At 37.3% G+C, this 72089-nt stretch overlaps 2 protein-coding genes across 10 annotated transcripts in view; one reads left to right on the top strand and one right to left on the bottom strand.

Moving 5' to 3' along the window:
• The window catches only part of LOC139114499 (multiple epidermal growth factor-like domains protein 9), a 32057-nt gene extending 9471 nt beyond the window's left edge, over nucleotides 1-22586 (bottom strand). Inside the window, exons 1-3 of the mRNA XM_070676280.1 lie at nucleotides 22365-22586; nucleotides 2418-2613; nucleotides 1308-1444 (exon numbers count right to left, since the gene is read on the bottom strand). Coding sequence (XP_070532381.1) covers nucleotides 1308-1444; nucleotides 2418-2613; nucleotides 22365-22467 — 436 coding nt within the window. The 5' untranslated portion in view covers nucleotides 22468-22586. The remainder of the gene's footprint in view (nucleotides 1-1307; nucleotides 1445-2417; nucleotides 2614-22364) is intronic.
• Nucleotides 22587-28161: 5575 nt separating this feature from the next.
• LOC139114498 (golgin subfamily A member 2-like) lies at nucleotides 28162-69439 on the top strand. 9 transcript variants are annotated; one of them, XM_070676270.1, is made up of 25 exons: nucleotides 28162-28304; nucleotides 33316-33534; nucleotides 37417-37484; nucleotides 38566-38629; nucleotides 40476-40541; nucleotides 41712-41792; nucleotides 43315-43353; nucleotides 46064-46220; nucleotides 46450-46556; nucleotides 47111-47169; nucleotides 47428-47488; nucleotides 47977-48141; nucleotides 55041-55148; nucleotides 56008-56095; nucleotides 56571-56677; nucleotides 57448-57666; nucleotides 58496-58609; nucleotides 59159-59317; nucleotides 59864-59945; nucleotides 62565-62608; nucleotides 62935-63070; nucleotides 63431-63613; nucleotides 64117-64223; nucleotides 64674-64866; nucleotides 65717-69439. In XM_070676270.1, exons 1-25 carry the CDS (start codon nucleotides 28257-28259, stop codon nucleotides 66010-66012), a joined length of 2970 nt encoding a protein of 989 aa, XP_070532371.1. In that variant the 5' UTR covers nucleotides 28162-28256; the 3' UTR covers nucleotides 66013-69439. The 9 variants fall into 9 exon arrangements, with proteins under 9 accessions (XP_070532371.1, XP_070532372.1, XP_070532374.1 ...); XM_070676271.1 differs by having other exon boundaries at nucleotides 55062-55148; nucleotides 65717-69438; XM_070676273.1 differs by lacking the exon at nucleotides 40476-40541 and having other exon boundaries at nucleotides 65717-69438.
• Nucleotides 69440-72089: the final 2650 nt, after the last annotated feature.

Genomic DNA, 72089 nt, shown 5'->3' with positions numbered 1-72089 from the left:
ACTATTTGGCTTCATAGGGTGGTTAGCAAATTTCAGAAATTACACTTTAAAAGACTTTATGCACTCATACGACTTATAAATTATCTAAGCGAGCTACAAGATGCTTCATATTGTCATATATCGAAATAGCTTGTGTACGCTTTTTTATTTGGATTACAGCTCTGTCACAGCGGGAAATGCTGATTTATTTTGGTCAGGCATGTTACCAATTTACTCAATAATTTGCCTTATCATGATGTATTGAGAATTCACAGACTGGGAATCTACATGTACAGTGTAGCTGGAAACTAACACAGCTACCTGTCACCAGAGCCATCACCAAACTCTTCACATCCACGATAAAAGAAAATCACCTGATTCTCTCCGGTGATGAGCAGTTCAATTAAACTTACCAGAATTTGACTTCAAGTGATTTATGAACTAATGCATTATTAAACACAATCATTCCAAAATCAATTTCCTGACAATAAAAGGTCTGAGATGACTGACATACCAAACTATAAATGCATCAAGCAATTTAATTCTAGATATTTCTGGCCAAAATAGATGAATCGATAATTACTATTTGTGCACACAATAATTGAGTAGATAATAACAGCTACTTCAATGACATTTGATCACATCTCTATTAGGCCATACAGAACCAATGTCAATTCAAGCAGACCCTGATTGAAATGAAAAGACACCAAAAAACTAGAAAAAAGATTGTCCAGCAACAGAACCTACAAAAATTGTAAATCTCTTTGTCATTTCACAAACATAATGACATCAGCAATTGAACCAGCAAACAAAATACATGTATTATAGCAACTGGACCAGAGCTCACAATTGGACAGATCATGATATACAGATGGTGATAAACAACCCTAATACCGGTAAATGATAATTTCTGTATCATGCAATACTCTGGGTAAACACGGAATATTTTTGTAATGCCTACAAACTGGAAGTGACAATATCACAATCTCAGGCACTCTCAATGTAAAATTTTGTTTGTCATCTGTGGGCAGGTAGGTTCTCAATCTCATTGTGTGTTGCAAAATGATGAAAAACCAACACAATGTTTAGGGTACCAGTATTATAGATTAAAAATAGCTATTTTCTTTACCTCACCAAAGAAATACACAGAAAAATTATGTACATGTATGTTGTGCTTACCTCTATGTTTGATTTCTTACCTGGCTGGAGGGTAGGTTGAGGAAAATTCAAGGATGACAAACAAGGAATTCTATTGAAAGGCTCCTTATCTAAAATAACATTTACAACTAACAAGGAACAAGGTGAATAAAATAGCATAACACAATTACCTGTGACAGCATCACATGTATCTGAATGGCCGTTACATTCACAGATGACACACCCTGCAGTCAGGTTGAAGTAACCGTCATTACAGCTGTCACACTTTGAACCATTCACGTTAGCTTTACAGAAACAGTTTCCATGCCTGCAAGGTGAATGTAAACACAGATGTTAAAAGCTGTGATTTGAAGGTCTTCTGTGTAAATTGTAAGGTTAGATGAGATTTTCTTAACTAAGTTTACTTTTCATCATGCTTGGGAAAATGGCACTTTGATGTGCCGACTAGACTGGCCAATTAGTTGCATGGCTTTTCTCAGGCGTACTGTACATGGTAGTTTCTGGCTGGCCATCACATTCACCCTACAGTCAAAACAACAGTGCCAAAGTAGGGTAGATTGCTCCAATTTCGTGACCATCTCACCATCACCTCTGTTTTGATATTTATGCATGTATGCCCACAGACTTGAGGCAAGTCTGAAGTCTATGTGTGACCAGGATATGGAAATTACATAGCAACTTCTGTACTGTTTATGATGTATTCACAAGAACACTGCCAAGGTACTTGGTACATGTGCCGTTACAAGCATTTCATTTTGAATTCTGCTCATACATGCACCTTCTTTGGCGCCTAACGCAAAGCAGAGGGCAATGCTCAGCGCTAATGTCCAAGTTCAGCCTTTGCGGTGTTTTTGTAATAACCTACCGGTTAATATTTTACATCTACATTCATGACATTGACATTCCGATATCAAATTGGCATTGTGACTGTTTTCATGCAATGTCGACAGTTTTTAACATAAGTGCAGAACATGCTTCTTGATAGTCTGTGCACTACACATAAAGCGTGTGAGACACTTTCTGGCACTAGTCCAACAGGTTTCTGGAAACAAATTTTATGCAGCTGTAGAGTGCACTGCACACGGGTGTGGGGATGCCATGCAAAGGTAAATGTTATAGAACAAGCATTCTGTATGGCTTTTTACCATAAACAAAATTCTATCATTCTCAATAGTAGATGTATTATAATGTACAGCATTCATGTTGATTGCTAACTTCTATGGCATGAGATTTTGTTTTTAAATTATACTCCCGTAGTTGTGTCTGTGACTTTCACTTACCCATCACATGTTTGATTTACGGCACCGTTTTTGTCACATTCACAGGGCTGACAGGATGACGTGTTGAAGTAGCCATCTTTGCACTCTGAACACAGAGGGCCACTGTAAAATGGCTTACATGTGCAATTCCATACACCAGTGGTGTTATCACAGGTAGCGTTCTGCGTCCCAACTTCACTGCATTGATCTTTACATTCTGCATACAAAAAAATGAAAAAAATTCTTGTTTTTAACCACATCCATCACAATAATGCATTGATGTAGTCATTTATTGTACAGGGTGCAGATACTTGGACAAAAGGCTTCAAGTGTTAGCAGTTACATGTATAATTACTTGAGGGGTGAAGGAAGTTACACATACATGTACTGTACATTGTACGGTACTAGTTTGCTAATGGAAAGGAAGTTACAGTGAATCCTTTGTAGGCACATATCCGGTACATATATTTAGGCCATATAAGCAGTATGCTTGCACAAGTGGTATTACATGTAACAGTGTTTTGGTAAGGTTGTGGAACATTGGTAAATGATTGCATTGATACACCTAGGGGAACTCAGGTAAAATGAGTTGGGAACACAGGTAATAATCTTAACAAAAACAGTGTAACACTTTGAATGTTTGATGTCCATTTAATTTTCAGTTTTATTTTACTATGGACTAAGAATACACCAATACTTCAAGGACACGATCCAGTTTGTTCGTGATATGCATAATTTGCATGCACGCATTGGTACAAGTGTATGGACGGTAGTTATACAACAAAATGGAGGCCATACCAGGATGGAACCTTACAAGAATACCAGTATATACTTTTCAGAGGCCTGTTACACTTCATATGGAATATATTTTATCGTTGAAAACTGAAATGTAAGACTGAATTAAAATCATCAAATGTTACAGATGCATGAGTACTTTAAACTGTGGTTATGGCCCCTGGGATAGCCTTACAGGTCTGCACACTGGTACTGTACACTTGGAGCACATTGTGTTGAAATACACAGCCAGCTATGAGCCATTGAGTAGAGAAAAGACTGTAAAGAACTCTTAAAATCTGACTGCCGCAGCATTTCACCTCTCAGTCATTCTGGTTATAGTACATGTACAAGAATATCAGTAGAATGACTTAACGAGAATGTTGAAATAAATAGGCATTGCAGCTGAATTCAATGGCAGCCTGACATTTAAAATGTCAGAGTAATTACATATCTGTTAGCGATGACCACACACTGCCCTGTGAGTGGAAAAGAAAAAATGTAGAAACGATATTGAGGATGTGCTCTGAATGAAAAACACTTGATAAGATGCAACGAGTAGACATGGTTAAGACATCATGAGACCTGCTCAGAAGATAAGACATTGTACAATGTAAGAATAAAGTCATGTGATGTTGGAGGATGGCAAAGTAGAATTCTGCCCTCGTTTTATGACTGATACAGTGACGATCTCCTCTATGACCTTTGACCCTAGGTAAAAGTCTTAGAATGAGATTGACAGGAAAATTGAAATTGCTTGACTCTCTTAGGGATTGAGGTTAAGTGCACCCTTTCACTGTGTGTTCTGTGAAAATCAAAGTGAGACATACATGTAAGTGACATCAATGTGTACTGATGCTGTGCTGTTGTGGGTTGTATGATGCCCTGAGGTTATTGGTACAGAAGTCGCTGATTTCAGTACTGCACGCACACAAGACAACACAGAAGGCACTACAGCCTTCAGGATGTAATACACAACATAGCTAGTATACACACTATACTGATATTATTTGAAACACTAATAGTACGGTTACTCTACCCTACGTAGTAACCATGCTAATAGCTTCACTTTCATTGAATGATCACCACGCATGGCTAATCTGTCAGTATCTGTAAACTACACATACTCAACATGTACAACATTTGCCTGTGAAATATTGGTCTTGTTATCAGCCTACAGTACTTACTGCATTTCATGTAAGAAATTGTATTTATTTTAAAATATACATGTATATGTAAGAATGCTGAACACCCTTCTCAAAAAATAAGCCACTATGCCATGCAAGCTGTCATGATCAGAAATGCCTATCAATACAAAATTACAAGAAGTTGTCTTGAAAGCACTTTGAGCAAAAAGAGCAAAATCTTTTCTATCAATCTATTAATTTTTAAAAATACCACAAGTTAAGACATGATTTTCTTTAAACAAAACTATTTTGTACACAAACATTAAATATTAAATTAACATTAAATATTAATTCACATACAAGTAGTAAATTAAACCAAAAAACAAGAAGACTCAATTTTGTACTTTATGTACATTTTTACTGAGATGTATCATGTAAATAAACATTTTAATTGTTAGTCTAAGCATGTACACAAACTGATACCATGTTGTCTGTGGTTGATATACAAACCATTTATATAACACTTCAGATGGATAGAAACATTTGCAAGTACGAGATAATACCAGGTATTTACAGGAGCCATCACGTGTACCCTACAAAGCTAATAGTAATACCACTCTGGTCTTCCCTACATGCCTCTACTTTTAAAATGACATGCTCCTAGAAAACACATTTCACTCAGAACTAATACCTCGCATAAATACAACGCACATAGATTTGAACAATACATGAAATGGAATTTCCAACATCCAAACATCTTTAATTGACATTTTATAATGTTCTCCATATGTGAAGAGTGTATAGGTTGACCTTTGACATTTTCCCATTGTGATATCAACGCTTACTACTTGTAATTTGAGTCGTGAAAAACAAGTGTTTAAGAAATTTTGAAACAACACTTCCTTCTCTTCCATGAAGTGTTCATGTTCAACATATATTTAAATGTAATTTCTTATAGAAATTATTTCTCACTTAGCTCTGGGGCAAATTTTTTGAGTTTTCATGCATTTTTCATGAGAGAATCTAAGACAATATATTGTGATATCCACCACAAAAAATCATATTGTCTCCAAAGTTAATAAGTTTCTGTATCGAGTGATCATTTTAAATCAAAATAAAGTTTTAACAAGATGATGCCCCAACATTTCCTAACAACCATGGTGAATGATGCATCGTTTTTTTTTGAATTTGTCTTGAGTGGAAAGGATGGGGGAGTTGCATGTTGGTTGATATTGGCCTAGGGATGTAGGGCAGGAAAATAACTACATTGTATTGATAAGTATTTTTGTACTCTGTTCTCAGTTTGATTTCAGTTGATTAGTTTTCTGACAGTGGAAAGCTACTGTGACCTTTCTACAAGCAGCCTTGTTTAAAATTTAAATCAATGCAAAGAACATGTCTGGCTAAGAGTGAAAACGTGACCACAGACCTTATCTGCATACTTGTCTATCGATATACAGTATTCCAACAGTTCTACATATACCACATCAAATTATATCCTTTTTACTCTGAGTTCATTCTCTATTTTAACTTGGTGGTGACTTTCATATACATGAATTGTTTGCTCAGCAGTTAATGCACACAAACTATTCTCAACGTCTGCACACAGGATTCACGTTACATACCGGTATACATTTACCAGGAACAGACTCATTGAAAACACATGTATGATTAATTACAGTGTTAAGGTTATTCACATAACATGAAACCTGTTTGGGAAATAATATTCCTAAAGGTCATTGACCTATATTGAGTCAGATGCCCTGGCTTCCTGCTGTGGATGCTTTACACAATGTCAGATTTCACCCCTATGAAGAGGTCACATAAGGTCATCAAGTTCCCACTGATTATTTATTTAGTTTAACCTACTTAACATGGCCAGAAGGTGACAAAAGTACTTGGTCACACCATGGACATCTCTTTTTCACCTCTGTGATCATACCTTCTCTGAATGAAGCTTTTTTATTGCCGTATTCACCTGGGTTCTCCAGTAGCGAGCATGCTGTGACCTTCGGTTTCTCAACAGTGAGCAATTTTGATCAAAACAAGATAAAACAGCTTCAGGCTCTTCCACTAATGGATGGGCCCTGAGATTTCTCCTGTTATTTACAGCTCTAGATGAATGTTGGCTTATTCATTGCTAAAACTAACACAATATCACTCCTGATTTTAAGATTGAAATATTTTTCAGTCTAGATGTACATGCGTAACACATTGATAAGTAGACTGACAGGGATACAGATACTTGCATGGCAAATTTGCCAATACCAACACCATTTCATTACACGGAATTTCAATTTAATATTCTCATTGGTCGCCAAATTGCCTGAGATTAATGTGCCTGGGCAGCCATTGTTTAATATGCTGGTATCATGCAAACTGCCACAAATTGATTTTATTTTTAATTAAGATCTACCATAAAAAGCAAACATACATTCCAATTCTATAAAATACACACATTTATATTTATTTACGTGAACAGATAGCTGTAAAGCATTCATCATAACAAACTACTGGTATTTAGTTCACTTTGATATTGAAAAAGATAGTGTTTCAATCTCCCACAGCTAAAGAATTTGAGTTGACACATTTTTCATGATATGAGCTGTGTTTGCTATTTCCCAATGACATGTACATGTATGAGAACGACAAAGTCTGCCATTGAACATGAACATTATATGTGTACATGTAAATGTACACAAATACTTGCACAGGGTTGTTCTACATTGCCAATTTGCAGATTCAAAAAAACATACAAATTTGATTTTTCGGACAACTGGACAATGCTCATTCACAATTACATCAAATCTATCTCCGACCTGGCAAACAGAATTATGATGAGATTTCAGTGTGTGATAACAGTGCTACTAATTTCAACATGTCTAGCAAATGTATCATATATCAGCTGGAGTGGACAAATTGTGAATTGCTGAGATATGTCTGACCTTTGTGGCCACACACTGACCTTGTTTTGAGTTTCTACATTGGCAGGGGTGACATGCCATATCTACCACCTCGACTACGACAATCACGCAATGCTTCCAAATACAATGTAAGTTCTACGAGGCTCATTCATAGGCACATTTATTTTATTTTTTGGTGACACCAAAAATAATGTGTAATTTTACAGAATTCATTTTTCAGTATGAGTTCAGTGTACAATTAATTTTTTTTCATGCATAATATATGTACAAAAACATTAACCACTTCATTTCAAATAGTTAGACACTGAAGATTCATTCTCATTAACTTAGGAAAAGTCTCCCCTTAAATTCTGCACTTTACTTCACCTTGGTAAAAGTTTCGAATACGGTATTTAGCAAAGGCCATTTACAGAAGCAGCCGCATGGGATATACATGCATTCTTTTATTTTTCTAGGTCTTTTAGCAGCAGATAATATGATGATAATAAAACGGACAGAGCTTCAAAGCATCCACTTTGAGGAACAATGCACAATGTATAGTGAAGACACATTTTAAAAGGGTAAGTCCATGTGGGTGTGTACAAAGGAATTACACAATGTACTGAGCCAAGTCCCTTTCAAACAATTACTGTATCTTTAATACATGTATGTCATGATGGCAGACACTATACCAACATTTAATCACTCATTTTAATCATGAGATCATTACCATACAGTGATCCCTAAAAAGCAAATTCATACTCTCTATCATTATAAAATAAAATAGAAATACATCCATTTTGATCACTTTCAGGATAACAGCAACAACTTTATAATCACTCACTGCTTTTTGGTTTAAATTCTATCAGCACAAAGCATAGGCACTATTCAATACGTGGGAATGCGCTCAGAATTGATTATCAAGGCATTCTGATAACGAGGTCTAGACAGAATGTAGATAGCTGAATTTCATGTACATGTACACTGTGAAAGACATTAGTATCTCTTAACAAGGCCATACACACACAGATTTGTATTATCGACACAGTATAAATCCACTTCAGGGCTTATATTGTCAATTGTAGTTGCTTTCATTGATATGGACATTGATGTCCTGCAGACACTGGACAAAGCTGTTGTAACTCACTGGCACATCTCAGAGATTATGAAGCATTAAGCTATTGGGGCAAGGGTTGGGCAGACAAATTATTCTTTGGGAAGCTCTCACTCACCCCCCCCCCCCCCCCCCCCCCATAGCAGATTACAAAACTTCATGACATACCCGATCTAGTAGAGAGATACATGTATTTTGATATCTGTTGATATTTTTTTTTATATAATTTGTGTTACCAACAGAGCAGTATTTGATTTCGCATCACCATTTGTACCTCTAAAACCAATTTTAGTCTGAAATTTAATTGCCATTTTCATGTGTATTTTTGGAACTGCACATAACAGTAATAACTGCATTTATTGTTATTTTGCTTACTTACAATGTACAATATGGGACATAATATTCATTAAAGCTATAGTAATCACATGAACATGCACAAACATATATATATTGCACAATCTGAATAGCATTCCATATGGGTTTCTATGACTTTGTCCATATATTACTACCATGCTAAAATTTTAACCTTGGTGAATTAACGTAACAAGAGTTGACTTGGCAGTATTTTAGAAATTATAGTATCCACATGGAGGTCTACATGTACTTGTCAAGTCCCACGAAGGGTTTCTGTTCTTGTTTCATATTCAATTTAGATATGTTTCTGTTGTTGTTTTTTCATCAAAATAAGTGTACATTTCACCAACTGACAGACTATTTATCTTCAATTGTACTTGATGACGACAGTTTGCAGTAAATTTACATCCTTCTGCTATACATCATACATGTCTTGTTTGTCAGGCTTTTGCAGGATTAACGGTAATCTCCATATCAATTGATAAGGCTGCCCAAATGTTTTACAAAACCCAGGTACTTGTGAGTTCTTGACACTACTCTGTTTGCTAGATGTCTACATTGGTCATAAATTGTAGTGTCTGTTAATATTTTCAAGTACTGTAAATTTCCGATTCCAAGCCTACCTCTTGAGGGACAAAGTGAGTAGTCCTTATGCATGTAGAGGCAGACAAGTCTTTTTGTCACTCAGTAAATTCATCAAATCTTCCTTCCCTCCCAACACAGGATTGCAGATCCACATGTAACAACTGTGATACATTTACAGTATGCAATCCTATAATTTATTCTGCACATTGTTGTAGAAAATGCACTATGGGATACTATCCTCTGAAATATTTATTTTTCCAAATGAAGGGGTGATACTGTTTTGACTTTCACATCAGAAATGAACCTTGTCATGCGAAACCAAAATAATAGCACATCGATGTTCATACATGTATGTACTAATTTATTCATACACCATGCAAATAAGGTACAGGTACAGTAGTAATTGTCTACGCAAATTTTGAGGCTAGTATGCACAGCAATTCTGTGTAGCACTTTCTGACTATTGCTATATGTTGTAAATTACCGTGAATTTCCAAACTATACTGCAGCATGTGCTAGCATTTAAAAATTTATTCATCATCACTTTTCACACATGATTTAAAAGATTTTCAGTTACACCGGCGTGTTTACAGGCACATTTAGTGGAAAATATACATATATCCGTGAAGATTTGAGATAGGATGTGCCTGAGGGACAGATTCAGACTCTCAAACCTTTACAATACATTTTTGAACTAGTACTTGTGGGGTGACTCCTTTTTAAGTGGCTGCGGTAAATAAAGTTTTAACCATCTTATTTGTGTGAAAATTGAAACATTTTATTTTTCCCCAGGAACAGCACCCATTTTGAAGTTCAAGTGTTGGTACATATAGGGTCATTTTTGAGTTTTGATTTTGAAAAGGAATGGTTTTAATGTTTCATTGAGTAAGGTTTCCGCAAAAGTTTATGTCTTTAAATCTTGATGCGCAAACTTGAAACTACTTTAACCCTTATCCAGCCAAGTCCTTATTTCACCATCAGGTCAAGTTGGTTAAAACTAGTCAAGCACAATATGTCCCATTTTGTGCATTTTACATGGAACAAAAAATTGAATCGTTGAAGGCCCCTGAAAACACAGATACTGTAAACATGATTTTTATGGACTAAACATGTTGGAACAGACCAAGCCAAATGGGTAGCAAAATATAGAAATAACGGGCGACGCGCTGACCATTAACGTTTATTTATCGGCAAGGGCGAGAGGAAAGCCAAAAATTAACGGGCAAGGCTTGCCGAGCCCGTTAATTTGGCTTTCCTCGAGCTCGCGCCCATAAATAAACATGAATGGTTAGAGCAGAATCTGTTATTTCCAGTATATTATCAACGAACCGAAGAAAACCGTCAAAGTTTGCGAAAATTTCCAGAGCGAACAACAACTGGGTCCCAGAACTGAGCAATACACGACAAAATGTCACGCACGCTGTAAAAAATTGGCAATCCGGAGATATTTTCAGAAAAAAGTATCTCAACTTGGCCCAGAAGTGCTCCATTTTATTTTGTGATTGATTATGATTTACATTTGACCTGTAAAGTTACGATACTTTGAATTGTTAATCTTATTATTCATATTCACGGGCATGTAAACAGACCATTACTGTGTATTTGTGGTCAGTCACATAGTTCAGCTCGACCAATCAAAATGCGACAGCCAGGGCATGGTAATATAATGTATGGTTTTGGCTCAATACCACTTTTCTCCCAAGTTGGCTGATGGGGAAGTGATACTCTCTGGCAGGGAAAGGGTTAATGGGTAAACTGCCTGTTAACCCTTTGAGCGCCAAAGTCTATTTTGTCGCCTTTATAAAATAAACCCCAGCCAATTTTTCCTCATTTTTGCCAAAATTTTGAGGAAAAACTGGCCAATAAAATGTGATGTCCATTTGGTCCAAAAGTATCAAAAAAATTACAAAAAAAATTCGTAAAAATTGGTAAAATGTTTCACTAAAATTTTGGCGAGAAAAAAATTACAGCTCTCAAAGGGATAAGAAGGAATGCAACTTTTCTAAAAGCTGATAGCATTACATTTTCACCATGGTGATAATACTTTGTCACTTACAAGTATAACGGGGCATCATTGTAAGTTCAAATTCAGAGTCTCTCTGCTTTGATATCACTGCATGTACAACTGATGGAAAGAAGGTGACAAAGTATCACACAAGTATCGATAAATTCCAGGATCATACAAGTATTACCATTTTGCAAAAACACCATAGACAACTCCCACCATACCAAGTAGCTTTCTGAGCATGACATTACATGAACTTCTGAGAAACTTATGACCTCTGACCTCCTCTCATGAAATTGACAGGATTTCAAATCTTGAAATCTATTTATCAGACAGAAATAAAACATGTCCTGCATTAGACATCTGGTGAGGGAAGAATTCATTAGATCTAGAGAGATTATTTTTTGCGTTCTGGAACCACACTTTAAGGAGGGTAGCAGGTGTGAGATGCTGCGTCGGCAGAAATGCAATGCATTAATCCACACAAATGTACCTTTGTAAGGGAACTGTGAGTGCACATCTTTCAGTGTGGCTGACCTGTTTTCCTGGTAAGTAAGACCCATCACCCTGTGCTCCAGTTTATGACCTTATTATTACCTTGAAACTGTGTTTGTTTACATCAATGAAAACATATAATGAAGTCTTGGCAGAAATAAGGATATAGGAGTTCTGATAGTTATGTAGACTTCAGTAATAAACTGTAATGTCATGGTTTTGGAAGGGCATTGAAGATGAAAAATAATCTAGGAGACTTGAAATCTATCTCTGAAATGCACGTGAATGAAATCAAATTAGTAAAACCATACATGTATACAGTACACTGTACTAATAGACTCACAAATGTACATCCTGCAAATGTGTGCATCAATAACATAATCACGAGTATTAGCACAAATATTATGTATTACAGACGTACACTGTAAGATTTTGATGAATTTCTGATATTCAAGATATGTGTTTACTTCAAGGTGACCAACGATGCATTCGGCCTGGTGCAGTAGTCAGAAAAATATTTACATCTTCCTCTATGAAACTTAAATTGATACACCAATAACAAGGTTTTGCAACTTTGCTCCCGCAGTATGTGAAGCATGCACAAATGCATAGCTGTGTCTCACTTTACATTGAAACACAGCAAGGACGGAAAAACATGACCTGAGGGTTTCTTGTACTGTGACATGTTTTGTGTACTTACAGGAAGCTAGAAGCTACCATTCTATTGCTATAACTGCTAGTGATCTGATGATTAACCCTTTGAGTGCTATAATTTTTTTCCCACCGAAATTTGAGTGCTACACTTTGCCAATTTTTATGAATTTTTCTGTAATTTTTTTATAATTTTGGACCAAATAGACATAAAATTTCATTGGCTACAGTTTATTATCAAAATTTTGGCAAAAATCTGAAAAAAGTTGACTGGTATAAATTTTGTAAAGTTGACAAAAATTTGCTTTGGCACCCAAAGGGTTAATACTGTTTTCACATTCAGTGTCCTTTATTTAGTGCCCCGAACATGCATGAAGGAACAAAGATGAGAGCTATGAATAAGTCATGTCTCGTAATACCGTCATACTGTAATTTCACAGGCTCTCAACCGCAGACTTAACGTATCAAGTCTTGACATTTCAAAAACTCTATTGCAATTATATTTTTGATATGCTCTTGGCCTGGTTAATGTCATCTAAAACAGTGACATTATGATTCTACTGCAAACATATTACATTTACATCACTTTACATGTACATCATACAATAAAATGATCACCATACATGTATGTGTTGATGTATACTGCGAAGTGCCTTATTCAGCTCTCTGATTGACCTAGGAGTAGATCTTGTGAAAGGAAAGTCAGTGGAAATTGTGTGGATAGCACAGATTGTTTTGTAACATGTGAAGACCTGCCTTGGTAAAATATAGCTCATTATACTATAGTAGAATGAACAAGTAGAACAACTACAGTAAATCATAAATGATTTGCTACTTCCTGAAAATATCTATATAACCTTGACAAGTCAGAAAAATACACACTGTACATGTATTCTCAATTCTCAACACTTATATATCATGGTTTATTCCCTGGCAATTATCAGTGCCCTGTTCTGACTCTGTTAGTCTATGTCATGACTTACATGAGTATGTACATGTACACAAACATCCCAGCAGTCTATATATATATGTACTTCTTTCATATTTTGCTGAAAACTCTAATGCAATTGCAACATAGCTCCTAAACATCGAATATGAAAACAACTGCAATGTGTGATTGGCTTCCCAACAAAAAAATATTTCAATACTTGAAAACATGCCAAATGTTAATAACTTTTACTGTATAGGCCAAACAAATTAGAATAACAACATCACAAAGACTCCATACACAAAATTGGCTAAAGAATTTCATCACCATATGATGAAATCAGACTAAAGTCATCCATATTGAGGAAGTTGGCCAGGTAAATTTACACATGCAAACCAAACTCTACTTATTGTCATTTTAAAAAAGATTCCTAAAAGAGGTAATCCCTACATATACGGTACATGTACAGTGTAGAAAGCTGAAAATCTCAAAGCCATAACTTTTGAAAACTGTTGGATCTTCGGTCTCACAAAAAAGATGTTTGACCAGAAAAAGAGGATATTGGCCAAAACAAATTACATGTGCAAATTTTGTCATCATTTGAACACACCATGATGACTTGCTGTTATCACTTAGACATGAAATCCAAAGTAGGTATCTATTGTACAGTATATGCTGGTATAAGCAGTGAATTAGCAGTACTTTGTAATGTGACATACATTATTTATAACATATTTCTATAAAATTGGTTGTCAAAATATTACTTCACTATAAAATAATGGCAATACTTAGCATGAAAAGTTTAAATGCCATAAATTGCTATGGCTGTTTAGCTCTTGAGTCTCATGAATCATGTTTGGCATTAATACTTTCAAAAGTTTGCTCTAGGACAGATTTCAACACATGAAATAGCTGTTGTATACTACCGTGGTATTGTCATGGAGACAAGGATGGTCCATCCAAACCTTTCAGTATTCAGATTATGACAAAAGCTATAAAACATATGTTGCACTCCTAGTGTAATGTTAATTATAATATATGCACAAAATGTGCAAGTACTGGTACGTAAATTATCATAATAAATTGTGTACACTTTTGAAAGACTCAAAAAACTGTCATGATAATACTCCTATGTGGACCTGCAATGAATCTTCATAAAGGCTAAACACATGGCCTCACCTGCCCTATCGCAGGAAGTCATAGATAGCTGTATACTCAATGGCAGGTGACAGAGGTTGAATGTGTACAGGGTACACTTTTGAAATTTCCTTCAGTGTTTTTGTCATTTGTAGAAACCTCATATTGTTGATCTAGGGCTTCTGTTCTATAGATCAAGCAATGAGCTTTGTACAAAGTCAGAAACACAATAATGTTGCATGTATGTATACATGTACACTGTTAACCCTTTTCCTGCCGAGCGCCTTGTCCGTTATTCTCCCAAGTCAGTAGAAAACCGCCCCATAATATGTGCCTGCAAAAGATTGGCTCTCCTGCATGTTATCCTGCCAGGCATTTTGGCAGAAATCGCCCATTTTCAGGGTAGTTTTAGCCGTACTTATACGTGTTAGACTTCGATAATTTCTACATGCCCGTAGACAGGGGAAGGAGCTCAAGGGTTGCTGCAGAAAAAAATTGAGGTCACCGGCTTTGTTTGCCCCTGGGAGTGCGTCATTTTATTGCCGTTTCATGTTTATTTTTTCGGAAATAAACTCCTTCAGTATTACGTACGTCCGCTAGGCACAAACATCACCTCACTCGTCTGTTAGTCAGAGACCCTGAGGGTCGTGCTAGGGGTGCAGCAGCACCGTCAAACCTGTCCTGTTTCCCCAGGGTAGGGTCAATTGAATACGTACCTCCAACGACTTGGCAGTGTAGCACAAAAACTATGTTTTTGCCGTTGTATTAACGACATGGCTGAGCCATTGAAGCACAGCTTTACGTAGTTTTGCCAGCTCAGTTGGGAGTTGGCTTACGAGTGTTACCGTTCATTACTGACTTAATCGAGTGGTCCTCAGTCAGGTACGGGTTTGTACCGACATGGCTTGGGCTGCAGCTAACCAGTGATAACCAGTCACTACCCCCAAGTCTTCAGTTCACTTTTGCGATGCACGGGTGCAACGCAATATGCTTCCATTGTTCTAGCCATCGACGTGTCCACATGCTGGCAGCCATATTGTACTGCTAGCTGGTTTGCATAACAAAAGCAGTCCCTGCTAAATGCAGGCGGTATCCCCGTACATGTAGCATATTGACCTCATGTCACCTTTTGAATTCTCTGTACGCAACAGCGTACGTAGTTACCAATGCGTCGGCAAGAGGATACGTTTGCCTGCAAACCAGAGCCAATACTTCGGACGATGGAATAAATAAAAATCCAAAGCTACGTCCATTGAATGGCATGGCCAAGGCGGTGAAGGACGTTGCCTGGCTTGAACTTGCAGAGCTGAAGGCCAGCTTAGTACGTCGGACACCAGTTTGTAATGGTATTTCCGAGTCGTTCATATCCGTTCCATCGGAGGAACAAGTCGAGCCGTCCCGTCAAAAATACGTTCTCATTTTCAGTCACGCACAACTGAATAAGTGACTTTCGTCTCGCACCATCGGCATATCTGCCAAGTCGTTTGCAAGAGGTAGCCTTCTAGATTAGCATTGCCGAGTTGGTCAAGTTCGGCAGCAATCTCTATAGTGCCAGGCAGCCAAGTACGTCCAACTCCGCCAGAAAACGTCACCATGCTATCCTGCCAAGTCCGCTAAAAAGCGGTAAAAAAACCCAGCCCCCTCGGTGTGGGGGACTGGCGGACAGGTTTCTGCACCTTTCCCTGTCTATCGACTCCCTGCGAACCCATTTCGAGGGGAAAATGGCGTTCCTTGTCAGAAAACCTCTCCTTGGATGACCCTAAACGCACAGGGGATAGCAAAACGTTAGTGCCGTCGACTTGGCAGGAAAGGGGGTACCAAAAAGGGCCCGATTTCCACCGGGTTGGGAGAATAACGGTCACCAGTGCTTAGATTCTGGCTACACTGAATTTCAAGCGGATTTTCACTGACTTGGCAGGAAAAGGGTTAAACGTGTTTTTGTATCTAGTCTTTCATTACTGTTTTGGTAAGAATTAAACGTACAGTGGCTTACAATTTGGCCTGGAATGTAGGTTTCCATTCATTAATTGTAACGGCCAATGAGATTATGCACACTGTCAAACATCTATATCACAAACTCACTTCATTCAGTACACTTGATACCTTGAACCTACTGCAGTGTACCTTGGAAGCAGTTACTGTACCTGTGATATTTGCTGCAGAATCATTTGTAATATGTGACAACCCATATCAATATCCCTGTTTTGTAATATTAGCCTAGACCTCACCATCCTTTTACTCCTGAGGAGTAAAAGTTTACAATAATTAGACTGAGAGTGAAATAAGTTTGAAAGAATGTCAAATTTTCAGTGAACTAACAGATCAACTGCTATCTTTCAATAGTTTACCTTGATTTGTTACAACATCCCTCATGAATAATCAGAGCATGGACCTGTTTTTGGAATATCAAAATTGTTGCTATCAACTGTTTAACTTTGAATTTCTCATATTTCTGCAGATATGAAGTGTTTTTTCCATGTTTCTTTCACAATTAGGAATGTCGCCCGTACTTGAAAATTTAGTGGAATTTGGTTCTGATTGATGGGGAAGGGCTATAGTAAATTATGAAAATTTAAATTATTCAAATTTAAAAATGTTCACTAATTGTTCAAGGTTACAGCATTCCTCAGATATCAAATAAAAGGCACTCCTGTTTTTTCTATTTTTTCTATCAAGTGAATGTTGAGTAAATTGGAAGCCCACACAAATCATTCACATTCATGGATGCAAACTCTTGATAGTCTTTCAGCTGTCTCACATCCTTCTGTAGATACATGTAGGAAGTTACTGTGGCTACAGATAGTGGATTACATCAACTGTATGATGTTACATCACAGACAGTAATCATAAAGTGGAATGCTTCTATAAATAGCCTCAGTAAATCATAATTTCAAACCTCATTGTAGAAGGGCAACATGTCACCAACTTTTGATTATAATTTTATATTAATTAAGGGGGATGTTGAGTAGATACATTGTAAGGGGGCTTCGTGTAATCGCGCATCCTGGAAAAAACACTGAATATCATGGATGCAATGAACATGCTACGATTCAACATAGCAATATATATGTGTGTAATGGGAGAAGACACAGAATGTACTGAATGTACAGAATGTACTCAGGACTACAAGTGTTAATAAACAAAAATATCAAAATTGATAGAAAAAGTAGTCCCTAAACCCTGTCATCCAAATCAACTTTGGAGAACAGACAAGGTTGTACTTGGTGATGAAAAGGTTGAATATTTTCTTTTATTCAAAGCTGGAGACACCTACACATTTCCTGTGAACAGATCAACAGATAAAACATGGTACTGTATGTCAAAAAAGACCCTTACTTGGAAATGTTCCAGTCCAGACTTACAAAGTACAACAATCACTTTGTACATCAATGTTATGTGGGTTGAAATAATTGTCACAGATTTTTAAAATTTTCCTTAAAAGGTTTCTCTAAGTTGTATGACTAAAACATAGTGACAAGTCTGGTTTCCCATAGCAGGAAATGCATCAAAAAAACCGTGAAACAGTATTTGCAGGCAGACCAGAAAAAAACATGATGCGTCACATTTCTGTTTATACGATGTGACATGCTGTATGTGAAGGCCGTTCATGCTGGTGCAATCCAGGTCACTGGAACAAAGCATTGTGCAGGTATGCCGCAATGCACAAAAGACAAGTTTTGTATCTGGGACAGGTAGCAATCTCAGTTCTGGAATTCTGCCAATGCAAAGATTCTTCAAGTGAGAGTATGTACATACTGTACATGTAATACCACACCTTTGAGTCAAAGTTTGTTCACACAGAAAAAATTCAAATGTGATCTTTACAGTTGCATCGGATGCACTCAGATGACGTCACACACGTCACATGTTACATGGTTCTTGAAATAGTCATCAACAACAAGTGCTTGTGAGTAATATTTACAGTTGTGTAAGGTATTCGCATTTAGCCACCCTGTGATCCACTCACAAAAATATATCTTTCTGATGAGTAAGGAGGGTGATTTTTTCCCTTTAGCTTTCATTTGTGGAAAGATGAAACAGTTCTGTTGATTGATCTTTGCAAATTTGTTGAGTCATTTGTAGATATTTTGTTGCACTTTCCCGCTGTTTACTCATCATGCTTCTTTGCTTTAGAAGACAAACTGTATGTACATGTACAGTACTGTACATGTAAGTTCTGATAATACATTTACGGACTGCTTGCAAATTGAGCACATACCATTTACAATCGATTTCTGATGAAACTTTGATATCGAGCATCCAAAATCACTGTCAATTTTTTAGGCCCAAAATTTGTAATGGCTAGACTATAGATCAGTGCTCTAACATGGGACACTCTACAAATGTTATCAGTATTGAAATACACCTATGCAGAATTGATAGATGTATATGTTAATGGGTTTCATTATTATGCCTCATGCTTAAAATTTGCTAATCGTGATATTAAACAGTGGCGGATTAATTATGTCAAAATGCTAAATTTAGACATCAATAGGGAATTAATTCTGCATTGCAAATGAATAGAACGGACAAATTAAAAACTGATTAAGTTTCCATATGCTTGAATACAAAGGTTGATGAAAAACCTGATAGCTCCTTTCAGTAATCACTAATGAAAAGTACTGCAACATAATATAGACATTTTATAGTAGCTGAATACAATGAGTATAATTTTGCAGTGTATTTCAGAAATCATAAAAGTTATCAAATATTGGCCGTTTTCTGAATTTCGAGATTCAATACAAGCATACACATGTATATATACACTATATAACCATGTCAAATCTAAAAAAATGTGGGAAAGAATTTAATAATGGCTATACCCTTTGCTGCTTTCATACATTAATCAGCATCATTTTGTAATCAGCCGGCAGACATGAGGTCATTCTGTAATTAAACTGTATGCGCAGATTGTGCACTCTATATGCAAATGGTAGTTTCCAATAATTATATCAGACCTGGTCTGCTTACAGCTGTACACGTACAGAGGTGTGTGCTTTGATCCAGTTTGATGTGCTACCGACTGGAACATTCTCTTGGGACACATATTGTTTGTTTCTTTATGGTCCGGCAACTCAAGGAAATTTCATAAAATTCAAAGAATTCAGAAAACTTCCGTAAAAGAAACATAGCTGTACATGTCAGTCTTTAGCATATACATGTACAGTACTCTGTAGAACTTACATTTAGGCCAAGGGTAACCTACCAGCCATGGGGAATGACTAGTAAACCAGTGTCTTGTACATGCCAGACTTACTCACTCAAGCTATTTCCTTGACATGACTTTTCACCCACACTGTCAGTGTGATGAAATCTGATTGCAGAGAAGCAACAGGTGCCTCCTACGATGATTTGGAAAGTAATGATTCAATAGGCATTTCCTGATGACATTTTCATATGTGTATGGTTAAATAGGATACCTTTAAAATTCACAGAAATACAATACTGTCGCTGATCTAGTGACGCTCTTGATGGGATCTGCCATAGGGGATTTAAATTCAGTCCACGCAAAAATATAGTTAGTCTTACTAGGTGGTCGTATTTTGTTTTTCTTTGCGGACACTGCACTCAGGTATGGCCTTCACTCTCAAAGCTATGCTGTATGGGCAATTTGACACAACTTCTTTTAACCTTCCTGCACCTTATACTACCACATCCCTCCGGTATTAGGCAAACATTACAGCAAATTTAACCTACTGAAATAGATGCAGGATAGACTAAATCAAAGGAGACAATGGTAATTAAAGCCCACTTCACAGTGTTCTCGCACATTAACTCAAAATGATGACAACAATGAGACAACAAACTTTCAAGAACAATGGAATAAATAACAACACACAACCAGGTTCCATAGACAAACCATAGAAATAAATACCACTTGGGAGAAAGCGGATTAATTTGCCATGAATATAGTAACATGCATTGTAGCTCATGAGTCTGCTGTAATCAGAATAGAAAGTCGCTGTTTGTTAAACATAAAATTAAATTTTACTGAGAATTATGAAAACATACTTTATTGTTATTTTTAAGTTTTGTCTCAGATATTTGTCATCAGTAATATTTGTTTGGCCAGATACTGTGTGCTGATATTGAGTATTCAGAATTTTATGGACAAACTTAATATGTTTCATCAGATATTGTAGATTTCATAAGGACTTTGGGAATGCAATTTTTTGTTTGTAAATAGCATTGATTTTAAATGTGGTAAGAAAGACAGTACGGTAGTTAGAAGTACGATATTGTCCACCTTGGTTGCAACTGACAAATGAATTTTAGCTTGATAATCTCCACTGTACTATTTTCTAACTAAGGTTAGTTCTCTTCCGATACATATGCATGCACATCATGGACATGAAAAAAGCACATTTGTATTTTGTGGAGGTGAAGATTGCATACAACCTTTCTGTTTTGTATTCCATGGCAGTCATGTGGAACAGTGGTTTCTCTAACAGAAGCCAATCAATTAGCTGAATAATCAATGTACAAGATGGCACAGATTTATGTTTTTCAAAGACAAAGACTCATTGAATATGCATGTTGCATATTTAAATATCTTAGCAATGAACTTTTGCAAGCTGAGCTACCACTACCAGTAACTGCTGTTCCAAGTGAATGCAACACTTGTTTGTGAAGGACAGTATTGAACATGACCTTTCCTGCCAGAATATAATTTAACAAAACGGGTGGCTGATGACCTTACAGTACATGTACATAATCTCATATTTACAAAACTTAAAATGACCAGCCAATTATTACATATTTTGGAACAGCAGCAGCAGCTTTGCAGTACCATTAGTAATCAGAAAATTTGAGATCTAGCTTGGCCCCATTGAAATTTTATGTTTTCCCGTTCTCCCGTTCTCTTGTAATCATAAATTTGAGTGTGCATCATTTAAGTGCATGTGCATTATTTAAGTGTATGTCGTAGTTCCAATTTTTCCAATTTTGAAAGTACTAATGCTTTTTGTTACAATAAATTAGAAATAATGATATTGTAAATCTTTCTGAATATTGAAGGTGTTAAAACTTCTGTAGTAAATTGCTAGTTGCATTCGATTAGCTCTTACATGTATAAAGTACACTCTGGAAGGTCAGCTTGTGGACATTGAAAAACACATTATGCTACAATTGGATTTCTATTATGGAATCAAAATGCTCAAACAAGATGGTGTAGGCTGACTTGAAAGTCACTTTCAAGTTTCAGTCCAATATCCCCGTGCGTTTGTGTTCAGAGGTGCCTCTAATATTTGTAGCGAAATGGGCTGCAGAAACAAAATCTGTCAAATTCTGAAATACCTACGGTAAGTTTGGCAATACAGAGATGCTCATTGCAAGTAACACGGACTTTACACTATTTTGCCAGCGTATCTCCTCCCATGTCATGTGATAGGGTCTGCTGACATGCTGTGCGATGACTCAGTCAATGTTGATCTGTCGGGGTGACCCGTCAGACATCCACTCACTTCACCAACTTACCAACTCGATATCAAGCCACTTTTTCGTATACTCGGTCAATTACTGAATTAATCATAACATGTTTTGAATACTGGGGTCATGACTACATGTAGGAGTCAGCCTTGGTTTTCAAACAACGGCTGTTTTCCCCCTATGTCAATTAAACTTGTTAATAGTGTGTTAAACGGCGGGTCCGGGATTGAATTACAATCAAATTCACAGAAATACGCGTCACTGAAGACCTACTGCCATGAACCACGGTCCCTTTACCGTGCAAGGACAAAAGACCGAATACCCATACATTTTAGAGAATTTTTCACACTCCAGTAAATAAAAGGTTCGCTTTTAAATTACTAGCATACTTAACTTTTTCTATGCGGAAGGGGAACTGCAGTGAACATTCAAAGAAGTGTATATGAGAGATATTATACTGTACTCACCAAGGGAACACACGACCAACGTTTGGGTTAAAACAACTAAAACTGGAAGCCAAATAAGGAGAGATAACGTCCTTTGACGATGTATATCCATTGACCGTAACATATGGGAGGTTTTCAACTAAAATCTATGACAATATGTCGAAAATACGAGACACACGCCGATAGTCGACTTCCTTTCCCCGTCGCTTTCGCTGACTCGCTGTTTTCCTGTGACGTCAAGTCACCTGTTCGAGTATTGCTTCCGGGGTTAAGGTTCAGCGCGGAGTTTGTGAGTCGAAAACGCTAGGTGGCTACCGTCTAGTGCCTCTCGGGGGACTCTGTGGTTTAATATCTTCACTTTCCAATTTCTCCGCAACGTTTCATGGTTCTTTCTTTCCAAAGTTACTGCCTATTTTTGTGACCAGGGTTTGACACTATTTTCACGTTGAACAAGGAGATTTGAGAAAATGTGTAGTTTTGATCCCTCTTCTTTAGGGACTGTTCAGAATTTACTTCCAGGGGAGTCCGAAGGATTTTCCATTTTCCTGGTAATTTTTTCCATGGTCCACCTAGTAAATTGTGGAGAAAAGCTATGGTCTCCCTCATATTTCCTGTTTTTTTTCATTGTCCCCAAATATATACATGCATGCTTACACACTGAAGACACATTCAGTCTGACAAGTTTTCACACTTTGCAGGAACAATACAGGTCAAATTCAGAATGACAAGTGTCAAATTTGCAATAAAGTCTTGTGCTTTGCTTAAAATCATATGGGTGAATGAATGTAAATTATCTCAAAAAATAAATTGGAAACACCCATTTTCTGGCAATTTTTTCATCCTCATCCTTCCAGCTACAACAAATGTGATCGCGAGAAAAATGACTATATTCTTTGTATTCGGTAGTCCGACACTTGTTGTAAGGTTTGGCCTTTTTTCAATGTTTTTTTTTTTATCAACAATTGTTTCTTAGTCTATCCCTCCATAGAACACCCAATGCTGTATTTAGCAACATACTAGTACATACATACGTAAATGACCATTGTTATTGTTGACAAATGAATTCTAGTCTGGACTTGATTAGAGATCTCTTCTACAATAACAACGCTGACTGTCCACTGTAGGCCTATGGTCGGTGTTGACATGCTAAATACTGGACAGTTCATGACGCTTGGGGGAGGAGAACAAGGTACTGCAGTAGATGATAAAAACAAACCACTGTGAATATTGCCAAATTTTGCAGCTAAAGTAAAGGTCCGTCGGAGTTTTGAGTTTATCTGTCACACAGGTAGCTACAGTGGTTCTCTATATTTTTCAGGTCAGGACTTCTGGGCAATATTGAATTGATATATTGTTTCCTTAGTCCCCGCCCCCCCCCCCCCAAAAAAAGATTGCGGTACGTATTTTTTGTCTGGTCTGCCCTAATTTTTCTTGGCGAAATGGATGGTTCCCCTTGAAAAATCCTCCGCCCCCTGGAAATAAATTATGAACACTCCCTTAGTTCTAGCTTTTATATATTTGGCTAGAAATGCAAATTTCGGACACATACCGGTACCCTTGCCCCAGCCTAAAAATAGGCAAGTTTGAGTTGTGTATACATGTAGTTGGAACTGTCAAGGCTGCACCTTTACAAATTCAGAGCCGAGGGCACCCATTCACACCTGCCGGCTTCTCCTATATTATATTAGGCCTACCCACAATTTTCATTGATTTGTACCCTTGAAGGTTGCCAGCCCCTGTGCCAGCTAATATTGGTAATAATGCGAAGCATTCCAATATTTATTGAATTATATCAAATAACAGTACTTTTAGCATTCTCGCGAGCCAGAGCATAATTTCCGCTCCGCCGTAGCTGTTGCCGCAAAGGGGCGTACTTTACGACGATGACTTTTAGATATTACGGTAAAAGTTTCACTAAGTTTAATACCACTCCAGGTCATGTGACCTATTGTTGTTGCCATCCATTTAGCCCTGAAAACACGACTGACACCTATTGTTCTTATGCAAAATAAGTAATCAGTCATACTTTTATTCATATGTAAATAAGTAATCACCACACTTTAATGAAAGAAAATCATTATCAATAAAAGTGTAGTGATTACTTATTTAAATATGAAAAAAGTATGACTGATTACTAATTTGCAAGAGAACAATAGGTCAAGTCGAGATGTCTAAAGCATTCACACACATTCAATAACAAATGAAGACAATTTGTTCAACTGATATGTTATAGCATCACATTTTATAATTCAATTTTAACTTTCTTTGGACCATGCTCAATGTAAGCAACATAATTTGTTGATGAAGACTGTCCATCTTTAGATTCGGCGTCTTCTTGGGTTGGACCAATCTTGTCTATTTTGTTACATTGTTTTGTCGTAACTTGAGAAACTGGTTTACTTACAGATTCCTCTGATTTAACACTAGATGGAGGTGGTAGTAATATATTCGACACATGCTTTTGTTTTGCAGTAGACATACATTTGAGGCGCGTAAACCGTCATCTGATCTGTGACCTGTTTTTTCTTTGATAAGCTGCTCATCGAATCCCTGGTGGTACAAAGATGTTGCCGCATTCACCTGAAATTATCAAACACAAGACATATGTGACAAATATCATGGAAATAAGTACAGCCTTTTTGTAACGTTTGTGGAATAGTCGAAAGAAATTCTGTGACACTGCCGCACACACAACAAATTGTTTTGGTCAATGAATTTAATTTTATAACTTTACAGAATTCGTTTTGTGTATAAATATTTTAGTAAAAGAATAAATTACCTTGCCAGAATATCCAGTGTGCTGGCAGTCTGGCCAAGCCATCTTGCACATTTGCTTTGTGTAAAGACGTATATTTTCTGGCAGGAGAACTTGATTATCCCTTGGCAAGGGTCATCGATAGTACAATCCGTCCGGTGTTATCATCGCCAAGTACTTTTTTTATAAGTTGAAGTACACATCGTGGATTTTATGCGCTCCGTAGTAGCGGCTGCTCTTATAGGGCAGTTTGCCCGTGTAAAATCCACTTTGGTTGTTTTTACATGGCCGTCCATGGAACTCTAGGAAGTCTCTTGGGTCATCAGATCAGACAAGTTGACAAGGTCCATCTTGACCAGTCGAAACACAAAAATGGTATTGAAAGCCTGATGCATCCACGAGGCAATCACATGCATCTACAGATTGAATTCCTTCTCGCTAGCCAATAGCCAACAAGATAGAGTAAGGCAAGCCATTTTATTTAACCAATCAGACTAAAACAGTTTCCTTCTACACAGGTGCATTATACCACTCTGTAGCCCTTATTCAAATGCAGATTTGCAGTTGACCAGAGCCCTTAAAACTTGTCTGGGATAAGTTATTCTCCCAAACTCGCATGCCAGGTGCATAATGACCTCTGTGAACCTTTGGAACGGGTCACTCCATTTCATTGTGGGTATTCAAATGAAAAGTAGACAATTTATTGAAAATAATTTTCAAAGTTTAGAGAAGATTGGCCTGTTTTTCGTGTATAAGTCGTTAATCGCACCTCGTAGGTGAGCTGTTACAGTTGTAATCACCACACTTATGGTCAGGAAATTGTGTTCCTGACCATAAGTGTGGTGATTACAACTGTAACAGCTCACCTACTCGTGCGATTAACTATACTTGGAAAGATACCATGTAAATTTCTTTTGTCACATCCATTCGGGAACGTCAAATAAAACAGGTGCATCTAGTCCCCCTATTTCCTGATCACTATTCTGTATGGCCGGGCATCGTCCGCTCGCACGGCTCGTTAGCCAGACAGGAGTCTTCCACTAACCTGCTTTCGGGGAAGCATCCAGCTGCCCGAACAGCAGGCCTTGGCAAGCGAAGATGGGCTGAGGGCGCATTGGCTAATCAAACCTATTTTTTTCAAATTATTTAAAATGGGATGAGAAGACTTTTGTGCTTAAAATATGTTTTCAGAATATTTAAAAGTAGACTCTACACATGGGAGATGGGACATGCCAGACTTCAGTGAGGAATCTAGCAAGTGTGCAAATCATATTGAATTATGGGATATCTCCAGTAGTGTATATACGGTAGGGAATTATCAGATGTCAATGCATAGACTCTGTCAGAAATGAGACCCGTGTATTTGGTTTTGTATGGGCCTACTGTCCACTGATAAGCACGATGAGAAGGGTTTATTTCAATACGATTTTGAAAAAATGCAAAAGGATTAGTTGCACTTTAAATGGGCGGGGGGGGGGTATAAGCTTTATCTCTTAGCAAATTGACTAACTGTGCGCAACTTGAAAGGAGCACAACTTACTTAGTGACATTTGTAAACACGCGACAACAACTAATGCAAAACAAATGATTGAAACTGCTGTTGCTTTTTTACCATAATTGATTTAAGCCAACCTGGGATTGGCAGGGAACTTACGTACAGGAATTTACCTAGTTTTCATCTTTGCGCTTGTTCGTGCCATGCTTTATTTAGGCCTATGTGATATGTTTGTCTTTCAAAATGAACACTACTCATGAACAGCTTTATAAATGTTTCTCTTGGTAACCATTTTTTTTTTCACAAAACTAAAAAGCATGCATGCACAACATCGTCATGGCAGGTCTTCGGCAAATTTTTAAAATTTTCCTTTGAAAATTGTTCTTTTACTTCTAAAAAACTTGAAAGGTTTACTATATTTTGCAAACACAAAGGAGATTCTGAGTCTTAGGCTTACTGGAAGCCACCGCGGTTAAAACAATGCTGTGCAGGGTTTTACTGCATTTTCACGCTGGCAACGAACTGCTCAAATCTTACAGGTAAATAAGCTTTAAAGTTTGCAATTTTTTTCTTGTTCGTATCGAAGTTCTTTGTATGTAGGGCCTTCTAGGCCTATAGGCCTAAAGGATCTAGCCTACACGGATTGTGAGAAAGGGAGATATATTTTATTTAGCAACCCACAAACTCTTTCTGTGGGCTATATGATATTTTCGTTTCGGAAGAAGAAAAGATTTAATCAATTTAAATCGGCAAATATGAATGAAAATTGAAAGTAGGCATCGATCATCTTACTTATTTTCAAGTTCGGGTCACATCAGGTCAGACTATTCTTTGCTACCGTAGACCTAAATCGTATCGTTCGTTTTCGCTTTTTTGTTCTTCAAAAATACAGTTACGCCTAGGGCTAACACCAGACCCCGGCACTAGACCCGTGCAAAAACTTCTTTTTAGTCAGTTTGAACCTATTTACAAGTTGATAAACTAATGACATTCTGCAAGCCTACTCAAAAAATTATTTTATTATCTCGACGGAGTTAATTTTGAGGAGGAGAAGGCCGTGAAGATTATCATGGCAAAATGCTGCTCATAGTTCTGCAATTTGCAGAATTGCAGAAGATGCACTGCATCGCGGTCTGAGCTGTAATTTTCCCACCACGGGCGCTCATGGGCTGTCGATATGGGGTTGTATGCTATAGCTCCATGCATGGCTAGATCTATCACTGCATTTGGCATGTCCGTCACTGCATTTAGGTTTCAGTGGCGGGCATATCGACTACGGGATCGATAGATCGAGCAGAAAATCGATCTGGCAGACTGCCCGTGCTTTTCCTCCATCATGTTCGAAAGTCCCGGACTGCGGATGCAGGGGAGGGATGACGGATGACGGGAGACCGACGTGTCGATTTGTGCGTGCGCATCTCAAACGTCAGCTACCCTAAGATACTAAGATTTTGTCGATCCGGCATAGTATTCTCTTCGCAATGAACCGTGCAATCCTCATCGTAAAATCGAATGCATTTGTCAGATAATTCAATTTATCATTAATTTCTAGGGAAAGTGTCCTAAAGTTCAAGAACTCAAGTTTCCGATAACTTTGTACCCGTACTTCGCATGTTGTACGATAAATTCAAATGAAGCTGGGGGGTTGAAGAGGAAGTCCAATATGGCCGACGCTAGTAGATTGGAAAAGCTAGCAGCAGCCAGAAAAAAGGTACGGTAAACCAAAATTTGTCGTTTGTTGAAATTTAAAAGTGATGCTCTTACAATTCGGAGGGTTCCTTTATTTTCGGGTATCGTTTAGCATGGAAGACACTGTTTGGTCTTCAAGGAAGGCCACAATGTCCACGATATTGACACACCTCTGGGCTCCAGCAGACCCACCTCACCTCTGTCCCGCCGGCCCTGTGACGACCGGCGCCAGCCCTAAAACTCCTAAAATATTGCTCCTTCCGAACTCCACATACATATCCAGGACCACACCAGCGCGGTTCATCTATTACACACCACGAGCTCATCAAAAACGCTCCGTAATATCATTGGTTTTTACGTCACTAATCTTCCCGGTTAAGAAAGTTACACTTTCCTGTATAAATTATGAAAATATGTGACAATGTCCACCAATTTCCACGTTGCATAATAATTCACAGAGGTCAACACTTAGTTTTTCACAGTGGAATTAGGGAATATGTTGATATCAAACCATTCTCTGATTAGCGTAAATTTTTACACGTTCAATCAAGGGTGCCATTCTGCCGAGGGTTAGGCCCCTTGTTTCACAGGAGCTCAGATAAACTTCTGTTCTTTGCAAAGCCGCTGACCTTTAACCAGCTAGTATTGGTATGTACAGAACGCATCATGAAAGGAGGGCAGAAATTCAGGGATTCATTTCCGTATTCTAAAACCACATTGATGAGATGAACAATTCACACATGATCAATGGATACAATAACACTAAAACAGGGTGTTCAAAATTTATGTGCAAGTAGGAGGAAAACCGGTGGCAAGGCAAGTTGAAGAATTCACAGTTGTGTCTCCGACAATGGATGAGAAAGTTTTCACGGAAAGATAGTTTTGCAAAAATAGTGAATAGCCAGTCAGTTCGTCACATGTCTAGGTGGATGTAAAGACACTGTAAAAGCTGTTGTCAATAAAAAAATATATTATCATGTACATTATTGTGATCCAAGTTGTGTATCACTGTCAATCTGATAAATCTTTGTGTTCAAGTTTCATGGACAAAGATGGTAGGAGGATTTGGCATGGGTTTCCTACACTCCTTCATATAGCCCTGTCCTGTCCATAATATACAGGTAACTCACTGGTAATTACAGTGACTCCTATTGTGTGTACATTCACCTTCTGTTATGCCTTGAAACCAACCATCTTCTGTAGGTATGCATCAAAATGCAGTAATGATCAAGGGTTAGTCAAGATAGAGATCACCCCTCCTGTGAAAGATTGTCTGTCACTTTTCAGGCTTTCAAAAGATGTATTCCTGCAAAAATTATTTGAAGTTTTGTAAAACTTTTGTAAAACAAAGAGTGTAGTTTGTCAATCAGATATTTCACTCTCAGAACAAAAGCTGTGCCACATCAAAATATATGGCCCTAAAAGTACTTTTTGTTGTAAATGGTTTTAGAACTTGGTACAATTGCCAGTGTTGTTTCAAAGAACAGTTAAATTAAGATTGTGTGTCCAGTAATATTTAGCTTCTACAATTTACATAAATCAATGTTTTTACTTGGGCTTTTGAAGATAGGTAAATGATGTTTGGACAGTAACACATCTGCTGAACTGTGACCTGGGGACTGCACTACAACTACCCCATTAACATTTACAATTGAATTTTTTTTTAAGAATATGCCTACAAGTTACAGCATAGACCCCCCTCTTGCTCCAAGGTCTATGATTACACTTACTATCAAATTTCTGAGTCAAATATAAAATGGCAAGCAGAGAGCAGTATCTCAAATTATTTTATTATAGTGACATGATGATCTGCAGTATCCTGCTGGATGAAATAGCTCCTGATTATATAGTAGCAGTGTTTGTCTAAAAATGTTCTTGCTTACATCATTTAAAAACTTAGGCCAAATAAAAAATCAGTGTGTTTCTGGTAACATGCCTCTGAAAATTAGAGTACAGTGAAGGTACAAATGTAGGTTGGAGGAAATATTTTTATATTTCTCTGTGTTGGTTGAGACCCATAAAATATGGTAATATTTAGAGAATTCAGTCCATTTAAAAACGCAAAAAAATGTCTGGGGTCAGCGAGTTTTCGTCGGTCTCATGAGATTGAAACAAGACTTTCAAAAATCACAGTTTTGGTCAAATTTCAGAAGTTTTACAATATTATTTCCATACCATCATATCGCAGAAGTCATAGAGAACCTTGAGCTCCAAAATGACGTCGTGCTTCGACCAAAGGTGCAAGAACTGGGCAAAATAGAAACAACATCGTGCGAGTGGGAAACATTTTACTAAATTGGGGTAATCATTGCGCAAACTTGCATTCATTGTACCATGAATGGAAAAATACATGTAACTTGTAAGAAACGAGATCTAAATTGTAATAGAGGGAAACATTTTACTACATGTCCTCAGTACATAAACTTGCAATTTATTGTATGATAAATGTCTGAGTGGCTAGAAGTGTTCCATATTTAATATTATATATAATATATATATATATATATATATATATATAATATATATATATATATATATATATATATTTTATTCAATATCAGCATGAACATGCAACCACCATATTGTTAGACTTGCACACATGCTCAACAAATAGTCATGAATATTGTCATTTAAACAATCTGCAATTCTGTACCTGATCAGATTTCAGCATATATTTTCAGTAATACACAGCAAGAATACATCAACCAATCACTGGGATTGTACATGTATGCTATAGATTTTTTCCAACCGTATTGAAGTTACTTTCAAATGTTGCCAGCTAACAGCTCATTCTACATGAATAGATTTCAAGTCTCAATAGTGCACACATTGTATCTGTCTGTCACCGTGACAACTAGTCCTTAATACATGTAAGCTTTCTGAAATAAGACAACAGCTGTTTAGATAATAATGTTAGCATTCTTCAAGCTAAGGTGGTACTCTAATTTATCCATATTTTAAAATATTATTTACCCTTTTTTGCCACTTAGTGTCTGACAAATGAAGGCAACATTTGAGTTATTCTCAATACATTTGGAAACAATGTATGGAAGCTAGATGTATGATTAGATAAGATATCATATTTATGCCAGCATTTGCTATAATTACAGCATTACATATTGCATGGTTTGTGCTGCTTCAAGTAAATGTTATATTTTTAAGCAATGTTTATTTTTAGCTTGCAAGCATGACATTTTGTGAGGCAGTTTCTGTCCTTTTTGAAAAGCAATTCATTAAGTGTATGTGTAAGTTTATAAATGTGCAGTTACATATGTAAATTTCCCTACATCATGTGTGTGTGTGTGCGTTCAGGTGTTTTTTTTTGTTTGTTGTAATGCCAATGTTATCCCCACCTGACCTCATGTTTCACATGCTAGCCAATAATGGTGTTTCCAGATTTGAAATGGGCATATATTCTCCTATCTGTGCAGGATTTCTTTCAGAAAAATGTTCTGCAGATAGCATGTAATCAACCCATGATGTATCCACTTGCTCATAAAGTATAGTAATTTTTTGACAAAACTCTCTTTGTTCCATGGTCAGTCATAATATATACAGTTTGTTCCTTTGAGTATGTCACTTATGGTGTACAAAATGTACTAGTTAGGGGCTGTCGATAATAAAAGCTGACGCACGACAAACGTTATTCTTTCATTTAGGGGGGAGGGGTAAAAGCTCATTTCGTTTTGTGTGCGTCAAAATCGCATTGGGATTTTCGTCTATTGTTTTCAAAGTGACTTTGCAGCGAGAACGCAAAACTACCTTTGCGTTCATCGAGAACAGAATGACCACAAAATAAAGAGACAGAAAAGACAATGAAAAGTCATAAATGTGAAATAAAAACTTGTATGCTTTTTCAAAGTGAAACATGTACATGAAATATTTCCTTTATGCGAAATACACTAAAATATTCTGTCTTAAAAGTGAAACGCGTAAAGTGGAGGTTTATTAAGTAATGTGCATTTCCGGTATTTTTTCATGGGCGTGCGGATTGGAGAGGTGCGTGTGGGTTTGTCAGAAACGGCATCATAATACGAAATTAATTTTGCATAAGAACTTTCGTTTTGAGGGGGGAGGGAGGGGGTTTCAAGTAAAACGAAGGAATTACGTTTCTTGTGCGTCAGCTTTTATTATCGACGGCCCCTTACATGATATATGTTTTCAAAAAGAAATCTTATGTAAAAGTATCAAAAGGTCATTCTACAAATACATTCAGAGAATTCAAAGCATCATCCAATGTCAAAAGGTAAAGAATATACAAATGCATAAAATCTGAAGTAGTTACAGACACGTGTTAGTGGAGGACGGGAGCTTTATTACCTTTGAATATCACAAGAGTTTTACACATGTACATGTACATGTACATGAAAAGAAAAATGAACACTGCTCTGTTTTCACGTTTATTAATTAATAAACAAATTTATACAAATTTTTACTCATATAAAACACTGACTGAAATGAAAAGTCATAAGGAAAATTCAATATGGAATAATACTAAAAAGATATTAAATTTGCTACCGTCAACAAAATTTTAGCTGCCTTGGATATAATATGTGACATATGGCCATCTTAAAATTTGCCCTTTTGGTTGTTGTTCCTGTCATCCATGATTTCAAGCATAATTACCCTTTTCTGTACTTTTAAGAAAAATGTTTTGTGCAGCTGGGATGTGATTTGTTACAGTGGTGGGCAAGGTTATGGCAACTTGATCAATAAACTCTGTACGTCTTGCATTTCCTATGAACTGGTTGAGTACGGTGGTATTTTCTTTGTTTGGATTGTTATACATGTACTTCAGTGTGACCATGAATCAGGCACAATTGTTTCTGTCAAATCCCATTGTCATGTTCATTGTTCTGCATATACAAACTGCACAAAATATGAAATTTTTGAAAATCTAGCAACTGTAAGGGATGCTATTTCCAACGTCTGCTGTGGAACTGACCATAGTCTGCTTCAACTACCCAAATCACCGCACTGGCTGCTGGTCCAGTTCCAACTGCCTAATGTCTGTTTCCTGTCCACTTTATCAGCTAAAACAGTTCCAACAACAGAAGGCTGCAGGGAACACACCTTCAAATTCACCAGCAACGTCCAAATCGAGGAATAGCACCCCGGCCAATAAATCTAAGAAGAGCAAAAGTAATTCAAAGAAAGAAAAAGCCAGCAAAGCAAACGCTAGTACGCCATCACCAGTGACGGATTCTCCTGCTGGTTCTACCATTAACACAACTGACTCAATAGCATCACCTGTAAGGATAGACAATATTTTTCATTGTTTCTTAAATTTTTTTGTTACATATTTTTTGTGTTGCTATCTCATAAATAATGTTGCTGTGTTTCCCATATCTCTCCCCTTGTTGTTCCAACTGTGTACATGTGCAAGCTTGTCTGAGTAACAGTGACTGGGTAACCATGTTTAGCATGTATTATGTCATACACTCATGCATCTTCATTCAGCATGTTACACTCTTAAAATGTTGCTGTGTTTCAGTAAGGGTGGCGTAATTTCCATAAAAAGTTAAATGCATGTCAGTTGTGTGTATGTGTATATTGACATGGTTCCACCATAGACAGTTTCTCTACTGTCTATGGTTCCACCCACCTTAAAGTGTATAACTTTTAACTTGTGTCACCTGTGTTTGAAGACAATGGTTTCATTGCTATTGTCACTATGCATTGTGCCTGGTAATTTGCTTACAAAACTTCTGTGTGTGCTATTTTCTGCGTCAAGGTCTTCATACACCGACTAACTGTCCATCAACAAAGTAAACATCAGCTGTTGAGGTGGCTGAGAAGGCTTGGGTTACTATAAAAAACAATATGGGCATCCACATATGAACATGTGTAATTGCATATAAACATATTTAATTAAGCAAAAAAAAAATCACAGGAATCTTAGAATTTGCTTGAGGTTACGTGAATGTAGTTAATGAAGCCTCGTAGCAAAATGATCTGTAACAGAAGCCCAATGTGCGCAATCAACACTTGATTGGTCATGCAAATAGTATTTGTGTGGAACTTTAAGAACGGGTGAAAAATGAATATTCTTCTTCATTAAAGGGACAAAGTCGCCCATTTTTTCATGAATTATGTTTGATACGAGATACTACTTATATTGTTTGACATGTTGGAAGATACTGAATGAATGGGTGACCATGCATATATTCGACTGAGATTTTAGACAAATTAAATGAAACCATGGCGAAAATGAATTAATGGTCATGACCATTAATTCATTTTCGTGATGGTTTCGTGTATCTTGTCTAAAACCGGGGTCGAATATATGCATGGTCACCCATTCATTCAGTATCTTTCAACATGTCAAACAATATAGGTAGTATCTTGTATCAAGCAAAATTCATGAAAAAATGGGCGACTTTGTCCCTTTAAGGTATATCATGAATTGTTGTATTCTGGCTGTCTTACTTCCCCAGCTAGGGTAATCGCAACTAATCTAATAGGGTAAAGCTTTGTATTTACCAATAGTATCAGCCTTTGCAAGGATGTCTTTTGTGCCTCCATTATTGAACAGTTCACCATTTATTAATCACCCGTCAGAATTGTCATTGTTGCGGTTTCAATATCTATTTTGAATGTATTCATGCAAGGCATTCAGTGAGAAATTTAGGGTGTGCACGTACATGTAATGTCCTTTTGACATACAGTGTGACTGAAATAATGAAATTCATTATTTCATTCCATTTTGAAGATGGCACAACAGATTTAGAGATGCATGACTACAGGCGTTTTGGGTGATTGGTAATTTTCCACTCAGTCAAGCAACCCGTGGTGACTGGAGTACTCCTTACGAGAGCCGTTTAGTTACGTACAAGACATGTTTAACGATGCACTGTACAATAATATCAACCAAATCTGACATGTTTGCACCACTGAAGAGAAAAAATTGCTTATCTCAAATATTGCAATTTTATACCCTTAAACAGTCCAACAAATAATAAAGTAAACATAGGATAAAAACAATATTTGACAAATTGTAGTTACGTGTATGTTTTTTGAAAATATGAAAATATTGAAGTCACAAGAAAACATGAAGAAAATTTGTCCACAAAATCAATGACTTGACATATATAAGAAATTTATTGTGAAGAATTTACACCCCAATTAAATGTTTCATTAATTTTCTTAGCATGATGAAAATATTATTGTAATCCCATGATGAAAAGTAAGCTGGTTGCCTTTATTGCAAATTTTCAGAATTCTCACAGTGAACGATGAAAAAAGCGACATTTGTTGCTGCACATTCTTACTTTAAAAATCATGTGATTTTATCAAAAAATAGTATTTTATGCATGCAAGCTACACTTGCCAGTTTTAGAGATTTTTCTCCAGAATAGAATTCTCAAGTGGCTTTCCTTAATTTCCACTTTGAACATGTTACAAGTATGATAACTGTAAATAGAACCATCTATCCCAATATCACCTTGTTTATTCACATGTTAAAAATAGCCTTTAAAACTCCCAGTGAATATTTTCCTGCAATAGAGACGAGACATAATAGATTGCCATTACCAGGTACTGTACCAGTTATTAAAAATAGTTCCATCAAAACATATTTTGCCATTCATAGCACCCTCATGTGTATAAAATTTAATATTAGTAAAGTTACATGAAGATAACAAACTGAGGGCAATTTTTCATGTAAAGGTTGTAAGCTGTCAGTCTCCTTTTGTTGTTAAGGTCCAAATTTTGCATACAAGGAAAAAATAATGTCTATAGAATAGCATAGGAATACCAGAATTTCTTGTCCTTGAGGTGTTTTCATGCTTTTTGCAAGTTGAAGCTGAAGGGCGGGTTTAAACTGAATACCAGAGCCGTAAAATTATATACACATTTATGAGGTTTTAAAGGTCAGATGCAATTATTATAATTGTTTGGCTTTCCATAGTACACTGTAGCTGACAAAGAGTAATGAAAACAGGCAAATTGTTTATCCATAGACTTGCTTTATACATTCCTGTTAATTTGGTATGTGTAAATATGTCTATGAACAGAGTATGTCAAATCTGACCTAGATTATGATAAAAATCAAACGTCTTGTAAATTACATATTATAGATTGGTACACCTATGTTATTACAGGGGATTGATTTTACCCCTGTCATTTTGCAGCATGCAATCTGCAAATGCTCAATGAAGATGGAGGACTATTGTACAGTATGACATCACTGAATTATTGATTTTCCTACTGTACTTCCAGACAGTGTGTAGGCTGGTCCCCAGGGGTACACGTGATATATTGTACACTTTCATGTCACCATAGTGCACTGTGTTCAGTCTGTCTGTTACTCTGTATGGCGTTGTTGCATTTCACAGTATGTGTACATTCATGTTGCCATGGTGTACATTTCACCTCTTCCATACTGTACCACGGTACCTGATTAAATTTTTTGACATCCACTTTGTTCACTTTTTTCGTCTCTCAGCAGAATCCATGGTGCATTTCACTCATACCTCAACAATTTAATATCTGAAATAACATTGTTCATTTCATCACAGTAATAGTATCTTCACAGTACATGTACTTCCTGCACATGTATCTACAGACATCATCACATGTACATTAATGACATGCGTTTGATAACATTTGTATGAGACATACAGTACACATAAGTTACAATGATGCACGCTTTTGGGAGTTAGTTTTCTGAGATGTGTACCTTTGATGCACTGCAAATAGTAGTAGCAAACTTGTTGCTAATCCTTTTGTCAATCCAGCTTGTATGTTATAACCAGTGACTGTACATGTACATGTACATCCGTGTGATTGTCCATATAACAGTTGTGTGTCAGTTCTCAAAGGACTAACCTGTGTACATCCTACATTAACATTATGCAAATCCTGAAATAAGTTTGTACATGTTGTACATGTACATGTATGTAGACAGTCACAAAAACCTGATGTTTATCAACCATGGCTGCTGATTTCAGATTTTTTCACATGATGCTCTTTTGCGGTACAGTCATAGCCTCGTCACTTACAGACAAGTGAAACCATAAATCACATTTAGTAGTTAAGGAGAATCTATCATACATGTACTTTACATTTGTATATGTATATTGAAGCTGTAATAAAAGTCCTGTTTGTGTTTTCCTTTTCTTTCTTACTTTCAGACCACTGATAGAAATCCCAGTCCTTCTCCTGATGTTAGTTTAGATTCATCAAATCCAGTGCCTGAAAGGTGAGTTACTTCTTCATCATGGAATTTTTTTGTCAACCAAGTGTGTCAGTTTGCTTTGCCATTGTATCACAGTGTTGATATAGGTTTTTTCTTCAGTTATAAATGCTTTTATATTTCTATGGGCCTACATGCAGAGCTTTATGCAAATACATAAATAAATTAATAAAAAATAACCAAACAATCAACAAGTACATGAATACATGTAGATAGACATTTCTAAATATGTAGAAGCATAATCTGGATATATACGGTGTTTTCAGTTGTGCAGTTGTATGCTAAGTATTTACTCCTGATATCTCTTTACAAAACTGCAGAAGCTTCTTGCTGAACTTTTGAAAACCCAAACTGTTATTTGCCATCTAATACTTTTTGTAGAAGGCTCATGAGCTACAAAATTGTAGGCAAATCATATTTAGGTCAACAAGCTTTACAAGTCATATTTAAAAGTTGTTCCTGTCAAAGAATTCCAAGAAAGCTGCACATAATAAAACTTTTGCTCTGTAGTCTTCTGTTAGTGTTACAGGAAGTTATGAAATTTATTTTCATGAGGGGTGTCACATTACCTGTCATGTGATGCATTCATCTCATCCCCAAGGAGATCTGTGAAGTTGCCTTTCCCCTCAAACAAGTGAATCTATCCAAAACTATGGGTTTACCGTCACAACAGGAAATACAGCAAATAGCTATTCAGATGATGTTTACAATCAAGTCTTCATGTACAATTGGTAAACTGTGCATAAGAGACCTGTTGTGACAGGATATATTTTTATGATGGATACCATTATTGGCCAAGCTGGAAGTCACTGATAATTGTAATAATTTGCACTGATAATTGTAATAATTTGAAGTACATTAAAATATTTAATATGTTCAAGCCATTGAAAGAGCATTTTGTGGTAATATCTGTAGCGGCATAATGCATGGCATTATTTTGAAGAAGTGTTTCCATGTTCAGGATTTGATAAATTTGTGTGTGTGTCGGGGGGTGGGTGGGGGGTGGTTAAAAATAGAAAGATTAATAATATATTGACCTCAATGGTAGTCCCATTATTGCAAACTCTTTGTGTTCAAATTTTTGTAGGCCGATGTCTTCCAGTGAAAGTCTTCGCCAAATTTCCCGGCAAATAAATGGACTTATGTCAGAGGTAAGAAGTATATGTATGTAATTACTGTGGTGGTGGTGGTGGTGTTAACTGTGAAAGACATGCTACTAAATGCCTGATTTGTCAGCTTGATTAATATCAGTATATTAATTTCTGATGATGTTATTTCAGTCAAACTACATAATGTACTAAAATTGATCAAAAGCAAATAATTTTTTGCCAGCTGTTGCAAAATAAATGGTGGACAGAAAACCTGATGGAATTTTTGGTCTTGACAAATATGCTTTTGTTTGAACTGAAACCTGAAAAAACTTCAGTTGGTCCTTTTTCACATATCAGATAAATGCATGGTGTTTGTAGCATGTCTTCTGAAGGTCTGTCATGTTTAGCATGTGCATGAAAGTTTTGTATGGACATAAAATCATGCATGCATATTGGTAGGGAATATTGAGTTAGTTACATCACCTTTGGTAAATGGGAATGATCAAGTGAAAGAGGTCATATATGCAGAGGTCCTATTATTACATTCAACAGCTGTGATAGGTAAACCTTTTAGTCAAATCAGGTAACATGTGTTGTCAATGTAATCCGCCTTATCTTTTAAAGTGCGGTTGTACTGTATGTTAAAGTGCCGTCATGTACTGTATGTTCATGTATGAACTAAATTAATCTGCATACGATATCAAGTACATATTTGCTGTTATTGTCTCTGAAATTTGATTAAAAGGCAAATGTACTGTTTTGTTTAGTTGTATATGCCGAATTAGATTTTTTAAATTAGTTAAATTAATTTTCAGTTAAACTGTTGACAATATTAAGTCTGAACTTGCTGAAAATTTAATGTGACATAAATCACTAGTGATATATTTCATATCTGAAATGTCTATGGTGTTGTAGTTGTTAGTACCATTAAGGCAGTTAGCGCCTCGAAAATGAAAGACTTAAACTATTGCTCAAACTTTTAAATTTTCCACCATTCTCTTTCAAAATCAAGAAAATCAGGGGTCACCGTGTACATTTTGGTACTAAACATCCATGTGTTATCTCTATTGGGGGAAATAAATTTCCCGATTTTCACAAATCAAAGCTGGTGAAAGCTTTTATTTACTCCATAAGCTTCAAAGTGAGCCACCAGAGTTTAAATATCTGTCCCTGGGGTGCATTGTACATGTACCATCAGTAATTGTACATGTACATGTAGATCTCTATTCCTGTAGATTTTTGTCTTGGTGTTCACGCCAGGCCACTAGCAATGTACATTTGGTATTGACTTAATAATATGTTTAAATTAAAACATTTTGAAAAGCACAAGATGAGCATATGGTACACAGAACCTTATGGCAATTTAAAATTCATCTTCATCGTCCCATTTGCAAACAAATAAATCTGAAAATGCGACTGCTTATGAAAATAAGTTTACAGGAGGTAGATCTTCCCAAAATAATTTGTGCACTTGGTGCTTGTCACTAGATAATGTTTCTCTTGTTGTTGCAGTTGTATCATGTATGTATTCACTAGTTTTGTTTTGAATACAATTCACAAGAGAGTTATAGCCACTGAACAAGAAGTGAACACATCAGTCATTGCCCTGCAGAAAGTTATATTGTTATAAAGAATGAACGGAAATACTTTCATCAAGGTCAGCAGCTTGTAGCGGCAGTAAAACAAAACGCTACGACTTTATCTGTACAATGTATGTGTAAATTTACCATATGCTGCTCACAAATTTCACACCAGCCTGAATGTCTTTGACTTAGTACTAATAAACGATATTGTCAAAGCTACAACACTGATTGTTGACTGGCTATAACTCTTCCTACTATTTTGAATGTTATATTGGTGGTATGTAAGGTTACCCTAGTCCATGGTGTTTCCTTCCCCAACCCAGGCATCATTTTTGAATAGTTCAGGGGATCAAGCAATGGAGGAGGATTCTGGGATCAGGGAGCTTGAGGTATGTGGTTGCCCCCAGAGGCAAGTATTTTGATACATTCATCGTCACGACACTGTAGTACATGTGTGTGTGTGTACAGTACAATTAAATTTAAAATTTGGAATATCTAGAAGATATGTACGCACACAAGTACTGCCATATCCCTTAGACATGTACATGTATGTGTGTACCAACACCTTGTACAACCATGAATGTACATGTATGTGTAATTGATTTATACATTTACATTGTATGTATATGGTGAGGCAATATTTTCACATTGCATGTATTGTATATGGTGAAGGAATGTTGTCATAGCCCTGGCATGTAGCTCTAAAGCTATAAGTAGGATGGAACAAAGCAAAAACAAAACATTAATGAAGTTTTACAAAGTTGACACAAGCAAATGTAACATATGTGATCCTTTACAGATCAGATTAATTATTTTAGACAGTCATGTGAAATCTAAAGTTGTCATTAGACTGTTCCATTCTGTTTTAGAATGGACAACATAATCCAGAGCTCTTGTAAACAATCAACTTACTTCAGACTGCATGATCAAATAAAACTTTGTGTGCATGCTGGTGCAAAATGTACCATTTGTAGCATCTAGATACTCAATCCTACGACAGATTGCAAAAGTGTAGAAGTTTTAATAGTTAACATGTAAAAACCATTGGTGAGCCAACCAATTAAGGTTCTGATAGGGCCCTGCATCAACAGTAGTCTAGCTGTACTCTAGTCTAGTTTGCTAGGTCATCCTACATCATTTATTGTACAATTGTGTGAGTATTCATCGTGTGGTCAGACCAGTGGATTGACAAATTCACCTGTCTAGCAAAAATTGGTGATCTCAAATCTCTGAGTACTGAATTTACTCACCTCTGACAACAGTCATAATGTTTTACTACGTTGCATTGGTCTTATACTTGGCATTGCCGATGTAACATGTTCTGTGAGAAATAGACATTGATTTCATGTATTCAGTAATGTAGAAAAAACAAATCCTTAGCATCGTTTCATGCAATAATGTGAGATCTTGTAGTTGTCCATGATCCCTTTCACGAAAACACACAGGGCTGATGGCATCTCTGAAAGTGGTAGCATTTCATTGCATTGTGGAACTAAAGGATGAAATTGTAATTAATACAAGTTTGCGAAATGACACAGCAAATACTTGTTCTGTTTCAGTCTCGGAATCGAGAACTTGCATCAGTGTTGGAGTCAACAATGCAAACCAATCAGCAAGTTTCTTTACAACATGATGAACTGGTAAGTCTACATGTATGAAACCTCCATATTAAACAGGAGGCTTTCATAGCCACTCCTTCTAAGGTCCCATTCTCTGTTCTAAAGGGATGGAAGGCAATTATTGCATCCGATATGCATGATAGATACATACTTATAGCCTTTCTGTTTTAAAATATTAATTACAGAAAAATTTAATGAGCATGAAATAAAATTATTAGTCTGGGAGGTAGAAGAATTGCATGAACGTTGGTCACTTCTTTATACTGAAGTACCAGAACAAATTCTGAAAACAAGTGTACGTATGATAAGTATACATGTATGCTAAATTTTTCATCAGAGTATTTTGGATAGAAAACAAACTCCTGATGTACTTCTTCAGTTTGATTTGCTCAGTGTTGCTTTATTGCGTGTGTTGCAAGTACAGAGAGGTAAAACAACAAAAAATGGAGATGTGATCTATTCCTGTACTATGAGCTAAATTGAATCCTGACCTCATGCAATGAAATTTGCTGAATTGACAAATGACTAAAGATTGTTGGCGGAGATGTCAAATTTATCATTGGCATATATCATGCCAGATTATTTAGTCCTGTATTAGTTTACTTCAGTAGCTTACGTCCAGTGTTACAGTTCATCGCACTGGTACTAAGGAACTTGGGTTAATTAAACAGCTATCACAAACTGCCACCAAACAATACTATTCTTGCACAGTGTAAGGACCAATAAATATTTCCTGTAGCTTGTATTGTGCTGTGATGGTAATATTACATGCAAGACCACAGACAGAACTAATTCCAGATAGACATGTGCCTTTTACAACAGAAAGACTGCCTTCTCAGTTTGTAATTATAGTACTCTTTAAAAATACGTTACGGAACATGGTATCTTAATGTAGACCACATGTTTTGGTTTTGTTGAGCTCAATTATTTCAGTAGAGGACTTGTCAACACCTTTTACCTCCTATGTTGTCATATGTGTATTACACTTTGTCATCTCTAGCATGGCAAATTTTTATCAACTTCAGACCGGAATGAAAATTATCGATAATCAATTTGAAAAATTCTCATTCTCATATAGCATTTGTGGAGCCTCTTATGTCATTATTCAATCACCACATGTGCTAAAATTTGTCAAAACGATTAAAAAACAAACTGTGGTCTATTCATCAACTGCCTGCTTTCCAGTCAGTGTAGTGGTGTTTGAGGTTGGGTTATTCAAAACATTGAATATTATTCAGTATTGAGAGTTGAGAGTTTTACATCTAACACTCCTAATTTTGTAAAATTCATACTTTATTATGTTAATAATACAAATTCTGTCTTTTAAAATAAAAGTGCACACTTTCCAAATTTTTTGTTTAAATCATTGAAAATGCACATCTCCATTTTAATTACCTCCATGTTCCATCCAGACATAGTTGTTTTGTGTTTGTTGCTTTGCTCTGTGTTTTTAATTTTTTCGTTGGGTTTGCCATGAGTTCCTTTGATTTGTGTGCAAAGAGTCTCAGACCATTACCTCTTGCACTCTCATCCACTGCTACAGAAAAGCAACTACAGAAAACTACAAGAACAGTTAGAAAAGGTAAAAGACAAACCAATCTTGTCAGTTTTCTCCTCAAATCTGTCCAAACAACTCTATCTGCTCATCCCTACTGTTTGATGATTTTGTACTTATCCTATTGTTTCAGTAGATGGGTGAGGCTATTGTCAAAAGTAGGGGTGAGCAGGTACAGTTGTTCATCTTGAGGATGTTCCATTCTATTAACTGCTGTTTGGCTTCATCTGCTCTGCCAGGTTTCATTCTAAAAGTTCACCTCTGCGTGTTTAGATAATGCCCAGTTTGCTTGTTCTGTTCTGTAATTTCTCATATGTCACACATAGGTACAGTGTGTCCTATCCATCCATCCATCCATTACAGCTGTGCCTTGTTTACCATTTAGTGTGAAATTCATTTGTTAAAAAGAGCACTAATATTATGCTATAGGGTATGCACATTTCACATTGTACATTTCATGAACGTTATAAATCTGTGTTTTCATTCTGTTTGGATGAAGAAATTGCCGGTATGCTAGTCAAACACATCTGCTTGTCTTAGTCATGCGTGAATGCCCACTTCCTCTATGACAACAAAGTGGACCTGATCTCAGGTTAGAATGCATGTTAGGTGCATTCAAGACAAGAGTTGGAGAATCTGCATGTATGTACAGAGTTATAAAAATGAGCACATTTCATGGATCTGTACTGCCTGCATGACTTGACAGCCTTGCAGTTGTTTTCTTTTCTTTTGATATGTGCACAAGTCTGTCTTGAAAATATTGGAAAACTAAACTCCTCACATGTATATGAGTAAAGGCAGAGTTTCCAGTATCTCTGATAAATGTAACCATTAGCTTTGATGATATTATGGTGCTAGTTTCTGCACTGTCCAATTTTTTAAAAAAAACATCTGCACTGTCCAATTTTAAAAAAAAAACAAAGTCATTTTTACCTGACAATTACAGGCACAAACCTCTTGATATGTATCTGTGTATGTAAAGTTAGATAAGTCAAATTTTTCGATGGAAGAGTTGTCAAAATAATATGTGATTGATATCAGGATGTTCTTTGTCATGTAGAAATTAAGTGTTTAAAAATTTAAACATTGTTGATAAATTCGTCAGGGCATGATGTAAAATCACTGTGCCATCCTGATGTTATTTTCTCATCTTCATGTGTATGATTACTGTGTAGATTCATTCCGTTTAAATACTATTTTGCTGCTATACCATACCATACCATACCATACCATACCATTCTATGGTCATTGAACACATTGATTTTACTGTGTAGTGAACACGGCATTAATGAAGGTCATTGTCCGATACAGCAGTAATATTCACTGTGAGACGTCATACACTCTGCCTGTTTTCGTCTTTGGTCTCACGTGAGAACTATTCATAGTTTGCAAAGAAGGTCCTGAAATATATCACAAGTGTAGAAGTTATTACTTTCCAAACATACCCAATCAATCATGAACAATATTTTGCTGTTATCAAAAAGAACACATTTCACCTCATGCGCAAATTACATGTAGACTTCTGTATCAAGGTTCAATGATGTAACGTTACCTGTGTCTGTTTGTCAAACTCCTCAAAAAAATGAAGTGAGCACAGCTGTTCTCTTCACATGCATGAATCCATCTATGTAAGCCTGTTAATAAGTTACCTGCATGAATTTCACTTAAGAAATAGAACTAATGCTACATAAAAAATAAAAAAAGTAGGTCATTGATTTCTAACCACACATATTTCTACATTATGATAACCTTTGTATTAAATATTTTATTGAGTAATGGCAAACCACACTACACTCGTATTTCTAACTGGAAAGCATAACCAGTGTATTGGTAGTTTAGAGAGTGTCATACTGCAGTTTATATGGATTGTACAGTTTGCGTGTCTGTATGATACTGCTGCATGTAAGCTCTTGGGATGACTGAAGATTAGTGGACACACCTTTGATTGCGTACTAAAAGGGATTTTCTTAGGGGCTCTAAATAATTCATAGTTAGAGTGATGGTATGACTGGACTACCTAGGTTACTAAAAATTTAAACAAAATTTCTTTGTGTCCACCTATCTTCAGTCTTGCCATGCTATCACTTACAAGTGCTATTGCTGGCAACTTAATAATCAACAATGTGTTCTTTGAAGCTAAGAAGTAACATCTTCATTATTTGAGAAATGTTATAAATGCTATAACCAATATTCTGTCTGCTGCTGTGTGGACTCTGTGAACAATGGAACATCTTTTAAAATAACAACAAATCATCTTAAAACTGGGACAGATATAAAACGAAATCAAAGAAACTTCTTACTGACCTTTGACATTTTACCTTTGATAAATTAATGTGTGTCATTTGCGACACATAGATTGTGGAATGTTATACATCTAAAACTTTCCTTGGGTCAAACATGCCACAATATGTGAGATTGATACAACATACATGTAATGTCAGAACTGGAAATCACAATAGTTAGTAGTACCAGGGAATTTTCTTTGCACTGTCAATGTATTACTTGCCATGGTCCTGTATCCGTAAGAGTCTGTGTTTATGTTGGCCTGGGAAAATGATGGCGAGTTTTCTCATATGTTGCCTTATAAATCATGTAGATGTTGGGAATTGCAGGTAAAAAATGTGAGATACTTTGAAACCAAATCACAAGCACTGAGAGCCCATATCATTGGTGATGAATGTATAAGTGCATGGATATATTATGTCCTGGAAACTGTAGTGTCTGTGTCCACTTACAGGAGAGAAGGGAGCATGAGGCGACCATGATGAAAGAGATAGGGGCTCTTAGGGAGCAGCTACAAGTACACATCCAGACCATTGGTATACTGGTGTCTGAGAAATCTGAACTGCAGACCACTTTGAACCAGAGTCAAATGGCTTTGAAACAAAAACTTGGTGAGTGTAACAAAAAATATGCCATTTGTTGCAAAACAGAACTCCAGAAGAAACCCTGTGTAACAAAAGATACATTGTGAGCATGCATCGCTGCCGATACACACCTAGATCAAAGACAGTAACGGTGAGATACAAAGATTTAACTTGGTAGGTGACCACATCTAGAGAATAATGTTTTCATTTCTCTAAGTATTTATATTTTTCCCCATTTTTTCATGCCGGCGTACAGAGGAAGTGGATAATCTAGGCAGTCGATTACAAGCATCTCGTCACAGGGTAGCTGAATTGGAGAGGGACTTTGCATCTGCCAGCAGTGCCAGTCATCAGTATGAGAGGGTAAGTGTAATATTTTCATCTTTGCCATGTTTTTCTTGGTTTTCTGACTTCCCAGAAAGAGACATAAAGGAACTAACAGTTTGCAAAATAGGCTTTATAGATGTGAAATGCTTTCACCTGTTGTGTGAAAACCTTTAATAATCAAACTCCTCCATTGCAGGATGTAAATTCTTTAGAATGAAAATGAGGTTGGTAAAAAATAATCTGAAATTTGGAATATGTTCTCACGGTCCAATTCAGCACTCAATAGAAATGAGACAAGAACAGTATGGTGAGACCTTTAATACGATACATAAAAAGTTTTTCCTACAAGAGAGAAATTTTGCCATGTATTTCCTAGATGATTTTCATGTCAGCTCTCTAGCTAACAACTGAAATGCACAGTACAAGTGCAGCGAGGGTCGTCTACATGAAGTCTCCCCTCCTGTCCCCCGTATTCATTAACCCTTTCACTACCATGGTTTAGCCCAAACCAAATTGTTTTCATTGGTAAGTATGAACCTCAAGGAATTTGTATGAACCAGTCAACTCATGGTAAACTTTTCCCATTACAGACAAGTAAAGAACTTGACAAGGCGCATGATCAGCTCAAAATGGATGTGTATAACCTTAGGTCAGTAACTTCCTTCTTGGTCAATTTTCAGCCCTGCAGTATATTCCCAGTTTATGTTCTTGTATTGTGAATTCCACCATTTCTTTATACACAAGCACAAACAACTTACAATACAAAACAACAGTTTTTCTCTTTGTACTTTTTTGGACATTTGTAGTAATAGACAAGGTTTAATTAGTTGAATTTTTGCCCTTGTAATTCAGATATGAGTTGTACACATAACAAAATTCACAAAAGTCTTCCTTTATTTATCTGTAGGAGGGCCAATGATGACCTAACACAACAGAATTCGGAATTGTCAAGTCAATTACAGGCTTCTGTAAGTATCTCCTGCGTGTCATCTTTTGCTGTGTGAACTGAGTTTTGTCTGTGTGAATTAGTCAGGTTTAGGACAGTTTCAAAGAAATATCGGTAGCTGTTCTAAACCCAAGCGTATCATACTGTTACAAATATCATAAGGCTCGTGAAGTCTACAGCTTTAAATGCTATTAGATCATTTTACTTAACATGATTCATCAGTCTACAAAACTCAGCTAGTTATATGCTGAAAAATGCACGATGTACACCTAGCAATGTATTTTTGCTGTACTGCAAACTTACATGTATATCATTGAACCATATGCATATTATGCCCGGTTTTACATGTGAGGTAGAAATTTGTTAACAACCATTCATCACATTTATATTCAGCACATTAACAGAAACAACTTCTTACATCCAACAAAAACGGCCGAAAATTTGTCAAACTTTGGTGAATTTGTACCTTCCTAATGTCCATCCTCATAAACACACCATTTTGTTTCCCAGATTGCGGAATCTCAGACCCTTGTACACAATTTGCAAGCCCTGGAAGAGAAAGTCACCATGTCGGAGTTGATGATACAGCAATTGTCCAGCAGTGGCAGTGAAAGTCAACAAGCCCTTCAACAACTTGAAGAAACCAAATCTGAACTTGAAAAGAAAACAGCGGAGGTAAGTAAACATGGACGGAACAATTACCGTTTGTAAATGTTTTCTAAATGTATGAGGAAAGCAAATTTCACTTTACTTGTATGTTTAGTTATTTTGAGAAGGTAGACTAGTTCACAGTCCACTAACTGGGCTATGCAATATACCCGAATCACTACTTCCAAAGGAAGGCCGTGTTTGCAATGAATTGTGGGAAATAAAGCTTAGGTCACGGGGTCATTCGTGCCAAAACGCTCGAATTGTTACATGTGGACGCACACACACACCGGCAATCCACATCACGCAGACTGGACCTTGTCTATTGCTTGTTATTTTGCTATAGCTTGTATTTCCGCACAAAGTGACCTCACACTATTCACAAGCGCTCATTTTAGCTAGGTAGTCTGCTAAATCGATCGATTTTTGGCTCGATCTATCGATCCCGTACTCGATCTGCGCGCCACCGCAACCTATAAACTGCTCCTTGGAAGTTGCAGTGGCGGGCAGATCGAGTACGGGATCGATAGATTGAGCCGAAAAGCGATCGATTTAGCAGACTACCTAGCTAACGAGCATCTGTGTGCCCATTTCTTCACGACAGTGCACGTGCAATGATTGTTGACACAGAAGTTGCGGCCAGGTTCGTAACTGTGTATGTGTGAGCGATATATGATATACAATATATGTAGTTTGAATATTGACAATGGATCGAGAGGTAGACCATTGCATACTTCAACTATTGCTTCTGTAGCTTGTAAACCGTGAAACCATATTGGGCAAAACATTGAAAGTAATGTCAGTGTCACATTGGCCAAGTTGGCCAAAATGAAATACGTTTTTGACGCCGTGATTTCCCGGCTTATCCTTCTCTGTTATTACCACCTCAAACCCATTGGAGGCTTTCCCGCAACAAAGCATGATTTCGCCACCTAATCATGGTCCCTTGGACCTTTGACAGTGACCTTATGACGTAGTCTCAGAAACGATGATGCTATTTTTCCACAACAAATACTTCAATGAAACGTTGTACCAACTTTCGCCGTCCGTCCAGCAGCTCGCATTCCCCACTATATATGCTCACATCTTGACGCTTGAAAATCTGAGCCCGACCCCGCTTCATGCAGGAGTAGATGGTCCCACGCATAAAATGACACCGCTAAAGGGCCTTAAAATCACCAAACTTTCTTTATGTGGCATTTGTTGATTAAAAAAGGCCTTTGATTCTGTTTCCAGTAAGTGTTTATTTTTAAAAATGCAGAGATTAATTCAGTTGTGATGTCTATGTATGATAATACTCAGTATAACGTGAAAACGTCAAACAAAATTCCAGATATTCGATTGGTTTCTTTCTTCATGGGGAGGGGGCGTAAAACAAGGTTGTAATCTTTCATCTACATTGTTTAACATATTTATTAACCATCTCCCAATTATATTTGGTGACATTTCTTTCTTTCCCGTTGATATGGGAGATCTAAAGTTAAATTGTATTTTATATGCTGACGATTTAATACTACACTTGGCGCACGAGTTATTGGAACACTAAATTAGGTAATTACCCAGCAACTTGGCTGAGTACTTTGCTATTTGACCTGCCATTTACCTAAACAAAAGTCTGTTTTATGGTCTGAAGACTGATAAGATATCCACCACACTCAGCAGGCAGCTCCTGCACTGAGTAAACTGATATGCCTACACTGCAAAAAACATTTTCGACTGGCAGCTACATGTAGTTGATGGGAAAGTTTTGAACGGGGTAGTAAAATGTTGTAAAGTGTAAAACATGATTTGCTGCTGTCATTTTGTGTCCTGTCTTTGTATATATGCATATTATTACTAGTTTTTGAATGACAATTACATACATCGAAGAAACATCGACTGTCAGTGCAACCATCCACGCATATAATAAAAATGGACTGTTCCATCAACGTCTGTGGTGGGCTCATGGAAGGTGGTAAATTTGATGAGTTTTGTACACTCTAGATTAATACAAGGGATACAGTGATGTTTCAATTCCAAATAACCTACCGAGGCAAAACCTGTCAGGTTCAGGCCCAGGACACAAAATGAGTGCAATAGATTGTCTTTTACATCATAATATTTATTCCCCTTTTCACAATTTTCCCATGACTAGATGCCAGTTGAAAATGGGTTGTTCCAGTGTAGGCATATCAGTTTACTCAGTGGGAGCTGCCTGCTGAGTTTGGTGGATTTCTTATCAGTCTTCAGACAATAAAACAGACTCTTGTTTAGGTAAATGCCAGGTCAAATTGCAAAGTGTTCAGCTAAGTTGCTGGGTAATTACCTAATTTGGTGTTGCGATAACTCATGCCCTCGCTGTAATATCAAAACTTATCTACAGATTTGTTTGAATAAGTTACATTCTTTAAGTAAAACCAAAAACAATGGTTTTTAGTCTCCACGGACACCGTCCGGGGGGACTTATAGGTTTGGTCATGTCCGTGCGTGCGTCCATGCGTGCGTGCGTGCGTGTGTGCGTCCGTCCGTTCACGCAGATATCTCAGAGATGCCCAGGTCAATTTCTTTCAAACTTTGCACAAGGATAGTACCCTACCCCATACAGATGCACGTCGATTTGTTTCACAATGCGATCAAATTTGGCCGTGTTAGAGGACTTTTTAGTTTTCACCTCCATAGACTCCCATGTATAAGGCAGTCTCCATAGACTCCCATGTATAAGGCAGTCCATAGACTCCCATGTATAAGGCAGTCCATAGACTCCCATGTATAAGGCAGTCCATAGACTCCCATGTATAAGGCAGTCCATAGACTCCCATGTATAAGGCAGTCCATAGACTCCCATGTATAAGGCCGAGAAAAATAAAAATTTAGTTTCTCATCGTATTCATATTGCAAAAAGGATGCAGTGACACAGTTTTCAGTCCCAACGGATGAAGTCCAGGGGGCTAATAGATTGGGTCATGTCCGTCCATGAGTCCATCCGTGAGTCCATCCTTTCACGCAGATATCTCAGATATTTTGACAAAATGTCACGTGACCTCGGTGACCTTTGACCTCAAATATACATATTTGTCCATAACTCAGGAACCACAAGTGGTACACCCTTCATATATGGTATGATGGCACAGCTTATGACGCCACATATTGTACCTCATTAATTATGTGCATATCTAATTTTGAGCAAGCCAATAGAGCTAGAGGTCTGATTTTTGGTATGTAGGGATAACTTAGCAATACAATTTTTTTGACAAAATGTCATGTGACCTTGGTGACCTTTGACCTCAAATATACATATTTGTCCATAACTCAGTAACCACAAGTGCTACACCCTTCATATATGGTATGATGGGACAGCTTATGATGCCACATATTGTACATCATTAATTATGCGCATATCTAATTTTGAGCGAGCCAATAGAGCTAGAGGTCTGATTTTTGGTATATAGGAATAACTTAGCAAAACAATTTTTTGACAAAATGTCATGTGACCTCGGTGACCTTTGACCTCAAATATACATATTTGTCCATAACTCAGTAACAACAAGTGCTACACCCTTCATATATGGTATGATGGGACACCTTATGACGCCACATATTGTACCTCATTAGTTATGTGCATATCTAATTTTGAGCGAGTCAATAGAGCTAGAGGTCTGATTTTTTGTATATAGGGATAACTTAGCAATACAATTATTGTGACAAAATGTCACATGACCTCGATGACCTTTGACCTCAAATATACATATTTGTCCATAACTCAGGAACCACAAGTGGTGCACCCTTCATATATGGTATGATGGGAGACCTTATGATGCTTCATACTGTACCTCATTAATTATGCATATATCTAATTCTGAGCAAACCCATAGAGCTGGATGTCTGTCATACATATGCACATAGATTTGTTCTGTGATACGATCCAATAAGGCCGCGATGTGGCCATTTTATTACGATTCTTTCATGTCCTGAACTACAGCTCAGACATGTATCAAGCGAATTTATTCAAAAGTATTTTTATCACAGACCTAATGAAGAGGACTCTATCCTCTCTGAGGACCTGTAATCAAAGTACCCATTAACAAGTGGGGACTGTGTCATCAACGATGACTTGTCTGTAAAGGTGACCGTTTAATAAAGAGTCATTTTAATATGAGAAAAATGCAATTGAAACTGTAAATCAGTATACATATTTAGGTATAGTTTTTACACCTTAATGGAAAATTCAAACAGAATCAGTTACTCTTAAAAATAAAGCAATGAAAGCTTTATTCAGCATCAGAAAGTCAATTTTAAGTGAAACGGTGTTGAGTCCCAAACTTGTCTAAAAGTCTTTGATACTTTAATCATACCAATTCTTTCTTATGCTTAAGAAATCTGGAGAACAGAAATTACAAGTACTGATAATTGCCTTGAAGGTCTGTGTATGTATATTACAGATGTATCTTGAAAATGAGTAAATGTACCCTACTTGAAGGAATGAGAGCAAAGTTGGACAGATCAATATTTATTTGTCTGTTATTAAAATATTGGTGTAGGTTAAATAGTTTGCCAGGAGATCATATTCTTAAACAGGCGCTTCAAGAAAACAAAGATATAAATTCTCCTTGGGCAAATTTTATTCTTTGTAATTTGGGAAGTTACAATCATATGTTTTCAACTCAAAATAGTGATATCATATACCCAGTTAAACAAGATAATAAAAAGGAAGATACCCAGGGATCACTTGTAAGGAGAATATGTCAAGTGATACAAGAAAAAAATTTAGGTTGTAACAAATTATGTACGTACAGAACTTTCAAGTCTGAATTGTATTTTGAAAAAATACCTGAACAATTTGTCAAATTTTACACTTCTCAGAGCTTTATCGAAATTCAGATTGAGTGATCATAGTTTAAGTATGGGGATTGGAATAGATGATGAGTTCATGGTACAAATTTTATAACAGAATGAGTTTTGTTGTTCTAGGAAAGTGGGGTAGATTTCTCCACTTTTTTCAGTGTTACACAAACGGAAAGGCTCTTAAAAAGGGTTTATGGAGTATAATTTTCTAGGTCTTGATATATTCTTGAAGAACACTGATCTGTGCATGCTCGACCCTCCAGTAGCATTCTCACTATTAAACAGTTTGTTGACTGTACAACTTGGATACTATGTTGTCCTTTTGAAAGTTCAGTTTTGTACTTTGTCTAATTTTGGAATGTGAGTTGAGTTTGAAGATTGTCGATGCGAACTTGAATGGGAGGCAGCATGCTAAGCTCCCTTGCTAAACTATACGATCACAGTCCGAACATGGACGTAATATTACGTCCATGGTCCGATCTTCTCTACAGCCAAAATCACAGTCGACAGCAAATAGTTTTTAATTCCGATATATGTATCATAAATTCATTACAAAAGAAGCAAACCAAGAGGTGAGTTTGCTGTGGCCTGGTGTGTTTATACGGATAGCGACTTTGCATTGGGGCCGCGCGCGTTGGTTGCGGGTTGTGGGATCTCTTGTATCCTGAAAACCGTTATGAACCAAGAAAAAAATCTCTAAAGAAACAATTTTGATAATCTGTATCTTTTTCTCTGTTGTATGGATCTCGTGTTTGTGTAAGTGTCAGTTCTGTACTAGTATTTGTGTGTTTCGTATTTTCAGACCTATAGGCCTAGGGCTTGGCTGGGTTGCCTCGTACGTTTACATTCATAAAAGATAAATAACATAATATGGAAAATATCGCCCTAGATATGGAATTTTGTCGTGATACAAGTCGACAGATGTTTGTCTTGTACGCGCATGAAAATACGGTACCTCGACGCTGTTTATTTTGACATTCAGACACCCTACATGCGTACCGCTGAGGCCGCGCCGCGGCACATTTTGGCACAAATGACCCCTATGACCTCAGCTATATTTCCCATAATGCAATGTAAACATGTCTGCTCCTCGAAAGTAGTGATGCAATATTGGCATAATCTTCTGCTGGCACATGCGCCCTCAACGAGTCAGCTGTGCATAGTGCAGCTTAAAGCTTGCCCAGTATAGTTCAAGCAAAGGCTAGCAGTAGCTTTAATTTTTAGCATTACTTGGCTGGACAGTTGAAGGCATGTCAGGCAGCAGGGTATGGCAGAGAATAGCAACTGCATAGCGAACAAGGGGCTTTGGTAGTGTCAAACTAGACAGGTGCGTTTTGGTTAGTAAAGTTATTATATATGGCAAAACAGTTGAAGACCGGGAATCTCTAACACAGTTAAGCAAAGTGCAATGTGTCTGTAATACATCCATCATATTAAGCTTTTTCAAACAATTGTGTCACTTTGCTGGGCTGTGTTACTGATATAAGGTGTACTGTACAGTGTTTGGAAGTAAGGTAGATATATGAAAGTCAAATCAGATCATGGTGTTGGGATAATTGTTATGTCTCAGTGCAGAAAATCAGCTGAAATGGACCGAACAAGACACCATTGCTGCTGTGTGAATCTCTCTATAAGGAACCATGGAATCACTCATAAAATTTCAAATTCTCATTTTCAACTATGTGAGAGAATGCTCAAATTGCATACCACATGGTATCATGTATATGTCCTCATACCCAAAGTTGCCAAATTTAGTTACGGTACATCAAAAAGGGAAGTTGTATTGAAAACCGAATTCGCTTTTCCACCTCTCAAACTTTGAGAGGGGCCACTCAAGCAATGGTGTGTTGCTAGGACCAGTCCAATTTGAGGGTTGTGTCATCATATCTTCCCTTCAGATGATGGTATGCCTCAATAATAATATTTTTCTTTCCCCCATCTCTTCTTCCTTCCGTCTATAACCTGCATGTTATTTCCAAACCCTTTCATTTCTTGCATGGCTTTTGATTCTTGACATCTGCGGCATGCACGATTCCCAACTCTCTCATTTCTACTTTCCTGCACTCCATTCTTCTTGTCCTTTATTTTTTTTTCACTTTGCTCAGTATCAACAATCATTTCAACAGTTGTCCAGGGAGCGGGAACAGTTGACTTCACAGTACCAGCAAGACACCAGTCATTTACAACAACAAGTTCAGCAGTTAGCCACCCAGGTCAGTTTGGAGCAGCAAAAGAGAGAGAGAGAGAAAAGAAACAAATATAAATTTGAAGAAAAAATGAAGAGAACGGGACCCAGTATCATGTTCAATGTTATGAACTGAATGGTACATTTCAAGATCAGGTTAGGTGTAGGGTTTTGGTGATAGTGGTTCCATGATCTTGAAATGGCAAATCAGTTCATGACATTCAACAGCTATTACCAACAGGGTCTGCTGCATGTAATTTGCATGAATTCTACCGATAACACTGATCCCGTAGCCCACTTGCCCTTTTGCAAAGACTCCCACTTTCCCCCAACCCAAATATCCCTATTAGGAATCCTATGGGACAGAGTAATGCAGGAATCCAATCTGACATCCCTTGGACTTTGCTAGAATTCAGTGGCAATATCTCAACATAGTCCTGTACGCATCCCTTTGTCTTGTAAAAATCTCGTTCAAACCCAAGGGAGAGTTTGAAGTGCTGTTATAATCCCATAGGATTCCTGTAGGATGCTTTTGTAAGAGTTTGCCCATCTGTTTCCAGTTGTTTGTAAAATGACCTTTTTACTAGTGGCAGCCTCTGGAGACAGCTGACCATTTCATGCATGTTGTATTCATTTCCGAAGACACTGTTTAATAACCATAGTGCTCGATAACCAATGTTTATTTGTCACCAAATATGGAAAGTAACTAAATTAAGTGTCTAAATCAGTGCTTTACCCTCTGGAGAACGTAACACCTCAGCCATACTCTCAGATTATTATGAGTTGCTACCATCAGCTGTGCAAGTACATCAATAGTGGCCAAAGCCTTGCCAATGGAATTTATTTTCAGTTTTTAATGAGGAATTTCATTGCGTGTCTTCTTACAGGTGAAGTCACTTATAGAAGAGAGAGACCAAGTTCTTACACAACATTCAAGGTTACAAAACAAACTCAGCATTATGGAAGAATCAATTGGTAAGATATGCATCTTACTTTGTAGCTAATGTTCATCTTTCCTCAAATCAAAAATCAATGTTGTATGCAACAGGGAACATGAATACACACAAGCTATAGAGAGTGAAATTTTACTTTCGAATTCTCTTGAAAATGATGAATTTCACCAGTATGTATCAGCAGGTAATTATGAAGTATTTTACTGTAATCAGTCGACAGGATTTCTCTTTCAAAACTTGTAAATAGTTCATGTAGTATATGACTCTCATCTGTCCAAACTTGCATAAAATTGTTAATTCAGAGTATTCTTATATGTAAAGAAAGAGGTAGCCATGATTTCATATAGATAAGCAGTTCTTTGATGGTAAAAAATTTCAGCAAGTTCATTGAACAAATGGTACATGTGTGTGTCGCAAGAAACCCAACAAAGATGACCTAAACTTTGATGTTTGATTTATTTATGTTATGGTATTCTTCCCCTATTTTTACCGTAAAGCTGCTGAAACAGAGAAGTCAATGCAAGCCCATCAAGAAGAGATGATAAAGAGAATACAGGAAATAGAAAATGAAAAAGAGCAAATACTACAGCAATATAAAGCACAGGTACTGTATGCATATCTGTCCGCTTTTTCATACAAAGAGTATTAAAATACGAAAAAATTACATTATCTGTACATGAAAACCTCTTGGGTACTCTGTAGCTGATGTCAGCATTTGTCAAAGTTGACATCTCAGACAAACTGAATCTCCAGCTCAGAGAACTTCCCTGGTTTAATAACAGAGTTTGGGGCTCAAAAAATTTATTTTCCTGTTCTAATGATGTTTTGTCGTAAATTTATGACTATTGAAAAAAGAAACCAAATAAGATCTTTTTATATAGTATCATCAACAAATAAAAAAAAGGATTCATCTCATTAGCAATGGATCCAATTCTTTTGCTGAAAGTAACCTTTTTTTTCTCATGTATGGCTTTCATGGTAAGTAAATTCAAACCTACTCCCTGGGTTAATGTTGGTTTAGAACTCGATAAGGCAATACCCACACATTCTAGTCTTTCTATTACATGAGTATAATAAGGTCATATCATTTTGTGTATTTTAGCTAAGGAACGTCCACAAGGGCAAGGTAGTCATTTTGTGTTTTGCACTTCGCAGACTATTACTGACATCTTAACAGACCTGCAGTCCAGTATGCAATCGCTATATTCATTCTCAAACATGATAACAAGTGTATTTGTGTTCACCAGTCTGTCAGACTAATTCAGTGGCCAATCTACTGGTCTGAGTGAAGTGCTTTGCATTCTCCAACCACTTTATTTGCTCAAGGGTGATGTACTTATGAACTGCTAAGCCAATATCCTTTCCTTTTCACAGGCAAATGACAACGCACAACTTGCAAGACTTTATCAAGAGAAAGAGGAGAAAGTTGAAGAGCTAGAAAACACGCTGAGTAGATTGAGAGAAGAGTCCGTGGACAAAGGCAGGCTGCTTGAAACCTTGCAAAATGATAAGGCCACAATTAGTAGGGCTCTGGCCCAAAACAAAGAACTTAAAATCCAACTGGCAGAGCTCCAGAATGGATTTGTCAAAATGGTGAGTCACCAGAAAGTGGCTGATAATTTTTTGAATGAGAGCCACTCTGTGGACATCACAAGATACTTGTCTGGTGTAGGAGAAGGACACGTACACTCAATTGATTTAAAGCTACAAACTTGCCTTCCATGCAGAATAAGGGAAAACCACAATCGTTCAATCATCATGTACCACACAACTGCCCTCAGTGTTCAGTGTAGTTGGCTCAGATGTCCCTCATGATGAGGACTGCCTCTTGAGGGCGCTGTTTAGTACAGAAAACCTTTCTAGCTCATGTAGTCTGAGTGCGTGTTGTAAATGTCTGAATGATATTACCCCACACAATGACTCTCCATTGGTCAATGTATAGTTGTTTGAAAAGAGCTGTAGTTAAATTTAAGAAAATTAGTGTACTGAGTTTGATTTCCTGGGAAAATGATAAAGTAAAATTTAAATACGTCCACAACTGCTTTATGTTTGAGACTGTTTAATGAACACCATTGAACATTCTAGGAACAATAACAATGTTAGCATAACTCCAGTGTACTACTATGACACAGTTGCATACTTTTCAGCAATTTTAGATAACAATCATAGCTTGAACGTCAATCCTTTCCAGAAATATGTAGAGAATATATATGTACAATGTAAAAATTTGCCATTTTCAGCTAATTCGCTCAGCAACTACATTGTTCTCGAGTGCCGTGTCAAGTGTCATATTTCTGCGTCAGTGCAGGTCTCCTTTAAAGGATACACATTGTCACCTTAGAGTTGATTGTTATCAACTCTACTCATGTTACATTCTCTTCTACTGCTGATTGCAGCTCACTTTTTTCTTGGGTCTTTGCAGAGCAATGAGAATATGGAAATGGCAAGTCAGTATCAGTCAGAGCAACATGTGAGTAAGGAATTGGCCAAGAGACTCAGTCAACAAGAAGATGAATTGAAGGAAGTACAAGAACAGGTAGAGTACAACTCTCATCATCTCTTAACCCTCTTCCTCCCAAACTTGGTTCAACTGTAATGTTCTTTGGAAATAACCAACCGGTAAATTATTACTTTCTGTCACGTTTATAAGTTTGGTTCGCCTTCAGTAGCATATTAGCCGTTGATTGGGCCTTGGTTATCAGCTACATGTATGCAGTTAGTGATGGGTTGGAAGTCATGTGACTGAATCAGACTTAAGTCGAGAGTTGGGATGGTGGTCATGGTTGTGATTTGATTGTGGGTTGGAAGTCACAATTATGTGTATGGTTTCTTCTACTCTGTTTTACAATCACATGGTTTCCAGAAACCAAAATAACGTCCAATATTTTCCAGGAAGAGCTCATTTTGAACCTGCAGGAGAAGAATCCTTCATATTCTATTGAAGAGGAAGTGGAAGGATTTATTTGAAAAAGAGTTTTTTACACGAACAGACTCAATTCTTTCACTTCCAAAAGAGTAAAATATTCCCCAAGTCTTTATTGTATACTATCATATCATGATAATGTATTCTTTAATCTTTTTACAGCTCCACTCCAAGGAAAACTTACTTGAACAGATTAAAGCCCAGAACTTTGAATTGAACAAACAGCTTGCCCAGCAGGCTCAGCTGACAGATCATATGAGGCACTACGAGGCTCAGGGACAGCTTACCGAAACTCTGCAAAGAGAATTAGGTTCTGCTCAGGTAAGGTCTTACAAATATGATCAGTGCACATTTGTGTATCTATAGGGTGTTCCATCCGATGTTCATATATGTGTGAGGAACTGTCACTTTCTCATGCCAGCAAGAGATGTTGTATCATCTATTTAAAATAATCATCAATGTACACAATTTGATCATCCCTGAAAACTGACGGTACCAGTTTATGGAAAGATGTGTATGAAGGTGATTGCAATTTTGTCAATGTGAAACTTGGTGCTCAGGATATGCAAGTATTGCAAGCATGTATATCTTGGGTATGTGTCAAAAAGTATACTGAAAAAACTTGTGTTATTGATTACTAACCACAAAAGCAAAGCTATTACCATGTATTGTCTTTGGTATGTAATAATAATAATAATAATAATAATAATGATAACAAAGGAAACTTATTAAGTAACTGCTCTCCATGAGCTCAAGGTGCATTCAATACAGGAGATGAAAGCAAGCTAGTGTCTGAACAGATATCAAAGTTTATTTGTCTTTTAATGGTACATTGAGTGACTAATGAAACACTTTCTTTCATTGCAGGAGAACATCAACACCTTGTCTTCACAGAACACTGAACTCAGAGTACAATTAACAGAATTACAAAATAGACTAAGTCTGCAAGGTGAGAAGTCAGTAACACTATTGCATGTATCATTTGAGTTGTAGCATCTTTAGAGTGATTTTGTTTTCAGTGAAGGTCCATCTTAGACAACTTTTTGACTTTTGTTAAAGAAGAATGCACCTTGGGAATATTTTTTCAGACAGGGAAGTTTTCCAGAGCTCTTCTGGTTTGCTGCCCATGTGGACTTATTGGGAAACTGTTTGTGAGAAAATTAAACTTTCACCATCTTATTTTTAGTGAAAATTGAAAATTTAAATTTTCCCTTAGAGTTAACATGGGAAAGTGGCAATTTTGAATTTCAAATATTGGTAAGTTTTAGAGAATCTCTAGACCAAACTTAGCATGGTGATTTCATATTTTTTTCTTGATCATGAAAGAAAATGGTATTTAAGGTAGCAGAAAAGGCCAGGTCGACAGGTAAAATTTAAAACCAAAACAAGCCATTTCATTTCTTTAAGATATTTGATAACATGAAATTCACAGAAAGTGAGTGTCTTCTGCATGTACAGAGATACTGCATATTAAAGGGACATTATTTGTATCTTTTGATTTTTTTTCCATTTTTCGATGACAAAAATCCCCGGTCAAATCAATAGGAGACCTAAATTGTGACTATGGACGGCTTCAAGGATATGTAAAACCACCTTCTTGCTCTTTACGGCAAGGTTCAATACCGTAAGGGCGTCCGCGCGATTTGAACCAACCGCCATGATTGAACCCCAGCACATGACCAATATTACTACGCATACGTCAACTATCAACGTACAGCTAGGACGCTGAGCGGCCGTCACCTACACACTATTCAGCACAATGCATATCGATGAGCTCACGTCGCATAAACAAATGCACGTCTCACAAACTAGTGTCAAATAGTGAAAGAAACAGGGCATTTGCTTGTAAGTTTGATTTTAGTATTGATGATAGGGACTGTGAAACGGAAATCAGACCATAAACGCAATTGGGTCGATGGTAAAACTAAAACGATGTCAGATTGCTGTAGTGATAGTGAAACAGGTACAGAGTAATGCATTTTCTGTTCATTTGATCGTTAGCAAATCTTCGACAACTTTAAGATTTTTAGGGTATTTTCTTGCCATACGTTGATTTGTTTTACAAACACGAGATGATCACTTGTTGAACTTGGAAACATCGCACTCGGACAGAACAGTGCACGGTGTAGCATCGCTGATCTGTGACATAGTGACACCGCGCCGAGCGGGTACTGTACTGTCGATTTATACTGCTCGCGATTGGAGTCAACTCTTTACACACAAGATCTGTTCGAATGTTGTTATTCTCAATGCATCGTGTAATTATTTGTATCGGTTGAATCGCATTTCGAACCAAAAGTGAGTACATCGCAATGACAGCTGCCTAGACCCTATACGTCGCTTACGGCCTCCGTCCCACTCCCAAAAGTGGGTTTTGCGTAGCTGAGCACATCGTGTACCTAGCCCTGCGTACAGGTCTTTGTGTTCCCGGCGTTATACGGCGTGGAGGCCGGAACACAAAGACCTGTACGCAGGGCTAATCGTGTACCCAGGCGAGGCGGGTGTGCTTGAAAACGAAACTCAGTGCGAGTTTGGGATTAAAAATGGGTTGTTTTTTGAGGAGAAACTGCACGCCACAACCGAGGTGCTGCCAGCGATTTGGCACAGCCCTGCTACGCAGAGCTAGCTTTCACCCAACAATGTACATGATGTACGTGTCAGTCTCCAAAGCAGCTTCAATCACAGACAGAGGCCCCTCCGTTGTATATGCTTCAATTTCGCGATCACCTCGACAATAACGTGACTGTCTACTGAAGTTTATCCCTTCATTTTCCTCTGTTTTGACATTTCTATGCCCACAGGCTTGGGCAAGTCTACATATGGAGGTACAAACAAGACGAAAAAAATCAGCAATTATAGGCCTTGTCACCGGGCCTTGTCGTCGGCTTTCTGCAGCTTGTAGGCATTTGAAATTTGAAATTTGAAATGCCCATCACAAAAATGTGCTCTGTAGCAGCAAAGAATGGTGTATCTAAGAGCAGGATTGGCCGCAAGATCTCCATGAAAAACTGACCGTCAAAATGTAACTGAGCAAAACGGCATCGGTAATAGGGAGTCCCGAAACTGCTACACTGCGCTCTCGACTTTCACTTCGTATGGTTTATTTTTTTACACGCGGATGCTTAAAGCGGCCTAGATAGCAGTAAGCAGTGTGGTCTGATCGCAGGTCAACGGTAGCCCACCATTAACCTCTGACCCAAGGTTTTTCTATACAGTGTACGCAAACGGGATGGAAGTTGTCTACGGTCGACCGTTCTTTAGACATCTTCCAATAAGTCGAACAACATTATCAACTTCTCGTTTGCAACAATATAAGGTCAAAAGATACAAATAACGTCCCTTTAAATTTCAATAGCAATTGCAGTAAAGGTATCAACATTTTTCCAAACTTCAAATTGCAGGTCATACATATTTTACTTTGTCTTCACGGAATCCAGTTCTGTGTCCACAGAAAACTTGTGTTGTTGTAGCAGAGCTCTTTTGACAAGGAGTTTGAACTGTTGACTTGTAATCATAACACATGCCATCACAAAAATCATTCCACTCTAACAAAACTTTCACTTTTCAGGAAATGAAGAAAATCCAAGCAGCTCTGTTGATAAAGGAGACATGGTAAGTTTCAGTCAATTTGAGTTTCTGTCCTTTTTCATGCTTTCCAGATTCCAGTTTCTACTTTTTGACGAAGCGTTGTATTTTGATAATCATATATACTGAAGCAACCAGTAGCTAGCACAGTGTCTGTATTACTGCAGGTCAACCATTTGTGTACACCCGAACCATAGAATTCTGATATACACTAGTAAAAATCCTTGGGGAAAAATCTAGTTTACTGTTTAGCACTACACATTGAAATCTTTGACTGATGATAACAGTATCACAGTCAGCAGAGTGTGTTTGTCTGATTTTTGTTGAATAAATGATGTTATGGTGTTCTTCAGGTTGACTCACTGTCCGCTGCAATAAGACAGTTGGAGATGGAGCGTGATCAGCTGAGGTATCAGTTTGAAGAGCAGAGAGAGCAACACAGAATGTTACTGCAACAGATGGATGAAATCAAAAAGGAACAAGCCCAAGGTGAGAGACAGAAGAATGAGAGCAGTTCTCATTTTATTCATAGTACACATACTTCAAATTCCCTTTCTGCCAAATACTGCTACCATTGATGAAGACTGAGAACGGTGATAGGGTTGTTGTAACTCCTATTTTATAGCACTAAACATACCAATGAAAGTTGAATAATAATGTGGAAAATTAGCCCTTTACAGTCAGGATTGTAAACCAAATTTACCTCATATAATATACTAGGAAAGTTTTTTAGGGGCCCTGCTGATGATATGTAAACACTGACATGGAACTCATCTTTCCTTCTTTTCTCTTTCAAATACTGATGTGGTACTCTTTCAAATCTTTCATTGCAATCTTTCTCTTTCACAGCGCCAGCAGTCACACCAGAGGGTAATTTCATCACCAAGGAAGCCTACGAGACTCTTCAGATAGCCATGGAGAAGTTGGAAGAGAAATTTACCAAAGTGATGAGAGACAAAGCTGACCTCAGTGACAGATGTCAGGAGTATGAACACCTGTGTTTGCAACTAGCTGGAGAAACTGACACAATAGGTTAGTGTCATAATATACAGTGAGCACAATCTAGCAGGACTTGGATTTCTTTCATAACCTTTTGACAATTATCTGCAAAGACAGATGAAGGCATTGTTTTGACTGAACATGTGCTTTACAGTACTCTCCATTGAAGAGACGTGTAGGGATTTATTATCCGTCCTTCTTAATATAAGCTATGCTACCTACATGTACTTCAGGAAAGATGTACATTTTCAAAACTTTGATATCTGTTCAAGTTACGGATGTTGTGAAAATATGCCATTCTTCCACAGTTTTAGTCATGGATATCAACTGCTGTTAACATAATACCCTGTATTATATATTACCATAGAACAAACAATGTAGCACAGTTGTTTTGGTGGGAATTGGCATTATGAAGCAATCTTGCAACAACCACTGTGTCATAAACTTATGGTACCTCATAGTATCCGTAAGTCTGTGATTGCTGATTGGTAATGATCTGACTGACTGACCCAGTTTGACCCCTACTTGTTTTGCAGGCGACTACATCACCTTGTACCATGAACAGAGAGACAGGTTGAAAGAGAGACAGAAAGAGAAGGAAGAGTATGTACGCAGGTTGGCCAATGAAAAAGAAGATATGCAAGTAAGTTTGGATTAAATGTCACAGCAAGACTGAAAAATACTGGACCCTGAATAGTTTACGAATCATAATTCTTAGAGGCCTAGTTGCTATGTGAGGGACCTTAAAGAAAACAAAACATAAGGATTGCGACAGGGCCTTTACTCATGTTATATTTGTCTGTTATGGGGTGTATCCAGATTTGTCATATTAACACTTACATGAACCCTTTCTTTTCATCAACATTTGTTCACTACACAGGCAGCTAGAGCTTTGCAATCATTTGCCAAATCTGGAGACTTCATAATGCAGTCAACTGAAAGGTCCTGTATTATTTGTTGAACCAGTGAAAGAATATGTGGAGCATAAAGATATATTCCCTGTATAATGGACATTTATTCTGAGTTGATTTTAGATATTCATTCTGAGAAGTATTTGTTCACAAGACTCATTTTCTGCCTGATCTCACTTCAGAGAAAGCTTGGTCAGCTTCAGACCTTAGTTATGCAGTTACTTGGAGAGAAGAAATACCTCCATCAGTACAGTAAAACCACGGCACAGCAGTTGACACAGTCCTTTGCAGATACCACGGTGCCAATGTCCGCCCAGACAACACAGAACACTAACAGAAGCTTCGGCAGTAGCTCAGACAGCACACAGGGAGAAGGTGAGTTCCCGCTTCATCTATTTCCCTCCATAACCTGTTCATCCCCATTCCCAATGAACAGGTCCACAGTCGCCATTGATAACAATGAGGTCAGGCCAAACCACAGTGGTGAAAGGGTTAATTTTGACTCCTTATAATCTCCTCATAAAGAATATTAATACCTTAATCACTAATTAAAACCAACTGATATAGATAAAACTTAGCTTCAAGGACCAGGGGTGGACATTTTATGCTGTATTTTGGAACATTTGCTCAACATTATAGACACAAACAACCAATAGAAGCCAAGTGTAATCACTACAGGTATTGCAATTTTGCATAGGTGATAATGCATGGGAGTGAAACACATAAACAAATCAGAGCAGTGAGCTGTCTTTTGACCTTGGCTGGCCTGGATTGTATAGTGTTTTGTGTTTCTGTAGCAGACTTTACCCATCAGTGAGCGCCCTCTACTGACAGCATTGAATCTCAATAATATTTAACAGATTAATAGAATGGGAGTGTATTATGTGTATGTGGCCTTGCATGGAAGTGAACCTTAGCCTGTCTGTGTTTGATAGACAGAGAATTTCAATATAAATCCTGTAGTATAGTTTGCAATTCCAGCACACATTCTTCAAAATAGAAGAACTGGTCTGTTTGACCAGTGGAATGACAAACATACAATGTACTCAGCCGTGGAAAATGTCCATAACCTTTGACCAACTGACTTGTTCAGCCCAAAAGACAATTGATGCTATTCATACATAAATTCTATTTCATCCCATTGCATTTCCATCTTCATGCGTTCCTCTATGTCATCATCCTGTATCAGAGATCTGATAAAAATTTGTTCACCATTTTATTTCAGAATATGAGTGGCCCTCCTCGGACACCGACAGCAGCACAGACAGTGAAGAGGGCGACATGGAAAGGGACCACGTTGACTTCGGCCATCAAGCGAACGCAACCATCCCCAACTCAAGCAGTGCCCTCCCAAAGTCCAAACTCAACAAAATGGAAGTGTCGGATGGAGAAAGAACTGCTAAACAAATCATGGAATTGATAGAACAAATGGGTTCACCCCATGCCATAGACAAGAAAACTCTGTTAGACCACGCCTTCTATCCGTGCAAATGCTGTTCTGGAGAATTGGTGAATGTCTAGCAGGAAGTTGATCGACACGGCTTTAGGTTGAGAAATTGAAATACGGTTGTGTCTCTTCACAATAGATATTATTGGCCAGGGATGTTGCATGGAATTTACAGACACAATTGCCATGCTAATCTGCCTCAGAGACGTTATTGTTACCTGCAAGGAAAAGCTCTTATGATTCAAAATGAAGAGCAGAGTATTTTTGTTTTTGACAGGTACAGCAGGCTATATTTTTGTATTTGGGAAATTTATATCTGTATGCTTTCATGTTCTTTAACTTTCTTTTCCCTTTCTTTTCTTTTCCTTTCTGACAAGACTGAAAAAACGCTAGGCCCACACTCAAATCCATATAACCCTATGGGGTACACTCACTTTACAAAGCTATGTTAGGGCTCCCTAGGACAATGTGATTGTTTACATGAGGAAAGATGGCCCAATGTTCTTTAGGGTCTGCCTCCTTTCTTTTGGGGCCATTTTCAAATTGGGACATTCCGAAGAGCAATTCTTGCTTTCTTTACCAATGATGTTTATTCTTAATGTGTAGGATTAAGTATGCTTTTCAGGAATACATACACACTTCAGACTTCTCTTTATATTGTCTACCATGACATATCATTCTAAAAATTTCCATTCGCATTTTTTTTCTGCTTCAGTCAATGTTCATCATTTTCTGGCTCATCTGATTATCTTACCTTTCCAAAGGTCAAATTTACATGCGCCCTCACATCTTGTGTGATAATTTGGTACTCTTTGGCAACAATGGTATGGCTCTCCATGTTTTTTTTCCATTTCAGAGGAGAGAGCAGGTATGCCCTCATCATATTGATATAGAGCCCTGGTGATCCCATCATATTCAAACTTTGCCTTTCTTCCAAATCTTTATGCCATAAACAGTGCCTAGCCTTACTGAACTGATCCTTTTCCATACCAAGTATGCAGTGAGGGTTGAAAAATTAAAACCTCAAAATGAACGTTATCTCCAGTATGTGCATACATTGTATTTACCTTTTGTAAATGTCCTGAAATGTGGCACATTGACCTAAAGATCAATGCTGGGTTCATTTCTACCGGAAATGTTAAAGTTTTAGGTGGGAAGGCAAGCCAAACGTTTTACATTCAAGAAAAATGTTGCCATGAAATATTTTCAAAAATCCTAAGAGAGGTGCATTTGCTCTCTTTGAAAGAGAAAAAGATAGCATGGGATTCATGTACACTTTTGTTTTGATCACTGATATTTCATATATTAAAAATGGTTTGTCAGTTACTGTGTCTGAGAATCCAGGACATGTACAACTCTGTGAGTCAGTCCTGAGAAGCCAGTTGAGCGTCCTACTACATTTCCTTTATGTACCTTGATCTTTAACCCACCTATCCGAAAAATGCATTTCTGTCATATTTTCACTATTAACAACGAGGGGACAAGTACATTTAGGTATTTCCAAACGGAGGTAAAATAGAACTTTACAAAAATTCCCATTTCACCTCTGTTGATTCATATTTATGTCCTTTAGCTTCTTTTAGAGGAAATCCAAAACACTACACAGATATAAAATGACCAACAATAGAAAGACTGTTGACTCAGAAACATTGTAACAATTTCACATTTCTGTAAATATATTCCATAATATGAGTCAACATCACAATTCTGTTCCACTATGTGTAATTTACAAAATATGTAGAATTGAATCTTTTATTTATGACCTCTTCTTTGGGTTCATTGATTACATCTGTGTTGGTAAAAATTTTGGAAGAAAATCTGTTCAAAAAGAAATTTTGCAAACATTTGAGATTTTTTTGATGACATTTTCAGGGGATTATCTGTCGCTGCCCATTTGGTGAAAATGTATCTCTGATATGGTTGTGTTTTGTTGTATGAAAAGACGAAATTTCGTAATTTTATTTGGAGGAGGGGTATCTTCTAAATACGGACATGTGCAAATTTGTAGATGGAAATACAAACATCTGAAATCACAATGCCAATACAGAAAAGATGAATTAGATGTACAGCTTACGTTATTTTTATTCCCTCAAGTTTGTCATATTTTGAGTAAATTGAGGTAAAATTTAGGAAAAAGCCACCAGGTTTCAAAGTTAAATACAATGTCAAGGACAAACAAGGCCACTTTTACTGTACAAAGACACATACACATGTGTACATCATACTGTTGTTCAAACTAACACATATAACATGCACAAATACACATACATGCTTACATACAGACAGACCAGTAAACATACCAGACATACATGCACATGCCACAAAGATGTCCTTGCAAGTGCTTTCACAAGGTCATTTCAGACCCAGTCTGTCAGAGATATAGATTAGAGTGTCAGGAGTGTACAAGATATCTTTTGCAAAGAATCTGATAAAAGAGTTCATCTTGACAGTTTTCAGATAAGTGATAAATTGCTACTTTGGCAACTTTTCAGCAAATTGCAACCCCTTATTAAGTACACCTGGCCTCAAAAACCACACAGGCTTTACATATGGGTATTATTACATGTGTTTTCTGAATTTTATGTTCCTCACAATGACAAGACCGTTACTCGTTGAAACATAAATGATATTCTGAGCATAATACAACATCTATGTTTGTTGTGGCATACACTGAGAACATGAAATTTCTACAAGAAAATGTCCCTGTAATATATTTCTCATTATTTTGCAAAAGATTAGCAGAAATTTATTTGAAATTATTTAATGATGGACTATTAATGATGAGCAAGAAGATTTGTAATGTCATATGGATAGACAACATATCTACACTACCTGTAATCCTGGAGAATGAAGACAGAGATCTGTATAATTTACTTTCATATGTTGTTTACAATAAGCTTGGTGTTTAACTTTCTTTAAAGAGTCCCTGTCTCAAACTCGGACTTGTCCTCTTGAATTTTCAAGTTGTAAGTGTAACAGATGATGAATTTCTCACTTTTTTCGACATTGACCAGTGGCCAAAATTTGTGAGCAAGTTAACCCCTCTCAGATTGCAAAGTTTCTGCTCTTTGAGCTGAAAATACGCAAATTGAAACAACTTGTTAGCATTACAGCCTTAGGCATACTCACAGATGTCATAGTGCATGGGACAGTCGTACGCATCAATTACACATCCTCAGATTTTCAGGATTCTCTGGAGCTATCTGTCCGCTTATACAAAAAAAAGTTATTGTTTTTCATCTCATGCACATGGTACCACACGACTTCCACTTGCAGTGAATTCTTTCCAGTATCAATGTCCCTTTTTTGTAGTTGTCAGAAACTTTGAAATACTGGAGGAATTCGTAATATGTAACAGAGGTTTGTTTGTACCTACCAGCCATCGTATTTGTCATAATACTCTGTCTCACCCTCCAGGATTACACTACTGTGCGTTATTGTCTCATTCATGGCAGAAGTCATCATATATCAGTAAAAATGAATAAAATATTTATGAATATAAATATTGTTTGTCTTTGTTTTATTGTGTATTTGGGTCATAGTAAGAAATGGTAGCCCGTGTAAATGTACCAGGACAACAATATTGTGTATATGTATTGTATACTCTGTGAAAATACAGTTGAAGTTACCATTCTGTCTTGCTGGTGTAGAATCCTTTTCAGACAGTATGGCATGTCCAGAACTACTTGTACTTCTGCACTGCGATATCTCTGCTCTGCCTAGGATTAAGGATAGAACACGCGGGTGTATGTCACTAGCTGCTACTGGAAACAATAACAGATACGGCTAGTTTTCAATCGGGTTCGAACCCACAACATACGGCATCAGTCGCCTAGCGGAGAGGCCACAGAGAGAACCGCTCGGCTAAATCCCCACTCTCAAAAAGAGTGGTTCAATAGCCGGCTAAGTTGTTACATTTTTCTGACTGAGACTGCTCCACACGTTGTAGAGTTCGTGAAGCACTCACTCACGCATGCTCACTATCACACATCGCACATACAAACTTTATCGAGGCGAAGAAACAAATTTCATCGCTTTAACTGGGCGAACGATAAGCTCGGGACAATTCTGTCCAGCAGCAGAGCTATCAACCCAGGATAGAAAATACGGCTAGTTTTCAATCGGGTTCGAACCCACAACATACGGCATCAGTCGCCTAGCGGAGACTCTATCCAGTTGATACCTACGGAGCTTTGCGGAACATTTCAATACCTGTGCATACGCACCCATGAGTCGAGAAGGGTCCGCTGACCTCCCTCCGAGCTCAGACATTATCTCCGTCCTGTGGCGGAGCAGGTCAAAATTTTGCATAGTTCATTGCGCATGCTAGGTAGACATTAGCAATATGACCATCTACGTAAGACGCAGTCTTGGCAATATGACAAGCCAATTAAAACTGCGTGGGGACTCTTGTACTAACACAAAGAAATGTATTCACTGTCCAATCTGCCCGGCCTACGATTTCCGGCCAAACAGGCTACAAAAAGTCAGAAGCCATCTCGTCGCCAGTCATTGGCAACACCCGATAGAGGACGCTACGAACTGAGATAGATTTGAAATTTCTTATCGTGGACATAGTTTTAACGATAGTGATGTTTGCTTCGAGCTGGGACATTTTAAAAGTTTCGTCATATGCACAGCGTGTTGGATATTGCATTTTGTTGGAACTCAGCGGGTTTTTTTTTTCTTAAATGTTGACTATAGATGGAGACTCTAGCATATTGGACGATACTACGGACTAAGCTAAGACGTGGACGGAATTTTAATCTTAGGCCAGAGGAAAAAAAAATCTTGTTCATCGGATTTTTTGGACCAAGTCCCAGGAGCGGCGAGCGAAATTTTTTTTTTTTTTTTTTTAGGCCGAAGGTAAACGCGATCCTCTGGCATTTTTGCACAGATGCAGACAAGGCAAGATAATTGTTTCCCTTTTTACCAGAAATATCTCAGACAAGAAACACTGATACTGGTAACTGAATTCAATAGGCCTACTATATTTCCCAACAATAACATAGGCCATTACATTCACAGTTAGTGTTTGCACAACATATTCTGAGCATTTCAACATTCTCTCAGAATAAAACTGAAATGTACAGCAAATCACTGAAATTCAACAATTCAGTATTGTCCTTTAATATTGTCCTGGTGGGACCTAGCATCTGAGTTTTTTCATTTTACTTTGACCCCATGTTTTGGCCTCTTTACCACTGTCTATATAGGCCTATACACATTTTACATAATGGTCTAACAACACTGTATTGTGATCGGAGTGAAGTTATATAGTCATCCAAAGTCACTTGGTGGGCTATTCAGCTCTGGGACTATTCGACCCATAGACGAGTGTACAGAAGCGAGAAACACCCCAACTTGAGGTGTTTCTCGCTTCTGTACACTCGTCTATGGATAGAATAGTGTTAAGTTTTGGACATGTTGTTCTTTCATCTGAAATGTACCATACCACACTCTCTGTCAGTGTGTGTTGAGTAATAAAAGATTGATTCATTGATTGAATTATAGCCCACCAAGCGACTGTGAGTCATCATTCAGATCGTACTTTAACATCGACGCAACCATGTGTTTTGTCATTGCCGTAAATTTTTATACTTTCGATGCAATTTTCATTCAATCGGATGCACCGTCCATCTGCTGTCACGATCTTGTTGAACAAATCGCCGAACGTAATATCAGGACAAACACTGCACTGAACAGCGTCTCTGGAACTAACTGTTGGCCATCACGTCGAATGTTGGCGATCAAATTAATACTCATGTGACGTGTACTAACCTTTACAAAACGAGCAAATTTCTGGCCAAATCGACCCACTTTGCGTCGTGATTCGCCAAATTCAGACGTAACAACAACGTGTTGGCGGACAACTAAGTCCGAACACGAATGAAGTCTCATTCAAAATCCCGTGCCCGCGAACCCGACACAGTGCAGGGCGCCACCATCGGCAGTACTAAAAATATTTGTAATGCGGAAGTAAGAATTTGCCGCGATCGAAAAAAAAAAAATTTCCAAATATGCCAAAATAGAAGCGGCGATTCCGATGAACAATTTATTTTTTCTTCCTGGCCTTACTGCAGTTTGCTCCGAGCTGAGACATTTTGATAATTAAGACACATAGCATGTCGGATATTCCGGCAAAGTGATG

The sequence above is a fragment of the Ptychodera flava genome, chromosome 16 (genome assembly GCF_041260155.1).
Source record: "Ptychodera flava strain L36383 chromosome 16, AS_Pfla_20210202, whole genome shotgun sequence".
Lineage (NCBI taxonomy): Eukaryota > Metazoa > Hemichordata > Enteropneusta > Ptychoderidae > Ptychodera > Ptychodera flava.
The sequence above is the reverse complement of the archived record's forward strand: the minus strand, read 5'-3'. Positions and strand labels throughout refer to the sequence as shown.

Excerpts from the sequence above, each read along its gene's own strand:
- LOC139114498 (XM_070676270.1), top strand. The coding sequence starts at position 28,257 with ATGGCCGACGCTAGTAGATTGGAAAAGCTAGCAGCAGCCAGAAAAAAG. Across the intron at positions 63,614-64,116 it reads TGGAGAAACTGACACAATAG|GCGACTACATCACCTTGTAC; the intron begins GTTAGTGTCATA and ends CTTGTTTTGCAG. Across the intron at positions 64,867-65,716 it reads AGACAGCACACAGGGAGAAG|AATATGAGTGGCCCTCCTCG; the intron begins GTGAGTTCCCGC and ends ATTTTATTTCAG.